General features: G+C 40.5%; 3 protein-coding genes across 3 annotated transcripts; all 3 read left to right on the forward strand.

The window, feature by feature from the left end:
- Positions 1-6,519: 6,519 nt before the first annotated feature.
- Positions 6,520-21,553, forward strand: mmp2 (matrix metallopeptidase 2). The gene is made up of 13 exons (XM_079163673.1): positions 6,520-6,803; positions 6,999-7,225; positions 8,257-8,405; positions 9,257-9,385; positions 10,105-10,278; positions 11,010-11,183; positions 12,699-12,872; positions 13,169-13,324; positions 13,485-13,611; positions 17,276-17,412; positions 17,849-18,008; positions 18,338-18,447; positions 20,405-21,553. The coding sequence occupies exons 1-13, from the start codon at positions 6,648-6,650 to the stop codon at positions 20,506-20,508; spliced, it is 1,977 nt and encodes a 658-aa protein (XP_079019799.1). The 5' UTR covers positions 6,520-6,647; the 3' UTR covers positions 20,509-21,553.
- A 1,659-nt stretch (positions 21,554-23,212) lies between these two features.
- On the forward strand, positions 23,213-34,222 carry lpcat2 (lysophosphatidylcholine acyltransferase 2). The gene is made up of 14 exons (XM_079160776.1): positions 23,213-23,448; positions 23,828-23,970; positions 25,839-26,056; positions 26,568-26,680; positions 26,975-27,035; positions 27,325-27,383; positions 27,794-27,828; positions 28,028-28,082; positions 28,330-28,412; positions 28,769-28,894; positions 29,094-29,247; positions 30,091-30,189; positions 30,901-31,042; positions 31,219-34,222. Exons 1-14 carry the CDS (start codon positions 23,338-23,340, stop codon positions 31,395-31,397), a joined length of 1,578 nt encoding a protein of 525 aa, XP_079016902.1. The 5' UTR covers positions 23,213-23,337; the 3' UTR covers positions 31,398-34,222.
- Positions 34,223-40,542: 6,320 nt separating this feature from the next.
- slc6a2 (solute carrier family 6 member 2) lies at positions 40,543-60,680 on the forward strand (the record flags this gene model as incomplete). Its single annotated transcript, XM_079165865.1, has 14 exons — positions 40,543-40,837; positions 42,859-42,990; positions 45,253-45,490; positions 50,524-50,662; positions 51,054-51,188; positions 52,295-52,398; positions 53,810-53,934; positions 54,159-54,271; positions 55,503-55,631; positions 56,448-56,547; positions 56,672-56,772; positions 58,348-58,515; positions 60,169-60,240; positions 60,552-60,680. The coding sequence occupies 14 exons, from the start codon at positions 40,543-40,545 to the stop codon at positions 60,573-60,575; spliced, it is 1,875 nt and encodes a 624-aa protein (XP_079021991.1). The 3' UTR covers positions 60,576-60,680.
- Between the last annotated feature and the right edge of the window lie 268 nt (positions 60,681-60,948).

The raw sequence follows: 60,948 nt of genomic DNA on the forward strand, positions 1-60,948 counted from the left end.
TGCTGCAAACACAATGCACTCAGGAAGATATGTTACTCCCTGCCATAATATTTTATACAACAATAAATACACTCTGGTGGAAAATCTTTTCACGTGTTAAAGCAAAAGAGCCCGTTGCATGAGTGTCACCCATCAGACATCTGACTTTGTTGTTTACTAGGATGAATAGAGAAAGGTGATATGGTAATTTGGAGCAGCATGATCACTGCTCCCCAATGGCCAGTGGGCCTCAGCTTCCTGACAAAGGTCTTTTTCAATATCCTGCAAACATGGACCGCGGAGACGTGCATGCTATCCGGTACTTAAAACACATGGGGCCTATGGGCTGCAGACACGGCCCTACAAGACTCAGATCACAGGTAGCGGCAATAGGAGGAGGCACGGCTTCCAGGGCCCGAACACTGGCTCATACATCAGCTCACCTCTGCTGCTACATCACACAACAAAGCTGTTTTCATGCGTATAGTCTAGACACTGGACTCATGGTTAAATAAGCCATATAGAAGAGTACAATTGTATGGAATCAACCGCAGCAAATTTGTTGTGGTTATTGTTTGCTATGTGGAAGTAAGATCTGTATTTATTGTCCCTTTAATGAGGTGCATGGACCTAAAATATATCTTTCAACAGTGGAAAAAGCTACACCCTGGTTGAGCTGTGTTATCAGAGGTTTAATATAGTCGGGTGTGTTCTAGAAAAGCCTGTAGAGTACTGTGATTCAACTCTCTCTGACTAACAAGGTGACTCGGGGTCAAAGGGAAAAAAAGAGAACGCTTTATTAAATCATGCTCCCTCACCTTCAGAGGTGACATCGAGCTTGTTATTGACAGGGAATAGGAAATTCACTTTTGTCTGGAATTTGTGACGGTGGGACCAAACCATAATAATGAATGGCCTATTGAGCTTTCAAGGCATTACTGTATTATCTTCCAGGAAGCAGGTTCGGCAAGGTGACTGTGGGGATTTGTTTGAGCCACTTCAAAAGTGACTGATGTTTGAATTTAGAAGGAAAAAAGCAAAAGCTAAATTTTATTGAATCCAGCTGTTGAAATTTGCTGTTGTTATATAGGAATGCAGAAAGATACACATCAAAAGTTAGTCTGTTTGCATGCCGAAATCAGATTAAAGCTGTTTACCTGGGTGTATTTCACTTTCCCTGAACGAAAGCCTGCGCACCCCGAGGGACAAGTTGCTCTAGACCTCGCTAGACTGTGCAGCATCTTCCCAAAACGGATGTATAAAACTAGGCTAGGCAGTTCTCAAGCTGAAGGAGATGGAAAGGAGTTGCCAGGCCTGGTCGTCTTCTTCTTTTAATAAGTGGAAGGAAATGATAGTGAATCTGATTTCCCGAAGGGTCTCAACACTATTCTCATTCTCTTTTAATAGACGATTATTTATCTTCTGATTGTTTTCTCATTCCTAATTACACTCCAAGGGAGACAAATCAGCATTAGCATAAAAAGCTGGTGTTAATGTATGAACTCTGGCTGAGGTGGGACCCTCAGATTATAAAAACAAACTCTTTTCAGATACATTTTCCCAGTGAAGGGTGAACCTTGGGGTGAAGTAATAATTATTGTAGGGTTTTCTAATTCATATGCTAAAAGTTACTGGTAGACAGACAGGCTTCGGAAGCCGACATGTGCAAACAACATAATAGCTCATCGGCGGCACAGCTCTCTGAACTGTCGAGCGCTTCAGACAAACGGCAGCATTTCAACACTCCTTTCACTCACTTGCATCATGCAGTATTTCATTTTCATCCAACAATCCAGGTACCAGTGTTCCTGACTTATCAAAGCTATCCATTTACTGTGACGGCCAAATCAAATCACTGCTGAAAAATTCATCACCAAGTGTCAGCACGCGAACACCAAGCAAGAGCCACTGCACTCCAAAATTACCACTGTGAATATTTCAGAAATACTAAAAGCAATCCATGGTAGACATTCATATTTCATCAGTGTGTCCGCGTACCTCAAGGTATCTTTGAGAGTAATTTGTTTTTGATGTGAGAAAGGCATCAATATTTTAATTTCTTAAAAGATCACACTAACAGGCTGATAATGTCTCCATCGGGAAACATAGCAAACAAGCTGTTTAGTTGTCCGGAGTTGTGACGTCAGAGCTCACTATATAGTTGTGAGGACATTTGAGAAATATGATTATGTTCTGCAGAAGTCGTGAAACTACCACAATAGCATGTTTCATGGGTGAAGGATCTCCGATATTGTTACAGGTACCTTCTTCAAACTCACCGAGATACTTAAATAGAAGTGGACTTGTCAACATACAACAAACAAGGCATGGAAATTAACACCATTAAAAAAAAAAAGAATCAAACAAGTCTTAAAATGAAACGGAGACAGACTGGGAGAGGAAAAAGAAAGAGAGTACAAACTGTGAAGAGCTGTAAGCGGGGTCAGCCCTCCCCTCTCTTGCTTATTTCCATCTGCTGTTGCCAGCCTCTGCCACAGAGTGGTGCCGACACCGCTGTCTTGGAGTGAGGCAGGGCCAGCCCCGTGTCCTATAAACACACACAAATCATTTACATGCTGTACTCATCAAAGGCAACTCTTCCTCATCTCCGCCGAGATTTGCTGCTGATCTGAGCCTCCAATATTGCATCTCAGAGCGGTGCGGCTAACCTTTGCAACTGCCAAGAATGTGATTAATTTTTTAAATACAGCTGTTGACCTATTATTGAGATGGAGAGGAGCCACGAGAGACACTCATCTCCTCTCCTCTGTATAATGGAATGCATTATTGCATCAGTGTTTACAAGGCGCGCTAAAAGAGAAACAGAATGTGGGAGAAAGCATTAAATAAAGCAATTGGGCTAATGTCGCTTTGGGCCTTGTGCACACACAGAATGTCAATCAAAACTTGCAATTCTTTGATTCATTGCAGTTTGCTCTGGCAGTTGCATCTGAGAGAAGAGTGGTGACACAATGTGGAACAATAATTACCCTGCAGTGTTAAAGTCCTCCAGTGTCTTGGTGCATTCATAAATAAAATATGTTCAAGATAATGGATTTATGTTCAATAATTCATCATCAGAATGTTTCCAGCAGAGTGATATAATATGTGTCACAGTATTCTGTAACACAGTGCTTAGCCAAATTAAGTTATCTTGAAACAGATTTATTGACAGGGCTGTTGCTGCATTCATTTACTCAGCAACCATTGCTTAATTACTCCTGCACAGCACATAAAACAAACAATGCCAATATACTGATTCTAAACCACTCAGTGTCAGTATTAACTACACACCCAGGCTAACTATGTATTCAAGCCAGGGCTGAACAGCACTGAACATTACACACTTTCTGAGTTGGAGTGAGAGGAGAGGAGCGGGTGGAGTAGCAGTGGGACCGTGATTTTTGTCATTCATGACCTTGGTGCTAGCCAACCATACAGGCAGTTTGGTTTGATGACCCATCAGAGAATCTGTCTGGGTCCTTGCAGGAGCCAGTGGACCGGGGTGAGGGAAGAGGGTGACATCCAGGGCTACGGTCTGTTCAGCTGGACTGGGGTCAATCAGTGGGCCTGAAGATCCACAGCCAGCTGGAGAGCCATGATACGCCTGGCCTTCATGTCCAGAATGTCCCAATCCCAGTCGCAAGAGGAGGCCATGCTGGCACGCCGGAGGTAGCCACTCATCCTCATAATTAATGACATGAGTTTGTGTGGTGTAGGAGCAGAGCTGGCAAATTGCAGCATTGCATTAAGTTGCATGTGCATCACATGTAGAAATCCCTGAAAGTCATTCAAACTAAAAATTAATTGTCCGTAAGGAAGGTGACATGTGTGATTTATATGTTGTGGTGTAAGCGTTGAAGTACGAATCAGCTCTACTGGTGTAAAGCGTCGCATACAACCATGATTGTGTTTCAATCAGCCATCTCAGCAACAAACACATACAAATGGGAGAGATGCACTTGCAATCAACAGCAACAAGACACTTTCTTTAAAAGCCAACAGTATTTCATCAAAACACACGCACACACTCATTGTGTGGCGCTTCAATCTAGAAGGAGCGTTAAGCATTCAACGGGGGCAACAAAAAAAAAAAGAAAACAATTTACATGCAAATCAAACCTTATCATCTCAATCTCTTTATGCCACTTTCGCATGCAGAATTGCATTTATATGCACAAAGGCATTCAATTACTGTAGCTGTGGCTCAACTTTTCACATCTCAGCGTTTTCTATTTGGAGAGGCAGGCCCATGTACATTTAATAGGTAGCCATTCTGTTCCCCGGCTCTGCCAGAGATCACTGTGAGTGTGTCAGTTAGAGGAGATGGCAGCATGTATCAGTGCATGAAATAAAGCTCCTGCTCCAAAGTGACAGGCCCTGGATATTGTTGGAAAATGGATGTTAAATTCACTCTGCAACCACCAACAGCAGCCCCGGCTATGAAAAATTAACTGTACTCTGGCTAAAGGGAAGGGAAATTGCTTTGCTAGATATACCACAAAATCCTGTTTGTGAGCTATCCATCTGTCAGATCTCTTTGCAAAAAAAGAAAAAGTCTTTCAGCTTTCTGTAGCCTATTAAAGAGTCCACTCTCTTATGATGTTCAGAGTAATCCAGTATGAGAACGGAAACAAAGAGATGTCAAAGAGAGTTAGAGTAAATCCTTAATCTATGCCGAGGACTACAAGTCAGTAAAGAAGACTGGCTCCAAGGGCTTCAGAGCTGAAAGAGATGCTAGATGTATGTCAGCCACCAGAGGGCAGTGATACTGACGGCTCTTTGCTGCAACCTCAACCGACCTTCTCAGCAGGAACTGTGCGTGAGTCACTGCATTTTCATCTGAATATCTGGCAGTGATTGAGATCTCATTTCACGGAACATTCAGACTGTGATGAGTCAGTGATCTGCAACATGGTTTCATGCAGCACATGATAATGACCCCCCTCAGAGTCAGGTAAGTTACAGTGGAAAAAAGCCATAAAACAATGGATACAAATACACAAAACATAAATTATTATGAGTGGTTGTAACAGAACTTATACATTTAGATCATCAAACATGTCACAGCATGTAAAACATACTAAAATACTACAGCAAATATGTAAAACACAAGATAAGTAAGTTCTAGGTAAGCTAATGAGCAAAGATGCCAACTGCATTCTGGAAGTGATCCTGGAGGTCAGACTTCCAGTGCACTGGATTGTGGTACCATCTGTAAATATTTGACATGCGAATATTTATGCCACAACAATCATTTCTCTATAATGTCAACCTGAGCAGAGCATGAAGTCGTTCACCCTCTGTGTGTGTTGTAATCCGAGTTGCTCCTTGCTTTGTTGACAGCCTTGTTGGTCCCGCCACCTGGGCCTGCCGCCATGTTGGGACCCGTTGTTAGGCAACAGAAATGCTCCCCTATAAATAGCACCTTTAAGTGACAGAAATCTCTCTTTAATTGAATATATTAGGTTGGAAATTACTAAACCATATAAGTATATGCTGCAAAAATAAAAATAAAATAGAAAAGGATAACTCAGCAAGACCAGGTTTGTGGTTTTAGCTACATAACTGATCCACTGGACCTCTTTTAAACTGATGCCGAGTTGAGTTTTCACATCCCGCCACCAGATGTCAATATAACACTTTAAATGATGTCTGGTCTGTCTACAGCTTGGTGTGTCTGTTTCCCTACTGACCAAGTAACTAGTGATGTCATATTTCCATGATGTCGAAAATGCAATCCTAGTGAAAGAAAAGAGATGGGTCCAGTATGAACAAGAGTTCATTACTTACTTCACGTATATGTATCTCAGTAAAGAAATGTCAGGATTTAAAAAAATATTGTAAGAACTAAAGAGTAAAGCAGACTAGAATAGAATAGAATAAAAAAAATACAGAGATGTCCACGACACAGGCCACACCCACTTCTACATTTTCAGGATCAATTAGTTTACAGAAGACAACAGTTTTTGAAACCATGCAACTTATTATTATAATTAATATGAAGTTAATCACTTTTCGACAAACAGTCCCCCCTCTCCACCGGCACATAATCCCATTATTTACCACACTTGTAATGCAACCAGTGGGAGGTTGAAATTGAATGACTTTGACGAACTAATCTAGCTACTGAAATTACATTTGTAACCTAAATGCTATAGTTTAAGCGGTGTGTTGATATTGATACATATGGGGATGATGATCGGAGCTGATCAGCATTCAGCATGAATGGGGGGCATTTAGTGTCCATCTACAGCCCGTTATGAAAGGGGTCCGATATGGATATAGATTAAATTGACCGAATCAGTCGTCATTTCTAGACATTAGACCACTTTTTAATCCCGAGCCACCCTCTTAGACATCACGGGTTTGTTAAAATCAAGGCTGATGGCGAAGTCAATATGAGTAATCACGAAACCATGTTAGACTGTGGACTCCCCCGCTCCTATTTCTCAACCTGGAGACTGCGCAGAAAGCTGTCGGGGGAAAAAGTGCGCGTGCAAGCAGAACTGAGAAAGTTCATAGAGCCGAGGTGCAGGATGTCCCGTTGAGGAGAAAGAAAAAAAAATCCTGTAGAGGCGCAGAAGCAACACAAGCTGACGGGGAAAGAAGTGCAGCTCAGAGCGAACGGCATTTATCATACCATAGATATTGCCAAACTGGGGAAAATGGCCTTTCCGACGATATTTAGCTGTCGTCGGATTGTTCTCAAAGTGTTTGTGGTTCAGTTCATCGCCTTGCAAGCAACATATGCTGCCCCTTCGCCTATCATCAGGTTTCCTGGAGACGATACTACTCCAAAAACAGACAAAGAAGTTGCTCTGGTAAGTTTATTGGTGTTTTTCTTAAAACTATGTCTAAGTGGGTCAGTCAGCTGTGAAGTAACAGTGTTTACTGTATAAGTATAAGAACTAAACTGTTGGGGAATAGTTTGTACGTTGTTCCCTTATTTATTTATTTATTGAAATCACTTCATAAGTCCTTAATCAACCATTTGTATGTCTATTTTTCTCCTTAAGCACTATCTGAATAAGTTTTATGGATGCCCACAAGACAGATGTAACCTTATGGTGCTCAAGGACACCCTGAAGAAAATGCAAAAGTTCTTCTCTCTGCAAGAAACTGGAGAGATTGATGCCAAAACTGTGGATATCATGAAAAAGCCCCGCTGTGGCGTCCCAGATGTGGCCAATTACAACTTCTTCCACAGGAAACCCATGTGGCAGAAGAAAGACATCACATACAGGTCAGGGAATTAACTTTACCTACACATTTACTGAACACGCATTGGATTATCCTGCACTTTAATTAAGTGCTAAATTGTATCCTGCACGGGGTATTTTATTCTGGGAGTAGGTCCAAATTCATTCTGAACCTGAATTAGTAATACTCAAGTAATGCCATCATGGAAGTTTGAAGCGGTATGGTCTGTAAGAAAAGGTAAACACATTAAAACTGTGCCTAATGCTTAAGTTATGCTTTGCATGCATTACATCAGGACGTCATATATGATGTTTGCCAAGCACAGAAGGGTAAGATGACTTGACCCCGCCCAGCCGCTGCCTGTAAATACAACGAGAAATACTTATTGGAATATATCCGAGTCCCTCCATAACACTAAGGTTTACATGTGATTCACAAAGCAGCTTTGGATGAGTGCACAAAAGTATAAACACAAAGCCAGAGTGTGTTTGCTTTGCGAGATGGACCAAAGCTTGGCCCCGCCTGACCCCCCCCCCCCCCCCCCTCCCACAACACCCTCCCCTCAACCTCCAGTCCACCCCACCCCCATCCACGCAGTCGTCGTGCGCTTGCATCTTGCGTCTCGCTTACACCAGCATTCCTACACAGTATGTGTCAGGTCTTTTGTTTTTGTTCTGTTTGAGGTTTACAACAATGTGGAATCGGTTTATTTATATCAGCGGTTTTTGTGGGCCCTGATCGTTCCAGCCCGTCTGCCTGTGTGTTTGCAAGGAAGACTGCGAGCCAAAGACAACAGCAACTATGAGATCTTAGACTGTTTTTAAGAAAGGACTGTGTAGACAGGCATGTGACAGGGTTTGTAGCTGAACCATTATCATCAGATTAGTCATAGGCTGTTTAGCTGTTAGTCCATGATCTGAAGTTGAGAAAATAGATCTTATGATATTTCTGCGCGCTTTTCCAAACATGACACTCACAAAGCCACACACATCTTTTGTTTTTATGATATTTTGGGGTCTTAATTTTCCTTCTTTGTCTTGTTTTAGAATGAAACTGACTCTGTTAACTCCGTAGAATCCTTGGATACACTCCCGACCTGGATGAGGAAGTCATAAATGATGCTTTCTTCAGAGCCTTCAAAGTATGGAGTGACGTCACCCCACTCACAATCACCCGCATCATGGACGGAGAGGCTGACATCATGATTAATTTTGGCCGCAATGGTATGGCATTTATTCAGGCAACAGACATCATAAAGACACTGTATTTATAAAATGCTGTACTTAAAAGACAACTTTAGTCAGTTGAACTATCATCAGGTTATCTTCACATTGTAGGGCAGTACAGTCAGTGACACCACTCAGTGGATTCTTATCTAATGGTGTCTGCAACTCAAATTCATTCAATTAAAATCAATTCAATAAAAATAGGTTTATTTTATAGTACATGTCCCCATGTGACCTAAACAAAACCCTGCTGACTGCAGTTGTCCCATTTGTCATCTTTGTCTTAATCTCTTGTCTTGGGATATGGGGAACATTAGTGCATGCTTACAAACAGACTTGTCGTAATGTGGCACAGCAATGGTATTGCAGGTTAAAATTCAAAGATTGAAGCACTCTAATAACTAAGTTATGATTACCTTCCACCTCCAAGAGGAAAAATACAGCCCATGTTGTGTCATAACCCAAGTTAGGAAACAGTTGAACACAAGTTCACTGCCTTGTTGACATGTTATTACAGTAACTCTGCGCACCGCCAACCTATATTTTAGGAACACTTCTTTACACAGGTCATTCCAACTAAAACAGCCATTTGATATTTATGCACAGTCATGATATCTTCTGTCTAGCCACAGCTGAGCCCATCAAGAAGGAATCTAATGAAAATAGTGTCACATTATGTCACAAATATTTTCCCGACTTTTTACTTGAAGTATTTCCTCTTCAAACTAATTTATCTTTCCATTTACTGGCTAGCTAATAGCTGCACCTATGTACCTGTTGTTTAAAAAGAAGAAAATTGCTTCTGATATTTGACTTGAAGTGTTAATGTTGAATGATGCCATCGACAGAGCACGGAGACGGTTACCCCTTCGACGGCAAAGATGGCCTCTTGGCTCATGCCTTTGCTCCAGGAGCAGGAATTGGGGGAGACTCCCACTTTGATGATGATGAGCAGTGGACGCTGGGAGATGGCCAAGGTAATGGGGAGACACTGTTTATACAAAATACTGTAATCTTATTAAATTGTTATCAATTTGTCAAAAGATGCACTGAGTGCCAAATTGGTGCACTTTGCGTACCCTTATCCAGTCTCTTATTCAAAACAAAGTATAGGTACCATATCGGTGAGATGACAGGGCAGACCGATACAGAAAATGACTTTCAACTACTTTGTTTGGATTTTAGTTTTTAACTTTGTCTGAACTTTCTGGCACTGGATACGACAAATCTCAGCCATCTGGAAGCTCAATAGAAGAAAAATAAATCTCTGTTGCAGGCATTTGCATTTGCACGCAGTGACCCAGATAGTTTAATGTATTTCCTATTATTCAGAATTGTCTTGTCTGAATTCATCATTTGGGCAGAAGTAATCTATAAACCTATTTTCCCTGTCTCATGACACTTAGAATGAGCTGTTTTCTTTAAATTATTATATCAGTGCCTTTGCAAGTTTGATCCCATTTACTACAATGCATGTGTCATAATTTTCTGAGCTCCTTTCCGTTTTTGAGAGCCTACTTTTAAATGATATTCCATAGTTTAAGTAGCCTCTTGTTTCTATAAACAAGATTGCAGTTTACTTGCTTGAGATACGCACTCTATCCTATTGAACGTCCTGTCACCTTTAACTTGGTTTGGGAAAACGGATGACGAAGCGTTACAACGTGGACACGTGTCTCCTTATTCTTTTCAACAGTGGTGAAGGTGAAGTATGGCAATGCTGATGGGGAGTTCTGTAAATTCCCCTTCCTGTTCATGGGCACCGAGTACAACACCTGTACACCTCAGGGCCGTGACGACGGCTTCCTGTGGTGCGCGACCAGCTACAACTTCGATGAAGAAGGCAAATATGGCTTCTGCCCCCATGAATGTAAGTCCATCCTGTGGTTCTCTTTTCTTTTTTTAATGTAACAGCACTATATAACAATCTCAGAACACATTTTGGTGAAGTCTCTGTATAGATTTGTCATTTTGTGGACCCACACGACCTCAGCTGCATTGGTGTCATGCCCTACTTGCATCTGGAATTGAAACAGTGTGTCCTACACTGGCAAAGTAATACTTCATATCAGATTTTTGCTACATTCAAAGCTGTTCTGCTGATTCTCGACAGAAAGAAAGTAGGTTAAACAGTATGCCAGGAAAGTGTTGTTTTCTGTTTGGAGTGGATTGTGGAATATTTCTTTTCCAAGTCACTGCCCCATTTTAGAACACTGGGCTTTGTTAAACATTTTGTTTATCTGTGTTATATTGCTGTCCATGGTACTAACATGATCACATGCCCATTACATCTAAGTGCCAAAGTACACATGTACTAAGTTGTTTTGTATAAGAACATGAGAGAGGCCTGTTTGTACTGGAGCCGTCTTTGTTGTTAAGCATTTGTGTAAAAAAAGTTCCATTGCACATTTTTTCCTGATTCAGATTTCTCCTCTCTGAACACCTTTGTCTCACATCGTCACTCATCGGTCAAAGGATCTTAGTTGCTTGCAGTGATCATGTAGGAATCGTAGATTGCTTTTTATAAGCATTGGAAAAATGGGAAAATGCACTGTGCGCAATGTTATGTTATTATAAGTTTCCCTATAATTTTTTTTACAGTACTATTCACCATTGGTGGAAACGCAGAGGGCGCTGCATGTAAATTTCCCTTCACCTTTCTGGGAGAGAAGTATGACGAATGCACCACTCAAGGCAGGGATGATGGTTACCGCTGGTGTGCCACCACTGAGGACTATGACCAGGACAAAACCTTCGGGTTCTGCCCTGAAACTGGTAGGTGGTGTCATCTACTGCCTGTTGTGCTGATCACATATTAGAGTCGTGCTTAAGTAATCCTCTTTCTTCATCCTGAAACGTGTGCATACATTATCCTCTGTTTGTGCGTCCTGTTTAGGGTTGCAAAGAAGTTACGCTTGTGACTTGTGGGAATTTCAATGTAAAAATGTTACCCTCTAATAGAGAAATAATTTACCATACCAGGTCTTATGGCATGTTATGCCCATTTAATTAAATTGCAACATGCACTACATTCAGCAACAACAACTCTTCTATCATAATTTGCAGTATCCCATTAAATAGGCATCAACCATCTGCATTCTCCCATCATATGTGTAGCCAACACTACTGCCAACGATACTACACTGTCTGAGCCAAAGGACTAATGTTACATGCTTTCATGTAAGTTTTGATTATATTATATTTCATGACATTTCAGATAGTAGCCTAACACTAAAGCAAAGTACAGTGTTCGTAGCTTGTTAACAACTTCTGCGAGTTTATGTTAGCTAGCTGTTACCATGTAGCTCGATTGAACCCTAATTGAGGAGTTTTAATTAATCTATTTCCATTCCTTCTTTAATGTAAAACTTAAGCAGTTGTTCACTTCAAAACACAAGTGTGCACACAGCCAACATTTCGGCTTAAGTAGGCTACCTTTCCCCATTAGTTAACTCACCACATGACACATTTCACGTCGTTTGTATATGATAAATAAATTATTATTATTATGTCTGCCTATGATATATTGCAATGTTTGTTTCTATCTGCATGGTAAATACAGCCTAAGCAGATAAACCCTATATTTCCATTTTATTCCTGTTATTTCCCATAAATTCCAAGTAATTCCCTTGGAAAGTTATATATTTCCAGAACTGTTGCAACATTTGTCCTGTTTTAGGGTTATGAGCTTGCTTAGATGCCTACAGTGCGGTTTACTGACTATGTTTATTTTGATGTGCAGTCTTGGGTGCCCTGCCGTGTATTGGTCTACAGGAATGCTCCAGCTGGGGTTTTCGGTCTTGCTCGTGGTCTGTTGAATGGCTGTGAAAGTATTCTAATGTGCAGTGGCAAGACTTATTTTCCATTCTGTCAGTGGGACTGATTTTAGGGTTGAGGTAGTGTGGCAGGGAGGGAGATAGACCACTGGAGCTTTCATCTGGTTCTAATTGATTAGGAAAGTAGCTTTTGTTATAAAGCCTTGTGCGATAGCTTGTGGTAAATAAGAAATTATATATTTTTTTAACAAAAACAGTGCTAAACAAGTCTGCCAGATAGAAAATGATCTCTCTTTGAAAGAAAATCAATTTGGGCGGGTGCTTTTTGGTTTTGTGCCCCGTGGATTAGTTATTGATGTCATGTGTGTTGTGCCAGTGCTTTCATGATGCTGTTTTCAACATCATCTGTGTTTGCTTCACAATACAATACAATCTGTTCTGAAGAAACATTCTGGCACATGAATGAACAAGTTGAACAGTTCATTACACATTTCACTTTTGTTGTTCCCTCTAGCCATGTCGACAGTGGGAGGAAACGCAGAGGGAAGCCCCTGTGTCTTCCCCTTCACCTTCTTGGGTGACGCCTACGAGTCCTGTACCTCCTCTGGACGCAGCGATGGCAAGATGTGGTGCGCTAGCACCAAGAGCTATGATGACGACCGCAAATGGGGTTTCTGTCCAGACCAAGGTATGAATACTATTTGTGGACAGTTATACTGTATGCATCAGTCATTTTGTTACTGGCACACTCACAATAAACAGGAAAATAAAGGTAAAGGTCAGGTCGGTCGTTCAATCATTATGTCTTATTCATGTGTCCCACCATCGTACTCCACGAAGGACCACAGCTGGTATACAGTAGCTGCCGATTGAAAGACCTGTTGATATAATCCAATTCCTATTTTCACTGGACAGCATTAGTATTTTTTGAAGGAGTATTCAGAGTTTACAGTGAGGTTTCTTGATTGTGCTGCGTGTTTCCAGGTTACAGTTTGTTCTTGGTGGCAGCCCATGAGTTTGGTCATGCCCTTGGCTTGGAGCACTCTCAGGACCCCGGAGCATTGATGGCCCCCATTTACACTTTCACCAAAGACTTCAGACTTCCTGACGATGACATCAGAGGCATCCAGGAGCTCTACGGTGAGATGAATTGTCATGTGTGGCTAGTTTCCTAACAGGGATCAAGCCTAATACTAGAACAAGCATCTCTTCTTATTGGAAGCCAGGAACGATTAATGTACTGTGAGTGTGTAATCACTTTCTCAAGGATTAAATATTCTGGTCAATCTTTTATAAACAGGTGTGCCAACAGACAAACCTTTGCCTCCAACCCAGGGTCCAGTTACTCCAATGGACATCTGTAAAGAGCCAGTTGTGTTTGATGCTGTAGCCCAGATCAGAGGAGAGACCTTCTTCTTTAAGGACAGGTAATTAAATCAAAACAAACAAGAAGTCACAATATTGTTTGACCTGAACATGTCTTCAACAAGTGTGTGTACGCTATATCAACACCAAATAAGGTAAGAGCACTGACAATTAACCCTTCGTTAAGTCCCGCCCCCGAACGCAGACTAGCCAATTATCGCTTAGCTCTGACCTGCTCTGACCAGGGTCTGACAGCTAACCGGCTCTGCTCCATAGAGTCTCATGCAATGGTTTTCTTCATTTCCAGGCCGGTTTTGTAGATTTCAAGCTAGTCATGGGTAAACGAAGGGTCAACTAATCATCCACAATCCATCCAATCAATGTTTGAATAGGTTAGCCGATATGTTTTCATTAGCTCTCTGAGTCATACATGCAATATGAAGTATGTGTTTGACTCTCTTGAAACTGGCAACCACTACCAAAGTCTGGTTAAATGTCCCGTCCTTGATCTATGGGAAGAACGACAAACCAAACCCAAAAGCCTACTTCTGGCTTCATGAGCAATTTCACATGAGGTTTCTTGTTAATTATTGTTCCTCTTATTGCAATCTTGTGACACTTAAAGAGTGTGGTTAAGATGCTTGCTTCATGATGGGACAATTAGTGAGCGGGAAAAATACACTATTCCCCTCCCCATGCAGTGACAACCAAAGTACTCATCAGTCATAAACACAGTCTACAGTCCTCCCTCTCCACCGGCGCCAGTGGATGCAAAGTCTTGTAAGCTTACTGCGTCTACTGGCTGACCCTGTGTAGAAGTGAGTTTCATAAAGTGCTTTGGTTTCGTCAACAGTCTTTATGAGTCAGTGTGTATTCCCATGGGAAGGTGAACATTTTCATTACAACAGCTGAAGTTTGTTACAGACAACTTCTCCTGGGAGTCACTTAGAACAAAAGCAATAATGTGGTAGAAAAGGACCCGATGGAAAACACGAACGGCGTCCCTGTTAGTTATGATATCTTCATGCCTCTAGCTGTGCTATGACATTGACTACTTGCAATTTTAAGGGTAACAGAGATGTATACCTGTCATGGCCATAAATGTGTCCAAAGCAAACAGGCCAGAATACCTCCGTACCAAAGACTCTTTCAGTTAGCCTGGTTTTCCTCTCTGAGAATCTTGAGCTGGAAACTGGGAGAAACAAGCCATAATCCAGCTCACAAGTTCTGCTTTAATACAGAATGACTTTTCACCTTGCCTCCCTTCCACACATATGCAGAGATTATCAGAGCAGAACAGACACACTTAACTATATATATATATAAACATAAATGTATATTTTGGGATTTTTAATTTTTTTATGTAACATGGTCTCTGGAGGGGAATAAAGAAAATAAATGTATTTCCCCTGATCATTAATTGTAAAACTGTCAAAATGTCATTTGGGTGAACGAAGGGTATTGAAAGCTCTGATATTACTGTTATCTAATTGAGTCAAGGTACTACACCACTCTTTGGTTATTTGCAGCTGGGCCAATTTCAAGAGATATATAAACTCATTTATATCATATCATAATCCAAAGCAATGGTTTTCAGAGAGTGAAAAAAGGCCCATTGGTCTGTCAGTAGCTGAAATATGTCAAGAATTACAATGTTAAATTCAGATATATTGCATTTACTTCAATTTCGTTGACTTATTTAAGACCATCTTGACATTGAAAGGCTGCTTAGCTTCATGGTTGGCCATGTTCAGCAGCTCACCGTGTTTGGTCGCTCTCTTGTATAACCATACAAGGCTTTATGTGATTGTTTCAAGCTATTCTTGATTTGATATTTGAATTTCAGTTGCTAGCCCCAAAAGACTGAGAACTGACAGGAAGGGGAGAATTTCAGAACAGAGTGATCTCAAGGCACGGAAGGGAACGTCGGTACAATATATCTTTCTGCAGTCTGACATAAGTGAAGTTTCAGTAAGGCCTGTTGTTCTGACCTTCACAGAGACTTAATTAGTTGCCTGAAGGCCGTGTCAGGTTTGTGAGCTGTGGAGCTCTGGTACAAGCCACGTTTTATAGCTTCAGAGAAAAAGCGTTGCCCTCTGGGTTCCGGGGCTAATGCTCATTAGATTCTCCCATTGTAAAAGTATGAGCCCCCTTTTTCTCCTGGCTCAGCATATTTATGATGTAGGACACATCTTGACATGATGCAGTGAGTAATACTTATGGCGCTCCCTGAGCTCAGCATAGTGTCTGTCTGGAGGCTTAAGGAGAAGGCAATTATAAAGTCTGTCTCATAGAAACAGTTTTACCAGCGTACTGACTCTGTTTCAAGTAATTCATGCTCATGTGCCTGTATGCTAGCATGTCGCCTACAGAAGCTGTTTGCAATGTACAGTACTGTAGTTGGTTACCTTGCTGAGGAGTTGATGGCGTACAGCCTGCAGCTCTTGATTTAACAGCTCACTGTGACTGCTGCTTCTGACGTAAAAATGCAGAAAAAGACTCGCATTTTTGATGAATGATCGTCAGTACTAATCACTGTGAAAAACTCTTAAAGATACTTTCTAACTTTTCTAACTCCATTAAGTGCCAGTTGGCCTTTCCACTGATTACCCAAACAGGTTTCCTCTTGAAAGCAGCAAGAGTGATATACATACATTGTCCCTGGGACTTTTAGTCTCCAGTGTGTTTGCATGTTATAGACCATTTACGGGAAATCACATACTTAAGGTTACTTAAACTTTATGAACTTAAAACTAGTGTGAAAAACAAAATCCATTAAATGGAACATCATGGCTGCTGATATTTCCATCAGTTACCTTATGGTTACATTGTAATGCAAGTGATCAACTTCATTACCACACAGTTATAACAGTTATACACAGCTACAGTTACACAGTTATGTGCTTTGATAACTTCAAATGCAAGATAAATGGATGAACCGCTTGAAGTATTGAAGTCTGAGCAATGGTTTGGAAAGATCTTTGGCAGCTCTGTGAAGCACAGCACTATATATGCTATATGACTATGTCCTGTTAATCTGTCCACTCAAACAGCCACCAGGCAGATCTTTTTTTTTTTTTATTAAATAAAGACAGGAAGAAAAGACAGAAAAGCCCTCTGGATATTGCTGGTACACTGCATGAACTTGACAAATTGATCCACAAGAACATTGCTAAAATAATGCAATTATAGATGGTTAGTTCAGATTGAATATGTCTCCTCTTTCCCTCCTGACAAATGTATATACAACTTTAGATATGTCTGGATGTTAGTTAGGTTTTATTCTATCCACATTTTATCATTATTGCAACTCATTTTTGCAATTGGTAGATCTTTTTCTTTTAAAAAAATAGGTCAGTGGAAAAGAGTTTGGGAAGCTGCCGTTGTTGTGCAGCTGTGTATTGGAAATCCGGGCAAGATAGGTCTTGTTCCGCTGGCGTCTGCAGCCTTAGTTCTAACGAGAACCAGATGCTCATGAATCAGGCCATTGTGGCTGGCTCGGCCAGTGAGGCACTTGCACTAAAACCTCCTCTTATGCGAGCGAACGCGCGCAAACACACACACACACAAACACACACAGACAGACATACACACAAACACACAAACACACACACACACTTCCCCCACCTCCTCCTCATCATCCCCGTCTGCCCTTCGTTCACTCTCATTTCGTCCGTCAGCTCATCTACCTTGCAGCCGCTCACCCACTCATTCTCTTTCTGCCAGGTTCCTGTTCAGGTCAGTCAATTTCAGAAGCAAGCCCAATGGCCCTATGCTGGTGGCCACCTACTGGCCCGACCTACCTACCAAGATAGACGCTGCCTATGAAAACCCAGTGGAGGAAAAATCGGTCTTCTTCTCAGGTATGCTGCAGAAAACAACTGTGGAGAAACGGTGGATTCAGTTTCTACGAACTGAAACATTAGAAAAAGCAGGAATGTTGGCTGGGCACTCTTGTGCGCTGTGTGCACTCTGTGGACAGTTCAGATATTCCACCATAGTTATTAGTGGTTTATGATACATTCTTTGCATTTTATTAATATGACAACCTATCTGAATACTGATGAAAGTTACAGAATGTATCCGTCAGCTTCGAAGACATTTGAAGCCGGGCTGGTTGATGATCTCATTCTGACGATATATAATATATTTGTTTAATAGATGTGTAGGAATGTGAGATAATACCTTAATCAGACAGTTCTTGTGTAAAGATAATTACCTTCCGTCAATAAAACATATGACTTCAGTGCAATTTCATCCCTGGTTCTATTTTGTTACTTACTAACTCTTCCCTTCCAGGCAACGAGCTGTGGGTCTACAAAGCAGATGAGTTGGAGAAAGGCTATCCCAAGAGGCTCTCCAGCCTTGAACTCCCCACTGACCTGGAGCGGATCGACGCTGCCTTCAACTTCAAGAAGAACAAGAAGACTTACTTTTTCGCTGGGGATAAATTCTGGAGGTGAGGGGGAAGCAAAGCTTATGCGACCATTTGTGAGCCTAAAGCCCTTGTCTGACACAGCGTAGCTTGTGCTGTTGGTGTCATCACATCTTGTTTGCAATGCTGTGCTACGTCTGGATCTACTTAGTGTTTGGTGTGACCTAAAGTGCACTGTAAACCTCAACAGCTCTGTTAGCCCTTGCACAGCATGGAAGTTCACGGTGTTGATGACTAACTGTTTTATGGAAAACTATCAGGGGTTTGTGTTTGTTTGTGTGTGTATGTGATGGAATCGTGAAGCACTCGTTAAAGGATTATACTGTTTAAATGCACTTTCATTGTGTGTACAGATACGATGAAGATAAGAAGAAAATGGACCCTGGCTTCCCCAAACTGATTGCAGATGCCTGGAATGGCATCCCAGATGGCATAGACTCTTCTTTCAGTCTCCATGGCATTGGTAAAAAAAATCTTTTTCACATAATTTGTCAATTTAGAGGCTCTGTATAATTTCAAGAAGGGACATTTGACCAGGCTCTACAATGGTGCTTTAAGCTACATGCAAACATACTCACAATTACAATGCTAACATGCTGATATATAGCAGGGAGTAACCATTGTCACCATCTTAGTTTATCATTTTATCATTCATCATTTTCAATTTTAGTTAATAATTAAAGACATTAGAATAAATGTAAGAGGAACATCAAAGTCATTAAGTTAGTGCCGTTCATCCTGAGCAGGACATGAATGTATGTTCCAAATTTCAATCCATCCAATACTGTTGAGATGTTTCACTCAAACCCACAAATGTCAACCTCATGGTGACACTAGATGAAAAGTCAGAAGATAACTTAAGTCAGTAGGATTCATCCCACGGGCACAATGAATGTCTGTACTGAGTTTCATGGCAACCCATCCAATAGTTGATGAGGCATTCCACTGAGAGACAAAAATGTCAACCTCACAATGGTGCTCGAGGAAAGTCGGTTGATGATCAAAGTCATTAGTCTTAATCCTCTGGGGACCATGAATGTTTGTACAACATATCATGGAAATCCATCCAATAGTTAGTAATAGTGAGATATTTCAGTCAGGACCAAATGGTGGACCAACAGATAGAAAGACATTACCATCCCTAGACCCATCGCTAGCGTGGCTAAAAACTAACCAGTGATTCCGAATACTACAAACATAAGCACATTTTTTACAACATTAAATAATTGCCACACCAATCTCTCTTGGAAGGGCTATGAAAAAACTGTAAAGCAGTAAACCAGCAATGCTCACTGTCCTCAGCTGTGCCTGTAGCTCAGTGGGTAGAGCAGGCCGCCTCTAACCACAGGTTGCTTTACAGCAGCCCGCTGCTCCTAAAATGCTTATGACGAGTTAAATGCAGAAGTCAAATGTATGTACCTGAATGTATATGCAAATTCAAATGAAGTTTATGAATTAGTTGGAAATGAAAGAATAGAAACAAAATAGCCAAAGGTATCCTTTCTTTGACTTTTTTAAAAGACCGAAGGAAAAAAGGGATTTTGTGATGGCTGTGGTGCTTAGATTAGAGCTGCTGCTTTGTGTGCATGTTTACAGTGCTCGGGCTGGCATTCCTTGTGGTTAAATTGCAGGCAGCTCGATCAGCGAGTCTTGCACTGTGCCTCTCTCAATAAAAACCCGTCATATACCACAACCCAGCAAGCAATGACGCCATCTAGCCAGAAATGAACAGTTTCGAGGAACTGACTGAAAATGAGGAAGTGCAACAGGCCAAAGGGAGTAGCTCTGAAGTTAGGGAGTTATCTGTGGCCTGATGTTGATAGAAAACAGTCAGAAGAGGAGCAGTTGCCCTATGTTTCTCGTGCTTTTATTTGCTGCGAGTAAATACCTCATGATGAGTTATGTTAGCTTTAGGTCACTGCAACTAGAGTGCAAGAAATATATAGAGGTGAATTTTTGTTATGACACCGCCGGTATACTTCCCCTGAGACCGTCACTGTCAGCCATGTATCCTTGAGGTTAGAGGTGGTATGCAGATTTTTGTCTATGGCAAGCAACCAGGGATTTTTCCATCACTGCTCTCCTAACATACACACACATTACTGTAAGCATCAAGCCCCTGCCTCACACAGTGGACAAACATGTTTATATAAAGAAAGCCTGTGCCCCTCTACAGAGGTGCCTGTATGCTTCCTGATTAGCACGAGTCAGAGAGGCTAACATTGGCTTTAGCAGAGCCTGATTTTATGTTCTAATACTTGTCACTTTGTTTGAAACTGATTAGTCTGTTTGCTTTTATTAAAGCTTGATTATTGTACTCTTATTACATGGTAGTTTTCCCTTATTCTACCCAAGAAATTTAAAATGGAAATTATACCTTCAGTAATTAACCAAGTGTGCATTGTTCCCGTCTTTAACAGATTACAGCTACTTCTTCAAAGGAAACCACTATTTCAAACTGGAAGACAGCAGCTTAAAGATTGTCAAGTTGGGGGAAATCACAAAGGACTGGCTCGGTTGTTGAGCATTTTCCAAAACGTCTCGCAACTGGCTAATTCCCATAATGATATCTGACCTCACGAGGACGTTGCCATAATACCGCACACAACTTGAGGTCGCCGCAGTACACACTGTTGTAAGTTTTTATCCTGGCAACTCTGCACGCTCCTGTGGGAGACATGTCCCTTCCAGCCTGTATAACCAGCCTCCAGCTTTGTAGCGAGGCACCTCGTGGACCTCATACCCAGGCTGAACATAGGCAACTGGATATTTGCTATATTACTATGTGATATTGACATTTTATGTGTTGTGCTGATGCAGATTTATTTCAACATGTAGCCCCCAGTTTACTTTTTTTTTTTGTTGGTTTATTTGTTTTTTTTTAACTCAAGACATCAGGTATGTCAACACTGCATTGAACGCAGTGCTATACTGTGCTGTGAGATATTGCTGTTTTATGCAAATTTTATTCTGAAAAGCTGTCTCACATGGTTGAGGTATTCATGTTGGCTTGGAATTACTTCTATGTCCAGTGTATAAGTGCAGTTTTATAAATGTATCACTTTTAATTTCTCATTGTTGTGCAATACATTTGACAACATTAATTTGCACAATGTGTTTGACCGAAAATTGGTGCTTTAGAGATTGCTTTTTGCTTATAGTCCTATCTTCATACACACATTTTATATTCTGTGTATCTATGTCTGACTATTTAGTATCCTCTGAATGTTAGAAAGTAGTTTTCACAGGCACACATTATTCTTCATATGATTAGCACTTTGTATAGGACTATATAAGGGGACCAAATTGTTGTCATGGAACTTCGTGTTGCATTCTCTTCACTAATGGTACAGCGAGATTAAAGGCACAGGTTGCCTCCAGAGGCTTTATTGATTTGCTGCATGATGGAATCATGTCAAGAGTACCGCAGTAGTATTGTTTAATTATCTTTTTTTATATATTCTCTTTTCTCTCTTGGGTTTTTAACAATACAGTCATTGTGTTTTGTGTTGTTTTTAATGCTTGTGCACTTTGTTACTGTCATCAATAAAGATGGTCAATATAATGTGGATCAGTGATAAACAATGGATTGACTCCATATACTTGCAAAAATAATTGAAGTGGGTGATTGATGCAATTATGGGCCTTCACCATTACGCTTGTGAGTTCAGAAACAAATCATCAATTAATTCAGATAATTTATTTGAGCAGAAATAGCAGTATATCACCGTGAAAGAATATAATTAAAATATATATACAAGTGATAATATGGATAGATAGATAGTTACTTTATTCATCCCCAGGGGGAATTTCTCTGTAGCAGCAGCAAAAGAAGTTACACAGTAAAATAAAAATATTAAGTATGGAAAATGCACAATATATACAATACAATAAAATAACAGAGTACAACCTATTCATTTAAAGAAAATAAAGTGATACAAAATGCAGAAAAATGCACAGTATACACAATAAATAGAATGGTATTAAATTAACTAAGTAGGAAATCTAAACTAAACAGTAGTGCAAAAGATCGCCAACAGCAGCAACAACCGTGTAGCGGTGTTGTAGTCATTTGAAGGATGATCTGTCCAGAGGTGATTTATTGTACAGTGTAATAGCAGAGGGCAGGACTGCTCTCCTGTATCTGTCCTTGTGACAGCGGAGCTGGATCAGTCTGTTGGAGAAAGTGCTCCGCTGTCCCTGCAGTAGGTGGTGGGGAGGGTGTTCCAGGTTATCCAATATGGATAATCATTTCTTCAGTGTCCTCCTCTCCACCACCTGGTCCAGATAGTCTTGTTTGCAGCCAATGATGGAGCCGGCCTTCTAAACCAGTTTATTAGGTCTGTTTGTGTCTCCGGCTCCAATGCTGCTCCCCCAGCAGACTACGGCGAAGTACAGTGCACTGGCCACAACAGACTGGTAGACTCCAACATCCATGGATCGAAGTCTCCTCAAGAAAAAGGAGGAGACTCATCCCCTTCTTGTACACATCGTTGATGTTGGTCTTCCAGTTCAGTCTGCTGTCGATGGAGACACCCAGGTACTTGTACTCCCCAATATATATATATATATATATAAATATAAAGAATATTCAATACAATAAACAATTTTTATAGGTAAAATATAGTGAAGTACAAGTATGAAACAGTAGTGTTAAATGAAAGTACTAAGCAAAGTAAAGTAAAAGTCAAGTACTTTAAAATGGCACTCAGTATAGCAGGACTACTTGAGTAAATAACCTACTTATCTCCACCACTGGTTAACAATATTGTTTATGAAACTGCGCCATCATGTGGACATTTACGAAAGCCTGTAACCAAATATATGAACACGTCCCAATTCTCCCTTGAAATGGCTGCTTATTCGCCTCTTGCTGAATGTTTCTGGTGTCGTCGGACACATATGCACAGAATGATAAAATATCGGTTTCCTATAATCAGTATTTGCACAAAGCAAATGCATGCATGTCCACTGACAGCACCACTTTGGCTTCTTGCTTACATATACATTCCAATATGTAATAGAAATACGTTGAAGGAATAATATCATCCTGCAAACACTTGAGGGTTCACAGATTGTAGAAATGGATAAAAATCCGTCCGCAGGCTTGAAAAAAAGATTTGAAAAAAAAAAATCACACACAGAGAGACCCCGCTGTGACCACGTTGGAGGTGGAGCTTGACAGCGTTTTGTCTGGTTCCGCACTCGCCTTTCTGTGGTCGCGATAGCGCCGGATGATCGTCCGATACGGGGGAGAAATGAGAGAGCACGGTTACCGTTGAGGAAGTGAAATGACAACATAACGGCGCCTCGACTTAAACGTGTGCCCGTTGTCTTCGTTCACTGGACTGCAATGCCGCCACAGCGAGTATTCGCCCTGCCGAGGCAACAATCTCTGCTGCTGCCTGCGGTCATCAACCCGTTTATTCAAGACACCAAACTGACCAAAGCTGCTATAATAAAAGTGAGTATGGCGTTCCGGATCTATGGTCATGTAAAGGCTCGCTTTTGCAGAATATTGTCATCGCTATACAGCTCACATAGCCTACACACACACACCTGATGTGTGAGATTACACACACACACACACACACAGGCTGCAGTGTAACCAGGGCCGATAATCTTCTCGAGGCTTTGACAATCTGCTTGTGAAGCACAAACAATGAGAGCCGTTGTGTGCTTTCTAGAAAAGCTGTCCAGTGTTGAGGATTTCCAGACTCGTGCATATGTTTGCTCTGAAAAATGTCAACAGCCAGCCCGCAGTTAACCCTGACAGCAGTCTTCCCTTAAATGGTATAGGCCTGCCATTGATGATGTGTGTGTGTGCGCCCCTCTCCATGCAGTGTGTCCTCCTGGGAATCTTCCTGGTCCCTATTCGCGCCATCCTTCTGTCTCTGGTTCTGATGGTGACATGGCCAGTGGCTGTCATAATAACCATCAACCACCCACTGAAAGGAGCTGTGGAACCAATGACAGGCTGGAGACGGTAACCATGATGCAAAGAGCCATCCCACGGAGCTTCCACACACACCTCACACACCCCACACACACACCAGATCCTTCAGACTCGCATGTCACATCATGTTTCATGTCCTTGTGAATACCAGACTCACTTAATCACAACACAGCTTACAACTGTTTGCACAGTACAGCTGCCTTACTTAAATCACTTTTGTTTACGTACATATATAATATTATTTATTTTCCACTCGGTTGCTCAAGTAAATTGAACTTGGCCGAATGTATGCAAAGTTACCCAGGCTATGGTGTTAGAAACACACTTCCACGTTGTTTTTCACTTCCTTCTACCAGTGCAGCGGCACGCCAAAGTTGTATGTATGCAAAGCAGCTGCATTTACAAAGACTGTGACAATATATTTGTATTTTGACTACTACGCCTACAAAGAGGGAGTTGGCCTCTAATCATATTCTTTTTTTTTTTTGTAGGTGAGCCAAACTATTCAGTGCATGTAAACATAGCAGAAAAAACTGCACGAACATACTGCATGTTACTTAAAGCAAAGAAGAAGAAGTAAGCGGAAGCGATGTATTTCCTGGGTCCATGAACTGGACAGGAAAACACAGCAGCAGCAGGATCTTCTCAAAATAATAGTTTGTGACGTGGCTTGAAAGTGCAGCAGCTGGCATTACTACCGAATAATGTTGCTCTAGATCATATCTGCACCACAAGCATTACTTAATTAAGCTCAGCTCCCCTCAGTTCTCAGAGAGGAAAGAGTTAGTGGTATTTGAGGGCTAACTGAACGAGTGTTTTATCTCTTCATAAATAGAAACCAACATCTAATGGACAGTGTACATCCACACAGTATGCATACAGTACGTGAATATGTGTTAAGGTACTTAGCATGTCATAATTCATAGATTACGAAATGAAAGGTCTAGTCGTGATTGAACATAAGTACAAAACAGGGTGCAGCCTTTTAAACTGTTCAACTGTGCAGATAGCAGATGCTGTAATCACAGGGAGAAGCGCTACAGCTAACAGCTCACATTCTTGTGACCTTAGGCCCCAGCTTTTTAAACGATTATGACCAAACATGGTGAAGGCGACAGAAACGAGAGAGAAGCTTATCTTTCTCCCCTACTTATTGCTTTGCTGTGAACAGGCTCAGCTATTCTCAAGGGTGATAAATAACTGAAACTTTGTTTTTACAATGAAAGGACAAGATTATTAAACAGTCAAATTTCCCCATCTGAAGTAGTATTTATTAAATTGACAACATGGTGCTTCAAGTGTTTGTGATGTTACCATTGAATCTGAACAAAACTCCAAATGGCAGCCTGCGTTGCTCTTTTTTGCTCCGGGCCTTCTGCTTATTTAAGTAGTCAATATGAGAGCCATAATAACGTGATCAGCTGACAGTGTATCAAGGTGTCGTTGATGCTTTGTGTTTTCGGGGGAAGCTCTCGACTCTCAAAACTGTTGCGTCGCATTAAGCTTCCGGCTCCATTGAGCAGAAAAGATGAATGCAGCTTAATACAGTCGGATACTTCTTGATACTCTTTCAAAAGTTCCACATCATTATTCATGATGTCTCAATCTATACGACAACCCTTCCTCTAGTTTATGAGGAAGTGACTGGTGATTGTAAAATTCAAGAAAAGCACAAAATGGTGTAATTCTTCCTGTTACTGAAACACTTCTGCTCAGTCCATTTGTTAAAAAAAAAAAAAACACTGGCGCATGACCCTGAAGGTGATAATGATTTACCAAGAGACATTTTAACATGGCTGATAACAGTGTGAAACAAAGTAGTGCAATTTGAGCTACACACTAACGTTTTTCTCAATCTCTTTAAACTCAGTCATCTAAGACGTGGTGGTCTTTTCCAGGTTCATGTGTCGGAGAGTGATGGCGGCTTTGGGGAGGACTTACTACTTCTGCTTGGGCTTCAGAGTGGTGGTCAAGGGCAAGCAAGTCAAAAGCAGTGAGGCCCCCATCCTGGCTGTGGCCCCGCACTCCACCTTTTTTGATGGGATTGTGTGCATTGTTGCAGGCCTGCCCTCCACCGTCTCGCGTGTTGAGAATCTGGCTACACCCATCTTTGGCAGTGAGATACTTTGCTGTGCTATCAGAACAGGAAAGGAATGTGTGTTTGTGGGAGCTTTCTGGTTCTCTCAACCTCCTGTATGTGTATGTGTGTGTGTGTGTGTGTGTGTGTGTGTGTGTGTGTGTGTGTGTGTGTGTGTGTGTGTGTGTGTGTGTGTGTGTGTGTGTGTGTGTGTGTGTGTGTGTGTGTGTGTGTGTGTGTGTGTGTGTGTACTTTTGCAGTCAATACAAAACATGAGCAACATGTTTCACACTATTGTATATTGTCAAACACCTCTTATGTACATTGATCTTAATTACAGGAAGCTTGTTACGTAGGCCTACGAAATGCAAAGTTCTTATCTTATACTGCCGATTGGATATCATTCAATTTTTAAATCCCAATATGACAATAAAGACGTGCAATTAACCAAGGCCTGTCCATTAAAGTGACAGTAAACAATAAGACAAAACATATGTATTTTCCTTTTCTCAGAATATACGTTAATGTTTGTGTTTTGCCCCCTCTGTAGGGCTTGTGCGCTGTCTTCAGCCAGTGCTGGTGTCCAGAAAGGACCCAGACTCCAGAAAGAATACAATCCAGGAGATTGAAAGCAGAGCCAAGTCAGAAGGCCGCTGGCCACAGGTCTGTCCCAACACACAAAACACCCCCCCCCCCCCCCCTAGCAAAAGTGCCCCTAACATTTACCTTGTATTCACACCTATTATAGCTGTAGAGAACATTTTCAAACTTGCCAATTTTTTGTCAATTATTTTTTTTAACACTATCACACAATTAGCCAAAGCGCATACAATGTTGACTCAAATACAAGAACCATTATTTCAAAGGCAGGTTTTGCAGGTTGTAAGCAGCAACAGCACAGCACTCTTGATAATACTTGTCTTTTTAACATTTAGTAATCATGCTTTGCCTCCTCAGGTTCTGATATTTCCAGAGGGAACATGCACAAATCGCTCATGTCTCATCACCTTCAAACAAGGTAAGAAATTAAATGTAAAATGAATGTAATGTCCAGTAAAAATGTGCAACAAGGAAAATCATTACAGAAAAAAAAAAATTCCTTGTGCTGCTTATACCACATGAAGTATTTCAGTTAATATACTAAAGGAATAGTTCATAATATGTCCCCTTTAACTTAAATCGAAGCAACTGAGGAGAATGGTTTAACACTCGATACTACACTGCTCCATTCATTCATTACATGATGTGGTTTGTGCATTGACATGTTTATGTCTTTATGTCTTTCACACTGTGTTCCCCTCCTCTAGGTGCTTTTATTCCCGGGGTCCCTGTGCAGCCTGTGATTATGAGATATCCCAACAAACTGGTGAGCGGTTGTGATTGTAATACAGCGTTAATCTGTTTCTCCTCACATATTGAGAGACAAATTCATAAAGAGGCCACATTGTACTAGTTTGCACAGAAGATAATTATATTGAGGCAGAGTCAGAGATGAAATTCATCCTGTTGAACTGAACACTGAACACACAGTGTATTACAGTATTGATAATTAGTTTATCCATCCAAGCAGAAGCACATGGATTTCTCCGATTGCTGAATTTGCACATATTTTCGGTGACATTGTTGGCATCCTCTCAAGTTGTTCGGTTTTTATGAATCTGGCTGGCTGAACTGAGACTGATAGCAACAGTATGAGCTTGGCTGTATCACACAGCAACGTGTATACCATTGTATCTCAGTGTTAATGTTTTATGAAGCTTTATGCATGTCTTCCAGGATACAGTGTCTTGGACTTGGCAGGGTTTCAGCTCGTAAGTATGCTTTCTACATGTTCTTATGTTTCACTTTTAGTATGCACGTTTTCCGAAGGTGGTGTTTGCTACTACTTTTTCTTAGACAATAAACGTGATTATAACACGATAACAGCAACATTACTGCCTTGTACTGCAACAACTATTGTACTGTGGAATCGATGTATGTGGCCGACTGTCCTCCTTGTTTTATGTGCAGGAGGACACTGCTGCTTCTAACAATGTGCCAGCTGTACACCACAGTAGAGATAGAGGTAACAGGCATTCCCAATATGTTCATCTTACTATTATGGCAAAGATACTACAAACTTGTTTTCTTTGGATATAAATGTAGACTGTGTAGCCTTAATTTGCAGCGCATTCTCCTAGATACTATGTCAAACTAAGCACGAGATGCATCTCCTGCATTCAGGGATTTGGTTTCCATGCAAAGGTTTTGGAGTTTACTTTCTGCTTGACCTTCCATGTGACATTCTTTGCCCGTTTTCTCTGTTTTTGCAGTTCCTGCCAACGCATATCCCCACAGAGGAGGAGAAGAAAAGCCCTCCTCTGTTTGCTAGCAGAGTGCGAGAAACTATGGCCCAGTAAGTGTTAATTGGTCTGAAATGGACATTCCACTGTGTATTGCTCAAGCACACACAAGTTTAAATGCTTATACAGTTAATGAATACAATGTTAAACACATATGGAATACATGTAAGTTGATGAGAAAATGAAATAAGTGGTTAGTGGTGGAGAGTATGCGGTTTAATACAATGGCCATGGTTTATATTCAACCAATAATTGTGCTTTCTTACTGACGCTAGAACTACTATACTGTACGATGAGTCTGGTTATTGCATTCTTCTTATCTGTCTGACTGTTGCATGTCTTCCTGGCTCTTTAAGAGCATCACAGGCCTGTGAGCTGACCCCTGTGTGTGCAAACTGTCTGCTTTCAGGACTTTGGGAGTTCCAGTGACAGACCACACGTACGAAGACTGCCGCCTGATGATCTCAGCTGGTGAGCTAACGCTGCCCATGGAGGCCGGCCTGGTTGAGTTCACCAAAATTAGCCGTAAACTCAAGTAAGAACATCTCACTTAAGTACACTGTAGGCATCGCCAGGCAGGGACATCAACAATTACAAAATATGGCTTGAGAGTTGTTTTTTGTCGTTAGTGATGTCTATCACAGACCTGACAACCTGTGCAGCTCAAAAGAAAGGATGTAAAATGCAAAGTATGACGTACACCACAACCTCCTCATTGCGCACTGCTCTCTCAGTCTGAAGTGGGACAATGTGAAGAAGGAGCTGGAGGGCTTCGCAGCCATTGCCAGCTCTTGTAAAGGGGGACGGATCACCATCGAGGAGTTTGCCAGATTCCTGAAGCTGCCTGTCAACCCAGCCCTCGAGGAGCTGTTTGCACTGTTTGACAGGGTGAGAGACATGCATATCAAATAGTTCCGTTAGCTGTTAGCCAAACGCACCGTCCAAAACAATCTGCAAAACTGTTTTCGCCCCACTGTGTCTCTGGACGCAGCGTGGCAGGACAAACACAGAGGTTCACAGTCACTCAGTCGAGGACGCAGGGACTCACACAGTCTCTCACACACACACACACACACACACACACACACACACACACACACACACACACTACCGAACACGTAACCTCTCCCCAGGTTTACGCCTGGCTGAGATAATGACACTTAAATACTGAATTTCCTTAGTACAGTCAAACTGGCCCTAACACATACTGCACGAAGCTATCATGCCCTGTAAATATAATGGTTGACAACATAATGCGCAACAATCTTAATATTCAATTTACAGAATCGCATACATGTTACGTCACTGCATATCATGTGTACCGATTTAAAGTAAACATCATGGTCTGGGTTTAGGATTTATACAGCCTGAGAGGAAACTATGATCAAAGGAGTTCGGCCTCCGTCACTGGTATGTCAACCAGAGGTTGTGTAAAGCATAAAAACAGCCCTTGTACATCCAGTTCAATGAGTATCCTTTTTCCTCCGAAATACTATGACTCATCGTTTTCCAGTAACAGAGAATAGCGATTTATAGAAATCACTTATGCTATTAAATATATATTACTCTTGAAATCCCCCATCCTCCCTTTAACATTCAAAACTGTTGATGCCAGACTAAACTCTTTTTCTCGACCATAAAGGATTAAGTACCATCCATCCATCATAATAATAATCCGTACATTAACAGACTCAAGTATTTTTTTATCGCTCTCTCTTTGTCCCCGTCTAGAACGGAGATGGCACCATAGACTTCAGAGAGTATGTCATCGGCGTGACCATCTTGTGTCGACCAGCTAACACAGAAGAAGTGCTTCGAATGGCTTTCCAGGTACACGGAAATGTTCTGACATTGCTCCTACTTGGGCCTGAAGAATATTCACTGTTGTATTTTAATGCACACTGCATACAAATATACAAAAATGTGTATGGTAGTATCCATCTTTAATCAGGTCACCCAAGCGAGTGCTCCTTAAGACTGCTTTGTGCGTGCGAATAATCGCCACTGTATCAGAAATGTTCCATATTGATCATGTTGATTGGATTTCTTGGACTGTATTTTATGACACTATCCGTGGTAAATTTAAGTTACATAACGCTTTGTCAAGCAGACATTTCTGTGATGCTGTAACTAGAACCTGTGACAAATGATGTGTGTTTACTATATCTAAAGTAGATATGTTTACTTTTTATACTAACTATAAAAAGTATTAAATCCAAGCTGAGACAGCCGGCCCTGCCTTTAGCTGACATTCGAGCACAGCAGACCGTACTGTAGGAAGCACAGAAGCAGCATTCAGAGAGGCTTGGATAATGTCAAGTTAACAATGTCTTGTCTTTTGTGCAGAGCATGGAGTCATTTTGCTGGCGAACTACTGGTGTTTATGTAATGTGAAGTGAAATGTAGTTTTAGATTTAGTCATTTAGTTTTTTCTTACCCGCCTTCCTATTTGCACACCCTCAATAACCAGTATTTTTCTTGAACACGCCACAATTTGAAAGTGAACTATACTGTTCTCCGTTTCTGTCCTCTCTCATGCAGCTGTTTGATATAGATGAGGATGAGAAAATCACCCGAGAGGAGTTCACTGCTCTGCTGCGCTCAGCTCTGGGTGTGTCCAATCTTAACATGGCCAAACTCTTTAAGGAGATTGATGCTGACGGCTCTGGTTTCATCACCTTCAGTGAGTACACTCGGACGCTACATTTTGTTCTTCTAAGCTCCTTTTGTATTTCCAACGGCATATTATGGAATGGGAATATGTACAATAAATATAAATGGCAGTATTGTTTGTACTTCCCTTATCCTGAGCTACACTGTATCCTGAGGGGTTTTTCCTCTGTGCCTGTGTTTCTTCAGCTGAATTTCAAGACTTTGCCATGAACCACCCAGAGTACGCCAAGCTCTTCTCCACCTACCTGGAGCTTCAGAGATACCAAGCTATCCAGGAGGCGAGTCCAGGTGATCTGGAATTAGCCGGTCAGACCAGTTCAGCTGAAAAACCGGAAGACAGCACCTCTGACAAAAAAGATGACTGAGACTGAGGATGTCTGAACACTCCTTGACTGCTCTGAGAGACGGAACACTGTAGCCACTGCACTGAAAAGGAAAAAAGCATAAGTGTCATCTGCCTTCTGACTTTAAGCAGATTCAAGTCATTTGCCAGAGCAGATCCACATTATAGTTTGTGTGCTTGCCTTTTTATATATAGTTTTTAGAGTGCTTCTATTTTCAATTTTAGTGCCTTATAGAGATTTCCAAGAACCACTCCCCGAAGTCATTGCACAAGAAATGTCGTATTGCAGACTTTTAAATCCCTAAAGGTTTGTGTGTGGGTGTGTTATGGTTATGTGTTCATATTTTAAAAATAAAATAAATTTCAATGTAGTCATAGGATGGAAATATGTCAGAAAAGTCACATGGGCCCTCACTGTTTTAAAGGTGCTAAATTCAGAGCATTAACATAGCAGCAAACAACCATTTGCTATGCAAAGATATAGTGGAGTAATGGCGTCCTGAGCAAAGAATGAAGACACACTTCTTCTGTAGATGTTGTAATCCAAGCTTCTCTGTGCTTTGTTTACGTAGCCGGTCCAGTGGCGTGCATAGTGCCAGTGCGCTCATACAGCGGTTACAGCTGATAACAGCGTCCTGACCCGCAGCGTTGTCGCGGAAGCAAAACTCCGACCCTCCGGTTCGCCTCCAGGTTAACACTCTTAGCCCTGTAAGCACTGTTGCCGTTGTTTGCACCGTTAGCATTGTTAGCTACAGACGTTGCCATGTTGAGAGCCCTGTGGAGGCAATCCATCACAGATCTGGATTTTGAATTAAGCGCCTTTAACTTTAGAAACCCTGCCATCTTTAGAGGTGTAACGCTAGTGACAGTGTTTCATGATATACTTAAACTGACTCGCCGCGTTTTTGACTTCGATACATCATTCTGTGTATCCTGAGCTTACCCTAGCTTGGACTTAGATGAAAGTAGCTTTGTGTACCTTCTCCTTTGTCTCTGTAGTCTTCTGTAAATGAGTAAAGAAAAATTGCCAAACCAACACCTTTTTAAATATAAGCAAAGAGTTCACATGCTTCTGTGTTGCAGTATAATTAGTGTACAGTAAGCTTTATTAAGATCTCTCCAATCTGGCAAACCCACAGATGTTCTGTATTAAAACTACGTCTACGAAGAGCATACATGCTGTGCATTACACTTTTTTTCAGTGCTCAGGGACACGGACCTTGTAAGACGGCTGTATAATTAGCCAGAGGTTTGCTTTGCATGTGTATCTATTTGCATTTCTACTGAAGACTGTTGTTGCTGAGACAGCAGCACGTCTATGTAGCTTTAAGTTTACTAAAGCAAATCAACCACTGAAAAATAGGGCAATTTGTGAGCAAAAAGGCAACAGTGCTTCTTCACAACATCATATCCCAGCGGGGTATGCTTTCAGATTAACTAGCGGCACTGTTATTTATTTAGCAAGGCGCATGGCAATTATGTGATTTTTTTTCTTTTTTGTTAACACTGCAAAGTTTGCTTTTTAAAATAAAACAAAGAGTACAATTTTAATATTGCCTGCATTTTTATATTTACCACAGAGGGAATTAATGACTTCTGTAGATTTTGTCTTTAATGAAGCAAGGTGCAATAAAGGGGCTGTGGAAGTACTTCTGATTCTCTAAACCACCACCAGGTGCCAGTAGTTACCTACAATAATTCCATTATGTGTTTGTTTGCTGTTCTTATACTTTCAAGTATCAAGTAAATTGTACCCCTTGTATCATTTGAGTCTGTATTTTAAATTTACGATAGAGCTAGACAACAATGATGTTTACGTTTGAATCAGATTTATGGTACATGTATTGGTAAGGGTAAAAGAATCCATGAGCGTACAAATGTTGCAATTAATCATAAGGCACTGAAACTGAAGATAAGGCACGATATGAATGACTTCTATCATCACCTTTATACTCTAATACCAGCAGACAATTTAAGTTGATCTTTGATCTTCAACATACACATTTCAATGCACAAAAACCAGAGCAATTTCTTAATTGTGTTTCTACGACTTATGTGTTATAATTGCTCAATTTATCTGCATTGCATTTCTTCATTTGACTTTTTCGTGACCCAACCGGTTGTCATTGTGAGGGTGGAAGGAGACTACAAACACGATAAAATGGGAATGTGAGACTTGGAGAGCAATATAATGTATGTGTTGATTCTTTACCATAAAAGTTTCCATATACACCATATGTGATTTTTTTCAATTTGAAGGTAATTTTCTCCCCCATTAGTGTTCTAGTTATTTCTATAACATGTGTTCGATGGCTTCTGATATCTGAGCCGGGGTTCCAAGCGTTGTGAACAACTTCCTTCTTTGATCTACATTTCACCCTGGAAACTGTGATCGCATCAATACCAATGCCTGGAATTTTACTTATGTATTATTATTACATTTGTGCATTTGCAAGACCAAGTGTATATAAATAATAATGATTAAAACAAATCTGTTTCCAAGGGGTTGCATCAATATTAATCCATAAATCTTTTTCCCAGTCGGAGGTGGGGACGGTGATGGTGGAGGCATTGGTTAATTAGATAAGATGGTCTAATTCTATAGATGTTATACTAAAAAGTAAAAATGTATTTTGCAACGTTTTGTGTGTTGATTATGCAAAGATGTAATTATATTGTTTCACTTTACTTAAAGCAAAGAACTAAGAGTAACTTAGTAAAGTGATAATGCATTGTAAAAAGATTATAATGTATTACAACAATGGGAATTTAAATACACGTCATTGATTGACCCGAAATGATCAAGAATTACGATGCTTGACCTTGAAAGTCAATAGAAGATGCTTTAAAATGTGTTATGATTATTGTCATAGAGCATTATGAATATTTATGAGTTTATAACTAAAATCATACAGTGATATGAGCAGATTTATATCATTTATATTAAAATATGGATAACTTTTTCTAATCTCTCATACAGTACTTACTTAATAATTCTGATGTCTGTGTTGAGTGATGAAGGGCGGTAGCTTGAGCACAGAGTAGGATCATTGTCAGGTTTGAGGAGAAGTGCCGAATTCATGTGGTGGGATGTTGGGCTTTATAACTTTCTGTTCTTGTCCTAATAAATAATGGCGTGGTCCAAAAGTGCTTTTAAAATTCAGAGGAGAAACCATCTGATGCGGGTGCTTTGTTATTCGATATGGCTTAAAGTGCTTTCTCTCAGTCTTCTAGCCTAATGGATCAGTCCAAGATATCTTCATGAAGTTCTGTTCTATGTTGTCAAAGAATGTGTTTATTGTAGGTGGCTGTTTCCCAGAGGCGAGGTTGTTGGGGAATCATTTAGTTTGAGGATGTCTTGAAGTCAGAATCTACAAGTGATGATGTGTTGCAACGCCATCTTGTGCATGGTTTAAGGGTGGTTTCATTTATAAAAGTAAAGCTTACTGGAACGTGGTCGAAAATAATAATGGGATGGATTTTGACTTCTTGTTTTCTTGATATAATCGAGTTGCTAGTGAGGAAGTAATCGGCGAATGTCAATCATATATTGTACCTATTTAAATGATTGCCGCGGTCTGTCCGGTGTTGGACAGATGTGCTCGTCTATTCTGTCAATGTAAGTTATTGAAACAAAGAATTTCTTTAAACAATTTGGCACAACTGCATATTCCAGCTCAACTGCTGTCAAAAGAGTAGTTCATCTGCGAGGAGGCCAGGATGCTAATACAAACCCAACACATGGCGTTCTAAACACAGCGAATGTGAATGTGCTCACACGCACACAAACCGTCTTGCTCCATATGCACAGAGGAGGCTGAAATGAATGAATGATGGAGAGCGGGTCGCTTCATTAAAAGCCCGCTGTTAGACAAACTGTGATTACCAGCTGTGATTTCCAACTTCAATTTGTTTTAACCTTTTCAAACGTACAGAGGCTCATTTCATTTTAATCAAAATTGATGAGATGGCATGGAATCAATTAAGTGACATTGTTGCCGCGCTTACAACAGTGCGACTCCTTCCCTACCCACAGCTCCTGCTCCCCCCCCCCCCCCCCACCCTCCGTCTTTCCTCTGCGTGGCTGTTGTATATTGCTGTATCTACTTCAGCCCTGCCTTGGGGGGGTGATCCTGTCGCAGTAGATTGTGAGAGATATGTGTTGGTAATGCGATTTGGTCTCCTCAGGACCAGAGTGAGTGAGCAGCCTGTTTGTTGCTGGACATGGGCCTCATACGGAGGGGGGGGGGGGGGGGGGGGGCTCACTGGTCCAGGAAAGGTCAGAACAGGCAGGCCTCGCAGTTTAACAGATGTGACAGTACCGTGTGTCTCAATTGAACCAGGTAGCCGTGCTTCCTCAGGCCAAATGAGCGCGAGTCTCAGTGGCTACTGCACAAGTTCAGACCAAGTCAGCTATTTATTTCTAATTTCTTTTTAGGGTGTTTCACCTATTGTATAGAGTTAATAGCTTCATATCAAAGAGGGTAAATACTGTAATGTATTGTAACAAGGTATTACATTAACTTAAACTAATGCTCCCATCCACCGAGAGTGAACACATTTTTTTACATCCCTCACTATACAGAATATACAGACTTTGCTTCAGATGCAAGTTTTACCTGCATGACTACAACAGACTGAGTCATTGGCAGTGTAATAGTTCAAGAGACAATTTTATTTCTTTTTTTAAGTGAAAAGCAATTGGGCCTCACTAACGCAAAGACATTTTAGGAGCGTTACATAAAAGGAATACATTATTTTTGCTTAATGCTCCTATAGAATAGACCTTCCTGCTTATAACAACAGGATACCTGGCTGTGTATATACAATCCTGTGAGCCCTCCTGTGTCCTGCATGACGAACAAGGATGTATGGCTTCAAACATTTAGCACAGTGTGCATCAACATTACAGGATAAAGGTTAGTCGCTGGCTAGGACTACTGAGTGAAAAAGAATACTGTAAACAGTAGATAAGGAGAGGAAATGTCACGTATAGGTAATAGATTCAATGCTTAGTTGAAAGAAATATTTAAACCCAAGAGGCCTGGTTTGTCATGGCAGTATCAATCCTCCAACGGAAATATTCTCGAAGTACATCGTTTTATAGACCATTTTCTTTAATCCAGCATGACACATTGGGTGTTTTGGCAAACTTTCAAACTTTGTGATATCCACGATCATAGATTTCTCTGAATTTGAACAATGCTTGGCAACATGAGATACCTTTGTAAATATGGTCCCACTGCTCTGTCCTCTCACGCACACGCCTCCTGTCCAGCTACTCAGTGCAAAGAGTTCATTAAACTCTGATGAGTGTTTGCTTCTATAGACGCTGCCTTGGTGTGGATACCTAAACATTTGTTGATGTCAGTCATGGGCTTACAAACACACGCCCACACAACACACACACACACAATCATGCAACATTGACTCCTGCAGTTTTGAGCCTGGCAAGCTGTCTCCTTCAGCCCTTTGGGGAGTTCCTCCAAACCTCATTGTTACGTTTCCTTATCACACCTTTGTTGACTTTCTCTCTCCTATTATTCTCTCAGGAAAGGGATTGTTCCTCATTTCCTGTGTGATGGTTTGTAGAAACAGTGAAGGTCCAATGTTTGGGGTTTTTCACATCTCTGCGTTTATTCTTTTCCAGATTTTTGGACGATGGGCAACAACTTTTCCCATGTAATATTTGAAGATGGGTCAAAGCAAGGTTGTGGAAAAGGCATTTGTCAGACTTGCCAAATAAGGTGTGCAAGTGTTTATACAGTAAGTTCCAAACAAACTCATCCCTCCACACTCGTAACAGTGATAGAATGTGTTTTTTCCTCATCTCACAATGTTCCTTTTTATTTCTAGGAGCCAAATGACAGTAGGTGTAATGTGTTAGTGTTTCTGGCAACAACATGTCTTACGCAACAATTCCATAAGAGAACATTAGAAATGTCTGCATGGAATTTGAATATGCTTCTCTTATGGGATATGTAAGTTGAATCCGAATCGTGAGACTTACCAATCAATCACACGCACACTTTCTTTCTCTCACAGTTCATACAGCAATAATGCCAACCCTCCTCCTGTCAAGCCTCCCTTTTTGTGCCCCCTAATTACTACCCACTATTCAAACTCAACTTGTGTGTGCCCCCTATTGTGTTCTTCATTCACCAGTTGCTTGGAGATTGAAGGGGTGGGACTTCGTGAAAGATAAAACTCTTTGATATATGGATGAAGGAGACTGGTTATTGTGATAAGCTTTTTGAGGACAATGGCACCACATTCTCATCGACTTATTTTGGAGTGTAGGTGTTGGCTGAAGCACAAGATGGGGCTGCTGCTGAGGAACACTCTTTACTGGCCTGCACCATATATACACCACATTTCCCAGATGTGTGCTTTGTGCTGCTCAGAGATGTTGCTCTCTGTGACTGGACATCTGACTCACACTGCTATTTCTTCCAACTGAATGTATACAGCATGTAGGGAAATGAGACTTAACATTGCTGAGGTGCTTAAAACTTTGCAGACACTAGCAAAGCAGAGAGAGAGAGAGAGAGAGAGAGAGAGAGAGAGAGAGAGAGAGAGAGAGAGAGAGAGAGAGAGAGAGAGAGAGAGAGAGAGAGAGACTTAAAGACTCCTCCTTTTGTGAGGCCGGGAGAGATTTAAACCAGAGAGTTGTAAAGGGGTGCAAAACAAAACAAACCCCACTCATTGTGAATACCATGACCTGATTACCATGTGGTAAGGGCCTGCTACTTTCATTCTATGGAATGAAAAAAAAAAAACAAGAAACATTTTTTTTATGAAGATAATTTTAGAATCCTGGCTCACACAGCACAATGGGCCTTGTTCACAGCAGACAGTTTTGACTCGTCACAGCACAGTTGTTTCTAATAACCCTAACGATGGCTCTGTTCTATTCAAGAGTCCCAGTGAGAGTGACAGTGAGCAAGCATGCACGATACCAGGAGTCTGACATTAAAGCGGCCACCGACAGTTTAATTATGTACACCTGTGCTTTCCCTACTGTGGCAAGTCAAAAATGTATTGCAGGCCTATCTGGAGAGTGAAATATCTTTGGTCACTCTTATTTGTACCATGGAGTTAGTGCGCTTTTTATGATTTAGAGCTGACTCTTTAATGCAGAGATAGGCAGGCAACTGAGGAGGTGGATGAAAGGTTTTAATGGCGTGTGTGTGTGTGTGTGTGTGTGAACAGAACAGAACAGAAAGGAACAGAAGTGGTGACCCATATCCAAATGCACAGGTTAAATCCAGACAGTCGTACTGTGACTGCAGAGAGGCTGCGTCTTGTTTCATTAGCTTCCCATCCTCAGGTCAACATGGGAGAGCCCGAACCTTAATAAGAAAGCGAAGGAAGGTCTCAAGAATTGTACACAGCCAGAAGGTGGAATCCAGGATGATCGAGGTGAAGGATGACATCATTTTACATTCAGCAGTCCTGTACACCTCGGGTGCAGCTTGTAATTGACTGTTCTCAATATGCACCTGCTTTACATATTCAAGTCACCTCTGAGGGACATTGTCCATCAAATATTGCACATTATGTGTGCCTTGACATTTCAAGAAAGGCAGTGTTTGAATGTACAGCATCACACTAGTTCATATTCAGAAATACACTCCCCATCAAACCCGGTCATGATAACACAAAACATTTGGTATTTCTTTGCTTGAGGTACCTGACAATACAAAACCAAGTGCAAAAGAATAGAACTAATTCAGGGGAAAACAACAGTAATAACACATTATCCTTCCATGTTACCTGGTCCTTTGCTTTACCATCCTTGCAGTTATTCAATCTTCACAAACAAAACGCCCAAAACCAGCCCTATTAGGGTTTTATAAAACAAGGACTGGGGAGCAAAGAGGACATTAATTGACTCTAATGGGATGAACTGATCAACCATATCTAATAAAAATCATTGCCCCTGGCTAAAGCTGCTGTAGAATTGAATTACACATGGAACACAATGCTTTCATGGCTTCTTAGAAAACTGTAATTCAATCTGTTTAGTACAGAGAAAAAACAGATAAAGTCCAAATTAAAACATTTAGAAAAGTTTTTCTGCATGTGAATTGTAAAGGACTAATGTGAAGCTGAAGGTAAAGTGGTCTCATGTCTCTTGAACAATGTTACATTCAAGTGCCAATCCGAAAAGCAAAGACATGATCTGACTTTATATTCTGCTCTTGACATGGAACAAGTCTCCATCGAATAAATACAATACACAAACCCATTACTTATAAAGTTCAAACCAAGGTTTATAAACAGAATATTTGATTTATCTAAAAATGAAGAGGTCATCGAACCATTATGTTCTCATCCTGACTGATTGTTGCACTGACAAGTCAGAAGTTTATGGGAACTTGAGCTTAAACGAAAAAAGCGATCATGCCAAGTCCACATCAAACATGGAGAGAAAGTGTTCAATTATAAAATATCACGTGGAAAAGAGAGAGAGGAAACCGACTTAAAAGCTCGCAATTTATATCGTCTCTTCAGGAGAAGGCGAGTCTTATAGTTCCTTCAGAATGGGCAGTCTTCCCTCAGATGCGTCAGGACAGCTGCAGCATCGGGTCATGGAGATGCGTACCTAGCTGCACAAAGTACGGAGGGAAAACTTTGAGCCGCACACCTTTAAACTGCTTTAGTAACGGGGACATATTCAAATGACCATTTATCTTTCTCGTTATCCTCATGAGGGATGTTTTTAGGTGATTGTTTGATTGGGTTGACTGTTTAGCGCACAATAGGCTCATGCGCGCGCCGTTACGTGGAGAGGAATTCGCTCTTTAGGGTCTTTCACCTGCTGTTGCTGGGCATCAGCCTACAGATAGAATGTTTTATCCTAATACTGTACAGGTAGTATTGTTAGGTCTTGCTATTATAGGAAGAATACTGTCACCTATCCCAGCCTGTCCTAACCTGTGCGGAAAACTTTACGCACAAACACCAAACCTCTCCAAACTCTGTTTTTCTTCCCTCCTCTCCAGCTCATGTATGCGGAGGTAGAAGCTGCAGTTTCGGCGGAGAACACTCGCTTGGAATTGCCGTCCTCGGGAGCACCGACCCGGACCATCGGCTCCGCCAGAACCCGCAGGGGGCCGTGAGAGCACCGGGTCAGCGTGGGCTTCGCAAGCACCGCAGAGAAAATGAATATCCAGGTTCTGCCAGAACACAAGCTCTCGTCGGTGGCCCCGCTGAAAGAGTGCAATGTGGAGAAAAAGGAGGTAGAACTGATACTAGTGAAGGACCAGAATGGCGTCCAGTACACCAGCTCCTCCATCATTCCCACCCCTGGCCACCCCGCAGGTCCTCCCGGATGCACCGACGACGATCGAGAAACTTGGGGAAAGAAAATAGACTTTCTCCTGTCGGTTATTGGCTTCGCAGTAGACCTGGCCAATGTTTGGAGATTCCCTTACTTGTGCTACAAAAATGGAGGAGGTGAGTTGACTTCAGATACAGAGCGATCACAGATGCTTACACATTTTGAAGAGGTCACAAACTTATCATGGTCTCAGGTTCGGGAACTAAATCCCTGTATAGTAACATAATAATATAGAATACCAGGCGTGACTGGGTCGGCTAGTACACTGTACATTATAATGATAGTAGTTTGTTCTTCATTGATGTTCTTTCATTTATGTGTCAGATACCAAAGCGTCCCTATTTTTATTTCCAAGTCAATCAAAAATACGAATGTGTTGTCAAAGAAAATACTACAGCCAGATTAGATTTAGATTACAGTAATTTTTGATATGTTGTTCCAATGGTTCCTTTAATCTCCTTTAATGAATGTTTTAATGGTCCCACGTGTATTAACGGGAGAGTGCATTTACTGAAGCTGACATGATGAAGGAAATACCTAATTTTCTCAAAGAAATGCACATGAATAAAGATAAATGGACTGTCCGGGTTCGTGGTTACTCAGCAAGTCTGGATACACAACCACAAATAAAACTATTGAAAACTGAAGGTGCACTGTAGTGAGCAGAGAGGGTGCGTAGAAGTGTAGTTGAATCACCAACAGGTGGTTTTAGACATCTTTATCTTCAATGTTTGGTTTTACTTTTTATTTTCTTAAAAAAGGTACAAACTCTGTCTTAATAAACTAATTACATTGTCATTTTAAAATCGCCCAATGTAAGCTGCGATTAGCGACCCAGCGGTTACAGATAAAAGATGCATGGATTTAAAATGGCTTTAATGTTGTGCCACTTTCAGTTCTTTAAATCCATTAATTGATCATGAGAAGCTGTTTTAGCTTCTCATGATAAAGAAAATGTACCCTTTCATAAAGACATGTTGGGTGATGATAATCGTCATATTCAAAAATGAAATATTGATACAATGTTCATAATATAGATTATATTGTCTAAATTATCCAGCGCCTCTTAAATTATTTTGTATATAGTTATGGTTTTAGATTCTCCCTCCACTTCTATCCACTGGTTCTTTGAGTGTAATTCATTTGCCAAAAATGGGACAAAACGCACAATAAACAAACCCAAAGATCAATTTGGCGATAATATTGCTATCGTGAATTCTTTTGGCCATGACAACCATGTAGGGAAAATGTGATATCGGGACAACCCAGTGTACATGTGTAAAGCCACTGTAGCTCTAAAATCAACCTGTATTGCCAAATGAGTCATGAAGTGATGTTTTAGCAGCTACTTGTAAATTATATAAATATGGGATTCATCTTGTTTAAAATATACTGTCAGGTTTATTTACCTGGTCTAATTGAACATTCAAAAACAAGTTTCTGAGCTCAGGTTTACTCAGTATGTCTGAACACAGAGGAACCGACTCCACCGCTGAAGCTGCCCTGTATGAGAGAAAAGAAAGTACAGTGTGTGTAGTTTGATAAACAAAGGATTGTTTTAAACAGTGTTGATCCTCCCCCAACACATCAACAGGGGGCTTGTTTGCCTGCGTGTCCATTCACGTGGCGAAAATCAACATGTTGTGCTCAGTGCCCCAAAGGGTCAACTCCACCGCTGGCCTGTCAATCATATTGGCCCTCAGCGAAATGTATTCATTACTGTAGATCATGTGTCATTTGTGATGGTCAATGTCAAGAACAATTCAATTATGGGAGGTCATTTCCTTGTTGGTGCATGGATGTGCTACTGAGGCCCAGCATGAAAATAGCTGTGAGCCTTCCTGCTTGCATGTTATGGTGTGTTGTTTTTTCCAACAATGTCAAGACCCCTAATCAACACCCCCCCCCCCCCCCCCCCCCCCCCACACACACACACACACACACACACACACACACACACACACACACACACACACACACACACACACACACACTTTTTTCTTCTTTTGGTATTTTGTTTTGTCTAGCACTTATGTCCACATTGAGCATGTTGGACCTGTTTTTACTAACCGCTACAACATAAGTCACGCTAGCAAGGAATATGTAAAGCATGATATGTAATTATTTCTCCTTCCAGGTGCCTTTTTGATCCCATACATTCTTTTCTTGGTCATTGCGGGGATGCCATTGTTCTACATGGAGCTTGCCTTGGGCCAGTACAACAGGGAAGGGGCAGCTACAGTTTGGAAAATTTGCCCCATCTTTAAAGGTGAGTTTTAACACACACACACACACACACACACACACACACACACACACACACACACACACACACACACACACGCACAAGTAACACACACACGAGAACTGGCATGTCTTTTTACTTCAGCCTTTCTCTAACCTCTTAAACTGGGCTACATACAGCTCAGTCATGCTCTTCTTTGCTTCTCTTCAATGTCTTGCCCTTTCATTTCATCCCTTCGTTCTTGTCCTTTAACCCTTATAGGTTCAGAAGTGTCACTTGGAACTATTTCTCAGTTTCACCTTTCTGTATTTCATTCTCCGCTTGGGCTTCCAACCTTATACCCCTGTCTGTGTTTCTTCAAATGCCAATTTTAAATGAGTGAAGCCAAAGGAAACCAGGCTACTGTCCTTGGCCTGTTGAGGAACACAGTTGGGGTCGATGTAATTACAAGTCAATCAATTAAACTAATCAGAGACACAACCAACAATCTTAAATCAAAAGGGATCCATCACGTACTGTTGTTATAGAGAAGGCTTTGAGCACATTAAATAAAACGGACTAACATATATTGATGTTGTGTAAACTTTAAACTGAAACTTGCTTAATTATAGCAACTGTGCACTAACAATATGATATATATTTTTTTCTCCTGTGATATGGACTTCACTGTAAAGCCAATCCTGCAAAAAGCTGTTAACCTGTCATGATTAGCATTACATTGAGAAAAGGAGATCTAAGATCATGCATCTGGAAAGTCACAGCTACACATAAGCCTGACCTCTTCTCACATCGTGGTCTTTATACCACAGATTATTATGTGAAGCAGCATGTTTTAAAAGAGGTCAGATAAATACCTCAGTCTGCAGTATTGAACCAGCAACAGGCACTGCTTTTGTTGGCTTCAGTGCTGAGGAGGGTTTGTTTGTTTTCCTGCCGCGAATGATATGATGGATTTATGGTGATGGTTTCTCTGTTTTCGCGCAAGGATTTCACATTCCAGTGGGGACAAAACAACTCACCCCAGGATTAACAAAAAGGAGAAGTGATAAAGTGATGACATGAATGTACGCTGCTGAGAGGGAGATATGTGCACCTCATGGTGGTGATACGAGGGTGAAGGGGACCTCAGATATGAGTCAAAAATTACAAATGTGTACCAGTAAACTTTACATAGGCAACTTTCTATGTATATAACACAGCTAACAGGGGGAGAAACTCTTAGATTTCAAAGTCGAAGCATTAATGATATAAATCACATCAACAGACACCACATCTCTGTGTTTTGACGTATCGTGCCCCCATTGTGTCCGACAGTGCTGCCCAAATATGTGAACTCGTCGGTTTTGAGGAGATCTTCTCCGTAAACCTGAATTGGTGAGGGATCTGGAATGTTCAGAGTCATCACTTGTTTTCTTTTTGCTGATCTTCAGGCCAATCTTCTGACCAAAATCACTGAGGCGGGATGTTTACTCCTGCATGTGCCGATGAGTATGTGAAAGAAGAGAAAGATCATCTGCATAGTCTAGATCTTCAAGTGATGAAAAGAGTGAGATAAGAAAGAATAAGAAAATACCTGATGACTGGTCAGAGGGGATCATCATCAAAGTACCAAGGAAAGGTTCTCTAAGAAATTGTAACAACTGGCGTGGAATTAGACTTCTGGCAATACCAAGTAAGATCATGGCGAAGATCATCATTAACGTATAACAAATAACAGATGCTGTAGACCAACAATCTCAGAAAAGAACAGGCTTGCAACGATCACGTATTCACGTTACGTAGCATCATAGAGCAGTGCACAGAGTGGCAGAGGGAACTGTATATAGACTTTGTTGACTTTGAAAAAGCGTTTGACTCCATTCATCGTGAAAGCCTTTGGCGTATATTGTCCCTGAAGATATGGTTCTTGTGATCCAAAGTTTTGATACCAACTTCACATGCAGGGTTGGAATCAGTCTCCAAAAATTCCAAGTGAAGACAGGTGTGAGACAAGGATGTGTGATGTCAGCTTTGCTCTTCAATAGTACTATTGACTGGGTAATGAGACAAGCAACTGAAGACCAAAATAGAGGCATTCGATGGACACTCTTTTCATCATATTGTGATGCAGCATGGATACGCATTATTTGGAACCAGTTAACATTATGAAACCTATGTCAACAGCAGAAAATATATCAAATATGGTCGTCTCTAAAGAGAGCATGCAGTCAGTGAATTTGCACTGGGCTGCACAGTGTGAACGTAAACCATCATTTAGTTCTTACTAATAATAACTCTGTTCCTCAGGTGTGGGCTACACTGTGATCATCATAGCCCTGTATGTCGGCTTCTACTACAACGTCATCATCGCCTGGTCCCTCTACTACCTGTTCTCTTCCATGACCAATGACCTGCCATGGCTCAAATGTGACAACGTTTGGAACAGTCAGAACTGCACCTACCCCAAAGCCCTCAACGGATCCACCATCGGCAATGCAACGCCTTACGCCAAGTACAAGATCACCCCGGCAGCAGAGTACTATGAGTGAGTGATTTCTGAAATTCAGAGTAATTCATTTATCAGATCGTGACCTATGTAGGCCGTGGCATGATTTACATTTTGTGCAACTTAAGAAAAAACATGGTAATAGGTAATCAAGTTTTAACATCACACCTATTCAAGCATCAGACCCAATTAACTATTTGGTAAATGTCAAAATGCAATTATCTTAATCTCTGTTAAATGGACAGATCGATTTAATATTTGTTTCACTTTACTTAAAGCAAATTATAATACTTTTTCGTTCTTGTACAAAACAAATGAGTGCCCAGCCATTATCAAGTATTATGATACTTGACCTTATAAGTCATTATAAGGTGCTTTATAAGGTTTTATGATTACTGCTATTAAGCATTATGAATATTAATGAGTGCTTATAACTATAATTATACAGTGTTATAAGCAGATTGTAATGCGTTATAAGTATGTTTGTAATGCAGTTTAGACATGGGCATCATAGCAAGTGTTACCAATGTTTGCACTATAAAAGGAGTATACATAAAAAGTTCAAATGCACTCTTTGAAGAGCATGAAAAAAGGCTCCGTCTGTTTATACTTCAAAGACAGCCAGTTCTTCCCCAGCTTCTATAAAGACCGACTGTGCAGACCCAGAGGAAGTCTGTGAAGTGACTTAGACAGTACACGTGCCAAGCGTGACGCACAGAATACACCGAGCATGCAGCCCGGCAAATAAATGAGCTTGTTAAAGATCCACTCCTATTCTACTGGGCAGAACTGTCTTGGACTGTTTATTTAATCAGGATCCCTGGATTATCTTTCAAAAACCTCCAGGAACACTCCCGCAAATTTTCAAAATAAGTAAATACTTTTACTCAACATGAAGAGGTCAGCATTTGCGTCAAAGCTCCAGACTTGTGAATTATGGCATACTTCCAAAATAAGTGATCCAATATTGCTCAAAGAGCAGACATGGTGCATAAAATCAGAAGGCAGCTCCAGGTGGACGATTACACTTCACTCATGGGGGGGAAAAAAATTAAAAAAGAAGTAGATGTGTATCGACAAACAATAGGATACTTCAAAACAGATCTTGGATGGGCTCCGTCGGGGACAATAAATCCTCCTGCGTCCGGCTAGCTTTGACCGCAGGAGCAATGCCAAGGCACAGCATGAGAGTGCGAGGCCAACTGAGTAAACAGTCCCTTGCTTCACCTCTTAGACGCTTATACCTCCACAAATCATCTTGAGCCTACTGTTCTCAGCTATCATGAGCGTATAGTTTGCATTCAAATTCTAAAGCAAAACTAATTTAAAATAGAAAACTCTTCAGTTCTTAGTTGGCGCCACAGCTGTTTAGGCTCACTACTACTAAGGTCATATATTAAATGATGATTGCCCAACCTTTACAGTACAGTAGGTTATTCATAAGATAATCCTTTATTAGTCCCGCAGTGGGGAAATTCATGATCACACACATCCGTACTGTGCACGATCACAAGGTTAATTTCAAACGACTTGTGATTTTATTGACTTACTGAGACTGCAGATAATAGCATTGTGCAGGAAAATGGCATTAGAGAAAGATGAGACTACTTGGTGACTCAGATATCCTTTAACTGGAGTTAATAAATTGTTTGGCCACCTGGAGGCTGAAGGGAGTCGGTCAATAATTCTCTGTGGATTCGTCACTACATTGACACCTTTCACATTAAGTTGTCATTTGATCCAAAGATAATATAAATCTTAGCTGCCTTGTTTTAGGAAAGAATGAACCCAACCATGCATTATTAAACATAAATGTTTTTATATTTTTTCTTGTATTTAGTTAACACAGGATCCGACAAATGTTTGCATATTTTATTCTTTATTTGTTTTATATCTTTAAGATGTACATATCTTAAACCTGAAAACACATGATCGTTCAAACCCAAGTTTTTTGTAACTACCATCAACACTAATATGTTATACTGTAACGCACGATCATTCCGTCATAGGCTGTCCTCCTAAGTGACTCTTGTGTGGTCTGTCCACCAGAACATGAGCTAACAGCTAAATGGTAATCCAGAATGTATCCCCACCACCTTATCACAAAATCTTAAGGTACTCACTAGTATTTAAATGTATTTAGTATTTAAAAAGATGCTACTTCATCAACAAATATATGAGGAACAACTAACCCTCCAGTTTATTCCCCTAAATTATCCAATACAAGTTTATGTTCACAACATGCTGCTTTATGACGCACTAAAAAATGAATACTGTCAAAATCATTGCAGTACAAGCAGGTGTGATATCATGTGACTTGGCTTGTTTTGGTGGATGTGGAGTGGAAGGGGCTATGTGAAGACAGCCAAAAACATGGCTTCTGCCAAAAGACTGACCTGAAAACAAGAGTTCTGGACATCTGTCTGGGATTAAGTTCACTGTGCAGCCTCCAGAGATCAAAAAACCTGCAGAAATGTAATCACAGCATCATGTCTATGACCTCTACAGAATTAAACAATGCTGTCTGTCTCATCGCTTAAAGGCATACAAATCATGAAGCAGTGGGGATGGGCTCTCTTAAGCGGCCAGGGTGCTTCTCGGATGGTCGAACAGCTTTGGAAACCCCCCTCCCCCTTTCCGAAACCATCAATTTGTCATTCACGTCCACTCCAAGCAGTAATTGTCTCGATGATTATTAGTAAATTAGCACAATAATTTCTGCAACTTTTGATGCATGCAACCTAACATCTTTTATTAGGACCCAATTCCCCAAAGGCCTTATCTATAAATTGCGAGTAGCGCAAATTTGTACACAAAAGAATGTTCCTGACCGTTTTTACTGCCATTTCGGAATCACCTTATATTATCTTGAATAGGTAAACCAGCTATTCTGAAATAGTATACCTTTGATAAATCACAACTTATGTTGTATGTACTTTATAAATGAGAACAGACAAACATTTAGACACAGTCAACAGGCTCTTGTTTTTTTCCATCTCATCAGTAAAAAAAAACAAAAGGTTCACTCGCCTTTCATATTAGATGCAATGTTGTAAGAAGGCTACAAGTATCAGAAGAATACAAACATTCAGACTCTCTCATGTGGCTCAAACGTGTACTGTAGACAGAGACTACGAAAGAAATTCTCTAAATTTAATTGGCTATCGTAATTAAATCTCCTGTGACCCGTCGGTGAGTCTCGACCCAGCCTTTGAGGAAGACTGAGCTCGCAAATCTCAATTCCATGGAACATACTAACTGGTTTTAAGTGGGTGCAATTGTCCACCAATGCAAAATAAAGTATTACATATAGATGGAGAGAGGCTGGGATTTTTGTGAAAGTCTCCCTGCTGGCAGGCATACTCAGTCAAGTTTTCAGGAATAGGAAAAAATAAATACAAATTATTGTTAAAATAATAATGCCAACACCAACTCATTACAACTCAATAGGATGCACCCTTATCCTTTCCATTTGGATCGAGCCTTAAGCAACCACATCTGATTTAATGTCAAGGATAACTAGACTTGATAGATGGCCCTCATTTAAACAAAACAATATCTAATTACATAGACACTTGAGAAGATTGCTTTCACTTTAATCTCACATGCAATTTGACACATTTGTTAGTAGAATTACTTTTAAAATAACAAGTAGAATACATTTGTTATTAATTAAATAAATTAGATTGAAATGAGATTGAACTGCTGAGTTTGTAGTCCTTTTTATTTATATACTTTTCGAATGCGCTATTTCTCATTCTGTAACCAACATTAAGACCGGGCTGCATGCCGGCGTGCCAGCCTAAAGTATACAGAGACCAACTAATGGCAACATTGAGTGTTAGGATAGCAGCAAAACCAGCTCGCTGAGTGACGATAAGAGTCAATGTGTTTAGAGTAACTGGGCCAAAGGGAGCTGGATTGATGTTATAGCGAGCATTTACTGGCAGTGCACTATCAATGCCATCAGATGAACAAGGAGGCCTTGAGGCATTACAACAGAGCACCAACACGAGGCCTCTAGGTCAGAGCATAGACTCTAAATTTCCCTCCCCAAATAACTGATGTCTTCACGCCGCTATCTGCGTCCCCTAAGACCTTATAGCTTTGGATTCATTATCAGCTAAAGATAAATAAATGCTGAAGAGGAGTTTCACAGATCCCTTGGTCCCTTCGGATTGTACATCTGAACATACTTCAGTTTGCGTGTTCCTGAGGGTGTTTTCTCTCGGGCCATTCAAAAAAAATCCAGTTCTGCTGTTTATCAACCCGTAACAACACATGCCGACTTAATTTAATCGTTTTTTGAGGAAAGTTTCAGGACAAATGTGAGGGGAACAAAGGTGCTTTTCAATAGTTTACAGATAAAAATACAATACAAGTCGTTCATGGTTGTAAGGGACACTGTGTATGCAATTACCGGTGTGCTGCAGCTTGTTTTTCATGTTCTCTGTTAGAATGGGCAGATGACCGACTATGATGAAGAAATTACCTTCAGACAATGCGAAGAACACATTTTCCAAACTGTAACTCAATCTTTTATCTTTTAAATACCTTCAACTTTGTGTCATCTCCCCTCAGGCTCTCTGGCTGGACAGCAGCCCAGATTATAAAATGACATTTTGATACAAATTTAGGGGATTGGTCAACTAAACAGTCATTCTGTGAACTCTTCCCCAGTATAGTATAACAGAAATAGGTTTAAAGATTAATAATGCTGTTTACACCAAATCCCTTACCTATGTATGTATGTATGTATGTATGTATGTATGTATGTATGTATGTATGTATGTTAAACTTAAAAATATTAACAGCAGCCAATGTTTGCTTCTTTTTAGGTGGCAGGAGAACAATATCTTATTTGTGCAAAGTAGTGTTAAAGGCCGTTTTGCTTGAAAATGCATCGCTGACATAGTTGTGTTCATTAGTGCTCATCATAGTGCTGTGAATCATGTGACACAATTTCGTCATCTATTAATAATACAAAGAAATTATTGATTTCTCACCAATGACAGTATTTGAGAATTACAAGAATGTCTTTTGTATATATATATCCATATCTCTTTCTGCAGACGGGGCGTGCTGCATCTCCATCAGAGTACGGGTATCCATGACCTCGGCATGCCTCGCTGGGAGCTGACCTTGTGTCTCCTCGTGGTGGTCTTCATCCTCTACTTCAGCCTGTGGAAAGGTGTCAAGTCCTCAGGGAAGGTACAGGCCTTGACCACTCAACAAGAAAAAACCTTGTCGCTTTCTCGTTGTCTACTTCTTTTGATTTAAAAAAAACAATACATTTGAATTGTTTGGCCACCTACAATATGTACAGACAAATTTGTAGCTGTGGTTCTGTAACAGATCTTTCGCAGACAGCAGTACTGTGTACTATATTAGTGTAGCACATAGCCTTACAACATACTACATAACCTTCTAACTATTAGAGTCAAACAGTAAGAGAAGGAGGGTGTGTTTTTTAAAACCTTTTTATAATATATACTGCCATCCACATTCTGTTTATTGATAGAATGGTTCAATGAAATAGGGGACTACTTGACATATTTCTTCCCCCTTTTATCTGTGTGTGTGTGTGTGTGTGTGTGTTCAGGTGGTGTACATCACAGCTACCATGCCCTATGTAGTCCTTTTTGTTTTGCTGATCCGAGGCATAACTCTACCAGGGTCCATGGATGGCATCAGGGCCTACCTCCACATCGACTTCAAGCGGCTCAACAATCTGGAGGTTAGAGACAGCACTTGTGGCTCACAAACCATCCATGGGTGTTTGTAACCTTGAAAAATCTCAAGGTTATTTTATTGTCACTCAAATGGGTTTTCCTGGGACTACTAATGAAAAGCAAGGAACAATTCTTGCTTACAGTATGAACTCTGGGCTACACATCAGGCAGCAACCTCCGGGTCAGAAAAGTAAAGACTATGCCGAATTGTCCTAAATTTGCATTCTTTCTAACACCCAGCAGGGGGCGACTTGTCTGGTTGCAAAAAGAAGTCAGATTGTATAAAAGTCTATGATAAAATTACCCTACTTCTCACTTGATTTATTACCTCAGTACACTTTCAAGTCTTCTTCAATACAGCATGATGTTCATTTAGTAAATGATGGTCCCATTTAGAGTAAAAAAAACAACGACGCAGGGTATGCTGAGTGGTTTTTTCGTGTTTTCGTCATACAACTTAAACCATTTCAGTGTGTTTTCAGTTCATGAAAGTTAATTGGAACATTTGTGTCACCTAAAGATATCATACTCTATGTTCAGTTTAGATTAGCTCCACTCTCTTGTGTCACTTCTGGTTGCAAAAAGCCAAGATGGCAATGGCCCAAAACTACGATGGTGATGGCCAAAATGCTGAACTCAAGGCTTCAAAACAGTCCACAAATCAATGGGTGACATCACAACGACTACGCCTACTTCTATATAACAGACCATCACATTTTCGTTTTATCTGTTGACCTCCGGTTTTATGTTAACCCGTGGGACTTTCAGATCTGTCTATTTAGGGCAGACTGTACAAGCAACTCTTGCGACAGAGTCTGTGGATTTAGAGAGCCTTCACTGTAATTGGAAGGAGCATCTCAAACTGAGATTCCAGCTGGTGTTACCCATACTTAATGTATGTATATGAATGAGTGTATATATTTAAGATGCAATTTTCAACGAGCCGAACATTTATGTCACTTATGTGAAGACTTAATTTGCATGTTTTGCAAACCAGAGCCACGTTTTTTTCCAATGAAATCCACACAGCTAATGGAAAACAATAGACTAGCATTTACATTAAACTATTTTTTAGGAATTCACAAGCTTTCTTCTTTTATTTTTGCCTCAGGTATGGATTGATGCTGCCACCCAGATATTCTACTCCCTGGGAGCAGGATTTGGGGTGCTCATTGCTTTTGCCAGTTATAACAAATTTGACAACAACTGCTACAGGTAAGACCTGCCACTTTATTTGTGTTTTATGATATACCAAAACAAGCCCCCAGCAACATAACATCCTGCAGCCAGCCTTTTCCAGCATGTAACTGGATCACGAAGCAGCAGCAGAGGTGATGCTAATCTGTTCAGCTGACCTCAATGGCCAGGTGTTAACAGGAAAGATAAAGTACAGGCCAGGAAGGGTTGTCAGATAATAGCCAAAGGCTGTATGTTGTTGGTTTGTCATACGCTGCTCTTCTTCAGAAAAAGCAGGCATGAGGTTGTGAGCTTGCCTTATCTTTTTCCACATTAATAGGTTTGCAGTGATGCCGTTTGAGGAACACGCTGTTGGCAGAGCAGCAGTTTCAGTTTTGTAAATTTACAACACCCACTAGACAAAACATATCTTGCTGAAACTACACAAAAACTGCAAATGCTGACATCTTGCTGCTGCAGAACAGCTCTCTAAAAAATTAAAAAGGTTCTTATCAAAAACATTATCTCCCAGCAGGTGAAATGTAATGCAAAGTGTCATCACAGAGGCTTCCAAACTAAATCAGTGCTGTACTGGAAGTTATAAGCATTATGGAGCCCTCCTCTCCCGTCCTCTCTCATTTCCTCCACCTTCTTCAACCCCAAACAGGGCCTCCCACCATCCTCCCCTTTCATGTCCTATTTAGAGGTAGGAGTGGACTGCCAGCAGGTGGGATTCACATTATGCAACAAATGAGAAAATCTGAACTAGGTGAAAGGCAGCAGCCAGGAAGAACTGGTGCTGTTATAAAAAATAAGCAATGAACAGACTTTTGTTTGATTACCCACACAGCTGGAGGAAATCTGCATAAGGTATAGTGCAGTGAGTGTGCCGCAGTGTGTCCTCCATCACACCTACCTGTAAAATAAAACACAACCAAAGGAACCAAGGCAAAACAGGTCTTGTGGCCTGACGGACTCAATATGCCCCGTCTGTATTTTCGAAATAGATCTCAATAGTTTTTACTAAAAAGTGTTATCTAAAGTTAAAACTAATTGAAATAAGTCATAGTAAAGGTTACGATAAATCATTGACAAAGATTTATTTCATTTCAGACATTACTGATCAAATCACCAACAGAAGCAGAGGACAAAAGCTTCACTGTAACTTGAATATTCCCTCTAAAACAGTGTTTGGCCAACAATAGACCCATGGAAAACTTGAAAGATATCAAGTAACACGTGGCTCCATTACTGTCTTAATGTCTCCCAACAAGAGACGGTTTAAAAAATAAAAGTTGGCGACTCCTAAGACAAACAACTGAAAACACAAATGTAGAAGATTGGTAACGTGGACTTTCAAGGTTGTAGACTTGAGAAATTGAAGATGTACAGATAAAGAAACCCAGCTTTCTTGTGAACTTGTTTTTGCCGTTATGTTTTCTTTCTCTAGGGATGCTCTCTTGACAACCACTGTGAACTGCATCACCAGTTTCTTCTCAGGGTTTGCCATCTTCTCTGTGCTTGGATACATGGCTCACAAACATGGGGTAAAAATAGAAGATGTGGCAACAGAGGGTAAGTCCTGGTGTCTGAGACACAAACGCATAAAAAACAAAACAAAAAAAACAATTAGCAACACTCTTGCACCTCACCATCACTGCCAGTTTGAATCTTTTTTTCTCTCTTGATATGAAATGTAGTTATACACGGTTTGATCCTGCAAACATTTGCACTTGGTAAATCGTGTTTATGAAAGCCATAACCTTTGTGTTTCTGTGTGTGTGTGTGTGTATGGACAGGGGCAGGATTGGTGTTCATCATCTACCCTGAGGCAATTTCTACACTGCCTGGCTCAACGTTTTGGGCTATCGTGTTCTTCATCATGTTGCTGACTCTGGGCATTGACAGCGCGGTGAGTCCCAAACGACCACTCCATAGAACTCAATGATTTTCGAGGAGTAAAATCATTTTTTGCTGTTTCAAAACTTAGCAGGTAGAACATTTATAAAAGCATAATACAATACAATAAGACTTAATTTAAGTGGTGAAATATTAGTGGTGAAATACATTCATACAGTACCTTTTTGTACAGGTTGAAGGAGTATGTAAACTTATATCCTGCAATTTACAAGAAGAAATTGAAAAAAGTTCTTTACCTTAACCAAAGCGTGGTTTTCCCTGTGCTAAGAAACACGGTGAAGGGAGCTTACAGAACGGAACAGAGCAGACAGAGTGCACATTAAAACCCCTATAGGATAGTAATGATATCCACATATCATATTGGAAGACTCTCTTCACTGAGTCGCCCATTAAACCTGACATTTATTGCAACATAATAGTCATTGCATACTCACTGTGCAAGTTCATCTCTGAGAAACAACAAAGCACAAATTAGATTTTAAGGACCTATCAAGTAAACTATTTCTCAACTGTGACATGGAAATAACACTTTAGCATGTCTTCTAACTGAAGTGGACTAAATAAATGTCAAATGTGATATGGTTTTATTTGTACTTTCCCTGGTAGCAACCTTTATAATTACAGAGTATTAAACTACGCTTGACAAATAAGTACCGTTGAATGATAAAACCATCCAGGCTGACTATTACTTAAGTGTTATTCAATATGCTAATATCAATGGCGTTGGGATTTTTACTGTCTAGTACCATCTGTTCAGTGAGCTGGGTGTCCAGCCCCTCTGTGGTGTGTTAAACTGGAAACCAATATGACTTGACGACTGATGGTGTGGGCATGTTGTAGAATTTAAGTAATAGGAGAAGTAGTAAACTATGTTTCAGTGTGGTCAGCGGTAAAGTGAGTAACTGTTCGGCCGCAACAAAAACTTTTCTTTTGACGTTTTAAAAGCCAGCAGTAATTTAACAAATATCTGGCCAATGAGTCACTCGGGCACTAAAACAGAGGACAGTTTAATACCCTCTTATCTCTCAGCAAATGTGCCCAAGTACTTAAATTATCCTCTCAATCATTTATCATTTAGTAGATCAAATTAAGAACATGTTAGTATTACATACCGTAATGTACTAGGTATGTTTATTTTGTGTTCTATTCAATGTTTATGCCTGTACTTTATTGCAATTTAGACATTTCTGAGTCTCATGTCTCTCTCCGTTTGTGTCCACCAGATGGGTGGCATGGAGGCAGTCATCACAGGCCTGTCAGATGACTTTAAGATCCTCAAGAGAAACAGGAAGCTCTTTACCTTCGCCACAGCCTTTGGAACCTTCCTGATTGCCCTCTTCAGCGTTACCAATGTCAGTATCAAGTTTCAAAGTGCCATACACTTAAACCTAATACTTGAATAAAGTACTTTTTTTTTATATATCTGCTGATATTCATGTTTTCTCTCAAAATCAAGCTTTGTAATATTTTGCACAAATAACAGTTACTATAAAATTGTCTTGGACACAGCATATATTGTTTTTGGTATAATAACCAAGTAGGGATGGCATAGTGTCAGAATATGGTAAATGGGAGCTTTGAACTGCATGTGGCTGCTGCCTGAAAGGAAGTATTCTCTCTCAGGATATACTGTCGTCACAGGAAAGTTTCAGAAAGATATCACATGTCTCTTTCAAAGAAATGATGATGACAAATTAGAATTGAATTGAAGTAGTATCCAGGAAGCAAATGTTACACTGTAGTTCATTCTCATGGTATCAGCACTGAGGAGAAACACTTTCTGATCACAGATATACAGACAGAAAGGTTAATGATTCACATGGTTTCTTTCATTTATCAAATCAATGGAATTATTGTGTAGTGAATGATGCCTTGCCCATGCTAGTTTTGTTGCACAAATACAGATTGTACCACTCTGGACACAAATCAAAGATCTGTTGTATAAAATCTATAATGCCCACAAAATCAGCTCTTTATCCATGTGAGGCTTGTTTGTGCTGACACAGCAACTCTTCAAAGTGCACTTAAGTCACCTCAAACGGCAAACAAGCATACAGTAGTATTAAGTCCGAGAGGCCATTGCTTTTTGACTGCACACAAGGGTCCACTTCTCTTCAAAAGGTGAAGATTTATTTACCACACTCAAACTAATCTCTTCCTCTCTGTAGGGAGGGATCTATGTGCTGACCCTGTTAGATAAGTATGCAGCAGGGACTTCTATTCTATTTGCTGTGTTGATCGAGGCCATTGGAGTCTCATGGTTTTATGGTATGAAATTCTACAGCACTTTGGCATTACATTCATACCCCCCCCCCCCCCCCCCCCAATTACTCCATTTATATTGTGTAGTCTAATTTCATTTCACAATCGTAACTTTTCATGCTCATTCCAGGTGTGGACCGTTTCAGCGAAGATATTGAGCGAATGATGGGCTTCAAGCCAGGACTCTACTGGAGGCTGTGCTGGAAATTTGTCAGCCCAGCTTTTCTGCTGGTGAGAGGCATGAAAAAAAAAACATTGAAGTATATGCATTTGGCTGGTTTTCCTCAACAGGGATTATGTCTGATCCTAGACAGTAAAAATTGTTCAACGGTTGACATCTTCCATTAAATGTCAGTCACAAAAGCCTCCTGGCTGTATGGAGGCATCACTCATTCTAGCAAACAGTAAATATTTTAGTTTGCATGTCAGTGATGCATTTATTCATAATAGAATCAGAATTATATCCCTATTAGAATCAATAGCTGAAGTGAATTAAAGTAATGTAATAAATTGGGTGGCACACATGAAAAAGCATTGACCCACCACCACAGGGTGCAGCAGTGGTGCTCCTTGTTTGTACCCAGAGGAAAGGTGGGATCATGGAGTGATCAAGGTGTAGACAGTCATGTGCTTCTTCTATTACAAATGGCTCCATCCCTGGACAACAGTGGAACTTTGTAGTAACAAGGGCTCCAATAGTGAGTGAAATTGATCTCAAAATGGTCACAAATGTCCATTACATGATCTAGAAATGAAAATAGGATTTACAAATGTGTGCAACAATTTGTGGGTAATTTGGGGTATTCAAACGCGTGGTGCAATCTACAAATAAATACCAAGCAATTTGAACACCTGTCAAACTAATTTACTATTGCTAACATCATAACCCTCTATAAAAAGGAGGTTATTGTACATTTTAATTCAATAAATCAATCTGTAAATAAATACAAAAGAATGTCCAATTATTTTAGACATTTCAAGAAGTTTTTTGAAGGTGAATATTATCAGATTTGTGAAATGAAGTCTTTAACTCAAATATTAATTCAGGTTGTGAGTGCAATTGTTAAACGGTTGTATACATGTTCAAATTGCTTGGTATTTGTGTTCAGATTGGAACAAGCATTTGTGAATACCCCAAAATGCGTAAATCACATTTATAAATCTTATTTTTCATCTGTTGATTATGTAATACACATTTGTGACCATTTTGAGATCAATTTCACTCCACACTGCAAAGCAAGAAAATTGGTCGCACGACATTGTGAATAAAATGGACTAATGCAAAAGTAAACTTAAAATGGAAACTCTTGGGAGCGCAGACCTCGGCTAAAGCCAATCAGCTCCAAAATGTAATGGGTTCTTTCTTAGCCCATGCTACAACCTTCCACTTAGTTTCATGAAAATTGGGTACAAACAACCCAACAAACCCGATACGTAACCTCCTGGGCGGAGGTAATAATTATTATTTACAGTATGTATTTTGGTATATAAAAGATACTACTCCAATGAACACGCTTTTTCACAAAAAACAAGTGCAACCCTTACATGTGTCCTCTGTGTTGAGTGTTTTCATCATGCACCATTGTGCTGGAAACATAGGAGATGAGTAATTCAAGTGAGAAAATAATGATAACACCACACCCTACCAATTATATTCCACTTCATCTAATCCTTTTAGCATCTGTGGATGTGCACAGCAATTATATTAATGAAGTGACTTAAACAAGTTGCGCTAATACAAATAGATGTAACATTCCTTGTGTGTCTCTCTGTTTTCCCGCACCCTCTCTCTTCTCTCCATCACAGTTTGTTGTAATAGCCAGTGCCGTGACATCGTCAGGCCTGAAGTATGACGACTACATCTTTCCTAACTGGGCTAACGTAGTTGGCTGGGGTGTGGCCATGTCCTCCATGCTGTTTGTCCCCTTCTACGCCATATATAAATTCTGCAGCGTACAAGGAACATTCAAACAGGTCAGTATGTATGCACGTATTGACAATTCTTACTCGTCTTCATAAACTTCAATTGGTCCAGAATTCAGCTGCCAGAACTACCTCTAGAGATCACATGACTTACCCCTGTTCTTCAGCAACTTCGTTGGCTCCCCAGTTAAATAAATATCGTAGCAATTTTAAGATTCTGCTTCTCACTTTTAAGGCCTTTCACAATTCTGCTCCTTTGAATCTCTCTGAACTTCTTAATATGTGCACACCTTCCCGTACTCTCAGGCTACATCCACTCCAATACATTTTACAAAATAAATGTCACACGTCTCTCACTCATTTCCTCCTGGTTTCGTTGTTGTCCATCACACTCGTAGCTCTGCCGGGTGGCTGAAGTCTCTGTCGTACTGGAGAGCATTTATGCTTTCGTTTCTTTGCAGTTTACGTGTGGACTTCACAATAGATGTGCAGAGTAAAAGTCCTCCGCTTTGTGTCCATCAGCCTCCTCAAAAGGCGAAAACCGTAACCTCAAACTTCCGCTCCGTAGGTCTGATAACGTCGCTGGACACGCCGCTTGCTATTTGCTCCGATAACAGCTGCTTCAGCAACGCTTGTAATCAGTTATCCATGTTGAATTAACCACTGGTAGTCGATCGATAATCAAGGCGGTTGCTTGTTGTGTTTTGAAAGGTGCCTATAAATTAAATGCATTATTATTATTCAAACGTGTTTTACACAGGAGAAAAAAAAAAAAGACATTGTAAGATAGATTTAGTAGATATTAAATTGTCATACGCCAACTTAATTTACTGCCTAAAGAATATGGTAAAAAATACTTCAATATATGGTACAAATAGAATGTCAAACACAGTGTACTGGTAAACAGCTACATTGTTAAAAGAACATCCAGTATGTTCTTTCAAGCAAAACAACAATCTGATTTAAGAGAGAACAGTCTCGTCTCAACTTGATGACACTGGCACCGTGAGAACACTTTAAGATGAAATGATCGCAATCATCAAAGCACCAGAGAGCTATTTCCATCCCTCAGCAGTCAACCAGTGTCAGCTTCATTCTACTGTAACAATTATCCCATCCCAATGGCATTTCCCGTTGGTACTCCGGGTTTAAGATTCTTCTCAAGACACACGTTCTTTCCTATAACTCCTTTGAACGCCTATGAAGTTTTGTCTGTCTCCTCCTCATAGCAACCACAATGCTTTGGCTCCGTTAGAATGTGCAGATGTGAAAAGTAATTTGGTCACCTACGTTGGCTGGGGGCTACACCGCCACATGGGGCCCAAAAGGCTCTTTGCTGATGCCCTGAGTTAATAGTAGTGAGCAAGGAGTCAGCAGGCAGTAAATGGCAGTATAAAATGGGCCATAAACGTTTTTGGACAAAGTGCGAGGAGTCTCCTTGAAGGACCTTGAACATGCAGCCATAACTGGCCACCCAAAATAGTACGAGTTTGCTGCAGCAGAATGCGAAATTAGGCGTGGACAGACACAGAAGCGCACACTGATGCATGCGCAAATGTGACCATTGCAGGATTCTTCTGGCAGAGATAATAAAGATTAAAGGGCAAGTTTATTTTATATATATATATATATATATATATATATATATATATGCCATTTGCTTTGTGATAAATGTTGTAACTGTTGCTGTTTTATTTTTTACAGAGGATAGCCTATTGCATCACTCCAGAACATGAACATCATTTGGTGGCAGAGGGGAATATACGGCAGTTCACAGTAAGGGCAATTTTTTGTGCTTTTTGTTGACAGTGTTAATTCGAACTAGCTAAATGGCTACGATAAATATGGAATTGAACACATTTAATTGTTTGTGAGTTGACTTGTGCTCTGAGCATTGCACATGCAAGAAAATTAACCATTTCATTGGTAAAAGACAAAGATAAGACATTGGGGCATATGCCTTTAAAAGAGTGGCCTTGTAAATTAGGATATAACAACTACTGTAAAATATTGCAACCAGTTGAAGTGGTTAAAATAGAATTAAATACATTGGACATTAAGCTACAAAACAGACTCTTGTTTTACAGCTCAAGCATTGGTTGGCCATTTGATGACATCACCCACAATTCCCTCATCCGTCCTCACATCTGGTGTTTGGAGTTCCTGCAGTGTGACACCAGTGGTCAAAACAGACAAGTAGAACAACAGGTTCCAACCTCGATCAGCAGTCTCTCCCTGTCCATTTACTTCCCAAGGCCTTTGTTAACAGTAGCTTTAAGCACTTTGGTCTCAACATAATAACAACATAACTCCGAATCATTCAACAGCTTCAGCTCATAAGGAAGGGACAGCTCATGGGGACAATGTGTGTACTGTTATTTGCCCATGGGCAGTGTTTTTTTATATACCATTTGAATTAATCATAACTGTAGTTGTGATTTTGTATAGTTTGAGGTGTGACTATTACCTCCTGGAAGGAACAGA

The sequence above is a fragment of the Pholis gunnellus genome (assembly GCF_910591455.1).
Source record: "Pholis gunnellus genome assembly, chromosome: 1".
Classification (NCBI taxonomy): Eukaryota; Metazoa; Chordata; class Actinopteri; order Perciformes; family Pholidae; genus Pholis; species Pholis gunnellus.

Bases quoted from the DNA above. Each gene is read 5' to 3' on its own strand.
- mmp2 (XM_079163673.1), top strand. From the start codon at position 6,648: ATGGCCTTTCCGACGATATTTAGCTGTCGTCGGATTGTTCTCAAAGTG. The intron at 6,804-6,998 runs GTAAGTTTATTG...TTTCTCCTTAAG, and splicing joins CAGACAAAGAAGTTGCTCTG to CACTATCTGAATAAGTTTTA. The intron at 7,226-8,256 runs GTCAGGGAATTA...TTAACTCCGTAG, and splicing joins AAGAAAGACATCACATACAG to AATCCTTGGATACACTCCCG.
- lpcat2 (XM_079160776.1), top strand. From the start codon at position 23,338: ATGCCGCCACAGCGAGTATTCGCCCTGCCGAGGCAACAATCTCTGCTG. The intron at 23,971-25,838 runs GTAACCATGATG...GGTCTTTTCCAG, and splicing joins CCAATGACAGGCTGGAGACG to GTTCATGTGTCGGAGAGTGA. The intron at 26,057-26,567 runs GTGAGATACTTT...CCCCCTCTGTAG, and splicing joins GGCTACACCCATCTTTGGCA to GGCTTGTGCGCTGTCTTCAG.